General features: G+C 33.4%; 3 protein-coding genes across 3 annotated transcripts; 1 reads left to right on the top strand and 2 right to left on the bottom strand.

The window, feature by feature from the left end:
• The first annotated feature begins 20,957 nt into the window (after positions 1-20,957).
• Positions 20,958-41,408, top strand: LOC123668722 (protein cycle). The gene is made up of 11 exons (XM_045602418.1): positions 20,958-21,133; positions 25,398-25,502; positions 33,215-33,289; positions 35,099-35,435; positions 36,482-36,599; positions 37,491-37,748; positions 38,237-38,459; positions 39,114-39,317; positions 39,795-39,907; positions 40,246-40,400; positions 41,010-41,408. Exons 1-11 carry the CDS (start codon positions 21,066-21,068, stop codon positions 41,289-41,291), a joined length of 1,938 nt encoding a protein of 645 aa, XP_045458374.1. The 5' UTR covers positions 20,958-21,065; the 3' UTR covers positions 41,292-41,408.
• Positions 41,409-47,408: 6,000 nt separating this feature from the next.
• On the bottom strand, positions 47,409-51,675 carry LOC123669054 (OCIA domain-containing protein 1-like). The gene is made up of 6 exons (XM_045602717.1): positions 51,516-51,675; positions 51,324-51,450; positions 49,670-49,844; positions 48,724-48,872; positions 48,397-48,508; positions 47,409-48,199 (listed from the first exon to the last, which is right to left on the bottom strand). Exons 1-6 carry the CDS (start codon positions 51,582-51,584, stop codon positions 48,106-48,108), a joined length of 726 nt encoding a protein of 241 aa, XP_045458673.1. The 5' UTR covers positions 51,585-51,675; the 3' UTR covers positions 47,409-48,105.
• A 329-nt stretch (positions 51,676-52,004) lies between these two features.
• Positions 52,005-53,731, bottom strand: LOC123668475 (OCIA domain-containing protein 1-like). Its single transcript, XM_045602204.1, has 3 exons — positions 53,636-53,731; positions 52,357-52,483; positions 52,005-52,210 (listed from the first exon to the last, which is right to left on the bottom strand). Exons 1-3 carry the CDS (start codon positions 53,729-53,731, stop codon positions 52,005-52,007), a joined length of 429 nt encoding a protein of 142 aa, XP_045458160.1.
• Positions 53,732-69,592: the final 15,861 nt, after the last annotated feature.

The raw sequence follows: 69,592 nt of genomic DNA, 5'->3' as shown, positions 1-69,592 counted from the left end.
CGGTTATAATGTGACCTCTCGATAAATATTTATAATTAATGCAATTCAATTAGTCCTCATAACTGCTGTTTACAACAATAGTTGGAGCGAGCGAGTCATTGGCGAGACCAGAATGTTGCTATTCCATTGACAGTCACTATTAATAATAACTAATATTTTTTTTCTGTATTATTAGTATAGAACTATTTTATAATTGTACATTTGTTTACTTTTGGGCGAAGCGAAAAAGAGAGTATCAGCATAAGGAGATTAAACGGCGCAGAAGTGCCATTTCTTTAAACTTGGTTTATTAATATTATTTTACTGAATCTAAAGTAAATATTACGGAAATAAAATGTAGCAATTTATAATAAAAAATAATGTAACTTTCAACCGGTGAAAGACTTTTCAAATCATTTTGGGTGTTTCCAGAGATTACCGTTAAAAACATTTTACCAAACCTTACCAATTTATTATATTAATAATATCATTTTATTTTGGTTATCTGAAAGAAATAGATAAATATTGAATATATAGATAATTTGGCGCAACAGTCATAGCACTGATTTGTGGCTGTAGCGCTGGCGGTTGCGGGTTCGATCCCTGAACATGACTAACATTTGTATGGCCATAAAGATGGTTGCCGTGGACTGGGTGTTTGTGTAGTCCTTGTGGGTCTCCCCACCGTGCCTCGGGAGTACCTTACGCCGTCGGTTCCGGTTGTTATCATGTACACCTAATAGCGATCTTCACTCATATTCATAGTAGGAAATATATCCACCAACCCGCATTAGAGCAGCGTGGTGGATAAAGCTCTGATGCTTCTCTTACATAGGGAAAGAGGCCTTTGCCCAGCTGTGAGATATTACAGGCTGAAGTAAGCAAAGAAAAGAATTAAAGAAAATTATATTTGAACTAGTGTAATATACAGTACAGTCGAATACGAGTATGTATAGGTGTCTGGAATATATATTTATTTAAGTAATTATTAATTAAATAATACTATTACTTGATTAAAATAATCTTAACGTTTTCTTAAATATTTCAATTTTATGCGCCGTTTTCGAATTTTTTCATTTTGTTACCTACCTTCCAAAAAGTATCAGGTTACTTAAAAAAAAATACGGGAATTGGTCCAGTCATTGACAAAACTTGCGTTTTGCGGTAATCGCCACTTATAGCGGTTGATTTTTATTTATAGATACTATAGAACTTGGGGATGCCTATGTCCAGCAGTGGACTGCGATAGGCTGAAGTGATAAATAGTGTATTATGCCAAACATTTACAAAAATAAATAATAAAAAATACTCTCTGACTAGATAATAACTCTAATACCTGGTTGTATTGTTAGGAAAACGGTTCGTTTCACTTAAGTGGGCATAACGAACAGTTTGCTGAGTATAAAAAAACCGAGCTTCATCCGTCTACATTTCCTTACAATCCGTGTAATCATAATTACTCAAAGTGACATCACTTGTTGTCGTCGTAATTGTATAAGATTACATGTAATCAGGTGCACCCGGAGACCTTGAACGGAGATCGTACGTATAATTACTATTATTAAACAACGATGCATTTATATACATTTCTTTAATCGTTATGAACAGTGAATACTAACAAAATTGTGTAGAAACGGTTAATGTGCGTGGTGAGTGTGGTGGTGGATGTTATATAGCCTAAATTTTCCTCAATAAACTGGACTGGTAATTTATGACAGTATTACGCAATACAGCAAAATAGTTTTTTTTTTTTTTTTTTCTTTAAATATACTATTAACAAAGAGGATTTAGTTTTTTTTTTTTTATATCATTAAATATCTATAATTTTCTTCACCATCAGTCGTATATAGTATGAAAGGAAAGAGGATCTAATGATATTGTTTTTCCTCAACATAAGGACTTATCGACTATCAAAATCAAGATTTCGCTTGCTAATACTTATATAATAATATTATTATTCAGATTTTTTTTTCGTAATAGTAAGCTAAGCTTCTTTATATAACTAGGTCGATAAACAAACCTACGGCTCACCTGATGGTAAGCGATTATCGTAGCTTATTGACGTCTGCAATACCAGAGGCGTCGGAAGCGCGTTACCGACCCTATCCCTGATTCCTCCCAGGAGCTCTGGTCACCTTACTCACCAACAAGAACACAACACTGCTTGAAAGCAGTATTATTTAGCTGTGCTCTTCTGTAAGGTCGAGGTACTATCCCAGTCGGGCTGCTCTAGATTATGAGCAGGAAATTTCCTGCCGTGCCCATCCTCAGTTATTACATGTATATAGACTATAATTTGATCTTAGAAAATCGATAAATGTTCGTCCTATTCTGAATGGTAATGATAATTCTGAATGGTAATGATAATCTCGTAACGTTTTCTCTCCCCTCTCTTTCTGCTATCCTAGTACTTCAGTTTATCTTCAATAGTGTTTACCTTTCATCACTTATATTTGTCACTAGCTGTGCCCGCGACTTAATTTGCGTGGAATTAAAAAAAAATGGTTATGTTCGATGAGTTACAAAATAAATTTATTTCTTAAATAAAAGTAGCCTAAGCTGAAATCACGTCTAAATCGGTCCAGCCGTTTCAGAGATTAGTCGCAATAAACAGACAGAAAAAATTGTCAAAAATGTTATTTTGGTATATGTACCATGTATACATCTGCGTTTCGTAAGCATTTAGTAAAAAGTGGTTATTTTATTATTACAAACAGACACTGCAACTATGTTTATTTGTATAGATTATTCTTAAAGTATTAAAATAGCTTGAAATGCTGTTATTAAGGAGAGTATATAATTCAAGGTCATACGTATAATTTTCCATCGTTTACTTTTGATTGACTGACTGCATTGTATGTGTTTTCCCGAGCGATGTTCTCCACTTATATAGTAATCGCTTAATTCACAAAACTTACTCTACAAATTAATCATTTACTTCGCTACCCCAGTTTCGTATTGAGTCATTAGAATATACTAGTAGGTTACTAGCATATATAATATATATAGGTACTCGTACATATTCACCAAATTTTCATGGCTTCTTTTAAAAAGTACTATGCCGGATCTTTTTTTTTATACAATGATTGACGTTTGACCACTATTTCACCTGATGATAAGTGAAAATGCGGTCTAAGATGAGCACTTGAAGATCTTCTCACTAGAATTAACATTCCAAATCAAGTAGTGCGACTAACTTAACTATAACTGTATAATTAAGTAATTGATGAAAAAGTTTTGTATGTTGAGCCATTTACTATTTGAACAAAGAAAGTTTTGACTTGATTCGATTTATCGACGAGTCGAAATGATTGTTTAATTTTTTTTATATTTCCAAAATTTTGAATTATCTTAAAATGAATTTGTTGAATGATTTTCAATTACATTAATGGTAATCTGAGCTTTAAAAAATTTAAACTTTGATTACAAGATATATTTAGGTATAATTATTTCATATCACTTATTGGAGTCAAATTGTTATCAATTTGTAATCTAAACTAGAGGACAATATAATTGGAATCAGTCATTTACAACATTTTCTATTATAAAAGTTTTATTATTTTTGTTATTATAAAAATATTTTTTATTTATTTATGTATTTCTTACTTAAGTCACACTCGTTTGTACTCCACTAGTATCAATTTCTCTTTAGTTAAGTTAAGGTAATGATGTATGGCTTAAAATAGTTATAATTTATAATTAATTTTAAAAAAATGTGCTGATTGTTTTACACCAAATAATGCTACACTATACGATACTATGAAAGAAGCATAAAGTTGCAACTTTAGTGGTCATGTTTTGTGTTCTCATATGCATATGAGTTGTTTGCCGTCAAAATGTTATTATATTGTTAAGTATTTGACCGGCAGAAGTTGTTCTGACTTGCAAAATGTCAAACGCGGGAAGCTGATATAGTCAAATTATCCAATTTTCTGTGCAATTTGCCCGAGTTTCCATTCCTTATGAACGTACAAAAGTTATCTAGAACTCCAAAAAATATATTAGCCTTAGTCCAGACGTTCTCGAGTTTTCTGCTTAGCATCACATTTATGATTCAATTCTATTTACGCAATTAGAGTGCCTATAAAAGAGTTTTGACAGCTGCAACCTTAATTGATCATATCGGGGGACAAATTAATTATTTTCTTTCAATTTTTATTGGTCTATTATAATTATGTCTTCTTCTTTAAACGTTAACTATACTGGACTTCAAGGTCCGCGTCGTTTTAATTGATTTCCAATCATTACAGAAACATTTTTAAATCTCAAAGGCAATATTTAACAGGCTTGTTTGTTACTAGATGTTCAGTTCGAATTCACTCGCATTGAGCTTATATTGTTCGACATTGTTGATTCATGCTCTACTCATAATTTTGTAGTGTAACGTGATGTTATATTTTATTTTTCGGGTTTTTTAATTAGTTTTTTGGAAAGTTTTTATAATATGTATATACATACAAATAAGTTAATTTCTAAAAGTTCGATTTAATAGTTCTACACATTTCGAAATGACGAAGTAATTATTTACGACTTACGGCCAGAGTCAATACTCTATGTCTGAAATTACTTACTAGAGATTGAATTTTGACTTAAAAAAGTTAATACAAATTGTATAAAACCGCTAATAGGCAAAACCAGACGTAGATAGATCATTAAATTTTTTTTTTTACTAGCTGAGCTTCGTTCGTAAAAAGTTAATAGTAAAAAAATATATGTATTTTTTTTAATATTAAAATCTTTCGTGGGCCTTAAGGAACATACAAAAAATAAATTAGCCGAATCGATCGAGCCATTCTCGAGTTATGCGCTTAGCAACATTCATTTTTATTTATATAGATAGATTAGTTAAAAATTTGTTTACTTTGTTGTGTTATACAAAATTTAGTTGGAACGAATGGGCTGATTACGTTCAATAAGAAAAATATGGTGGATTTGGAAAATTATTTATTGAACGACGACTTAGACGAAACAACATATCAGTTTGTCCTAATTGTTACATGACATACGAAACATTCATAGCTACACAGAGGCTCATCTAACTAGTGTTGGATGTGGAGATTAGTGTATTTGCTTTGATATTAGAGATCGAATACATACGTAACGCGGGAAACAAGCGTTAATACTAAGTGCAAATGCTGTTACCATTATGTACATAGCACAGAATTACGACGTAGAGATTCAAGCTTCAGTGATAAGTATTATCGGCCAACCTGCATTGAAACAGCGTGGTGGATTAAGCCCTGATTCTTCTCCTACATGGGGAAAGAGGCCTATGCCCAGCAGTGGGATAGTACAGGCTGAAGCGCGAAAAGTATTAACAAAAATGAATAATATTCGAATCTTCTCAAATTCACGTTGGGTAGTGATATAACGTAATTGTGTTTGCTCGCAACAAAACCGATTTTAATTTACATCGACTATTACTATAGCGCGAAAATACCAATCAAATATAAATTATTAGGGCTAATTCAAAAAGTGCTCATTTTTTTTTTATATATCACTAGTTCGGTAAACAAGCGTACGGCTCACCTGATGGTAAGAGATTACCGTAGCTTATAGACGCCTGCAACACCAGAAGCATCACAATCGCGTTGCCGACCCAATCCCCAATCCCCCCCAGGAGCTCTGGTCACCTTACTCACCAACAGGAACACAATACTGCTTAAAAACAGTATTATTTAGCTGTGGTCTTCTGTAAGCTCGAGGTACTACCCCAGTCGGGCTGCTCCATATTTTGAGCAGGAAATTCCTGCTGTGCCCTACCTCAGTTAAGATCATTAGATCTCGATGAAATTTCAAAGGGACTACATTACAAGCACCAGTTTTTTTAATTAAAAAAAGAATTATCAAAATCGGCATCCGGTAAAAAGTTATGAGGTACGACACAAACAAAATACAATCAAATTGAGAACCTCCTCATTTTTTTGCAGTCGGCTAAAAATTTCGAACGATCCTTTTAAACTAACAAGCTTGTTGGTACAATTCATAGTTTTTAGTGTTAATTTATTATCGATGGAATCTAAGCAAGAAATTAATAACCACGCTACATATAAGTATAGGTAAGTATAGTCCAGCACCATATTATCCATCTCAGTTTTTACAAAATATAAGAGCCGACAGTAAATATTTTTAACATACACACACGGCTGTCTTTTTCTAATATCAGCAACTTAACGACATTAGCCTGTGTTGTTAAAACTAATGGGTCTACAAAATTTAATGCCACATTGTCTGTGATTGCTCTTCTCTGAATTTTTTTTGTATACTTGGTCGTCATAAGAATAGATACTAATGTATATTTCATTCTCCTGGGGGGATTGGGAATTGGGTCGGTAACGCGCTTGCGATGCTTCTGGTGTTGCAGGTGTCTATAAGCTGCGGTAATCGCTTACCATCAGGTGAGCCGTACGTTTGTTTGCCGACCAAGCGATATTTAAAAAAAAATCTTGTTAGTGTCCCTGTCCAAAAGAAACAATTTATATGGAAGAACGACGTTTGCCGAATCAGCTAGTATTAATATAAATACTCAGTCAAATATTGATTAAGATAAATAATTGTTTCTTCATCGTTAGTGATAACTTCGTATAAAAGTTTTGATTGGTCTCTTGTTGTTTTTCAGTTGTTATATTAATTAGCGTTGTTTTAAAGTTAAAATAATAAGTGAAGTTTTATTTTTAGAAGTTTAGCGATTTTGCATAATTTTTTTTATCAAGGGTTCAAAAAAGCTGTCAATACTATGACAGGACGGTATTTCGGAGAACACGTAAATCCGTCGGGGTCCATGTCATAGACATCTGACAGCAATCGTTGCTTATTATAGCAAAACCTGCAGCTGTACACGATTAATTTCAAAACCTAAAATATAAAAAAAAACCTTTTACCTAGTATTAAATTGATCTAATGTACTCTATGTGTTGAACTGGTTGAACTACAGTTTTAAACTAATACATAAATGAAAACAACAATTTAGTGTCCTTTTTTACTCGCTGCTCTAACAGAAGTTCCATACATCGTTCTAATTATATTTTTGAATTTTCTGTTTTTAAACATTTGTATTTTCAAAAAAAAAAAAATGACAGGCCACTAACCAGTTTCTAAAATAGTGACACCGTACATATAGATACTTTTTATAAAGTAGATAAAATATTCTTAAAACCCAGTGTTGGCGAGTTTACATGCTAATTCAGTCAATCAGTCGAAGTATTATAAAATGTAGTATTTTCGAATCGTATATAGTACCTACATTAATTTATACGCATACGCACGTGTATAGCATATATTCCGATCATAATTTGGATTAAAATTCAACTTGTACAATTGTTATAGCAATACGTACATGTATGAACATACATATTAATTATCATTGTTATTGTGTTTTGTGTAATTTAACATAGGTGAAATTTAAATTACATTACATTTTTAGCATAGATACATTTTATTAGTAGTTAACAGAAAGTTTCTTTACAAATTAATGTATTTTATTAAAATATTTTATTGAAATTGGAATGTAAGCATGATTCCACCCAACAAACACATACGTGTTTGAATTTGAAATATGAATTGTATTTTGAATTTGAAATTCAATTTTGATGTATATATCTTTAACCGATTAAGCTAAAAAAATTATACACGTTTAGTTTAAATGATAATGTATGTTTAGCTATTTGACGTCATTCTCAATCCAACATGGCGTTCACACCTAAGATGGCGAAGTAGTTATTTTTAAGACACTCCTACAATATTGATACAAAAAAAGAGCTTGCTGAGAGCAATTTGAAAAATAAAATGATGTAACTCTAAATAAAATATGACGGACTTGTAAAGATGGCGGACTAAGTTTTTATGTTCTCCTACATTATGGGTATGAAATGAAAGGATTTGATGATAATACCAGACTAAGAAGCCTGTCCAGCGATAGCTAAGATGTAAAAGATAAATTAAAGAATAAAAATAAATTAAAAAAGGTTGTTTATTAAAAAGTTTCGTTCAAAGAGATTTAAATGTAATGACAGAAATTCATTGTACAAATTGTTCATGTCCTCGGGGAACATGGATAATGTTATTGAATTGAATTGCAATATAATCTTTATATGAAATAGTTAATTTATTTTTTCAAATCAATTTTTATAGCATATGCAAGTTTTATTGTGGGTGACGTTGTTTTGATTGCTGTTAGATGAATATAAATGAAGGTGATTAAAACCTAGTGTTTGTTGGGTATATGTATGTTCTATAGTTTTTTTTTTTTTTTTAGTAATTAGAAACCATGCGCTAAAATATCCCATTCTGAATTTACTGATCAGAACGGTTAAAACCTCACAGTACATCCCTTAAAAGTAGTTAGTATGTCATATAATCATTTCAGTGTTATTTCTATCTTATCTCTCTCTTTATTTCTGAATCTTATCTCACTTTATTTGATATTAAGATATACATTTCTAATATTTAAAATTCTCGTGTACGAAACGGCTTGACCGATTCTCATGAAATTTTGTGTGCATATTGGGTAGGTCTAAGAATCGAACAACATCTATTTTTCATCCCCCTAAATGTTAAGGGTAGTCTACCTCTAATTTTTTTTAATTTTTAGATAAATTATTTATTTTTTATTTTATTATGATTTGGCGGTGAAAAATACATACAACCCTAAATTTACACCCTTCTACCACCAACCCAAGTATATATTATGTATATATACACGAATAAATATGTCAATCTTTACTTTTTAACTGTATTTTGATGTATCGATTTCTGAAATTTCGTATAAAATATTCGTCACGGACGTAACATTAATATTCACAGATGCATTAACGTCAGATAAATTCCTATATGAGTTAAACCTTAAAAGGTATCGATTGATAAATGCGACGGTTACGTTTAGTTAATCAATTTCCAGGATTGGAAGCGTAAAGCTATTAAACTTATTGTAACATGTCGTGCTATTGTCTAGCGCTGACTGTAACATATGTTTTTCGATTATATGTATATTTTCACTTCTATATTTAAATGCTAACTTTATTTTTTTCTTTTATTTGCACTATCAGTCAAGTTCCGATCAAATCACACCCCAGCAACGATCCCTCTATTGTTTCTTGTTTTAGCGGATCGAGATCGGACTGAGACCAGTGTGTGTATTTTTACATCTATACTAATATTATAAAGATGGTTATATGGTAATAATTATAAAGAGGTAAAGTTTCTAACTTTGTTTGTTTGTAGGGGGTAATCTTGGCAACTACTGATCCGATCACGAAAATTCTTTCACTAACAGAAAGCTACAATATTTTATTGTGATTGAACAAAAAATTCAGGGGATATTCTTATATATTAATATTCTCGTGTTGTGATACGATAAAATTCTCGTGTCACAATGTTAGTTACAATACTCCTCCGAAACGGCTGAACTGATTTTTACGAAATTTTGTGTGTATATCGAGTAGTTCTGAGAATCGGCCAGCAGCAATTTTTCATACAGATATTATAGGGGGAGGGGGGGATTAAGGGAGGTTAATAACATATGTGGCAAATATATGTTATTAACCGCCCCTTACCTTACATATATGTTTTTTTCTCTCTTTAATTTCGAACTATTCTTTAAATCCCCCGTTTTTTAGAAGCCTCGTTTTACAAATACTTTTTACACTCTTTGAATATATAAATAAGGTTGTATAAGGGAATAAGAGATGTCTATTCAGGCACGGTTAGGAGACCCACAAAGACTGCAGCTTACGCGATCAGCTAGTTGTAAATAATCTGATTAACTATTCTAAATTACAAATCCGTGTTTCGTTTCGACAGTAACCTTTGTTTTTTTTTTTCGTTAAATTTTATCGCTCGCACATACACGCTCCCGTTTTCGTGTGAAGAATGATATTTTTGCAATTCAATCGACCAATCTCATGCAAAACAGTCTGAGCATACCTGATCGTTTGTCCTTAGGAAATTTTTCGAATCTTTGTTTGTACAAGCGATGACGATAATTAGATATCTTAAGGCTATAATTTAAGTGTTCAGTATATAATATCCTCCTTCTTGTTGAAGTCGGTTAAAAATAAGAATAGTAAAAAATCGCGGACTTATGGCATGGAGCAATTTCTTTCAGACAACTTTGGATAATAGGATTGGCATAGGCTTTTTTTCCCATGTAGATGAAGAATCAGAGCTTAATCCACCACGCTACTCCAATGCGGGTCGGCGGATATATTCCCTACTAGGAGTAACGATCGCTATTAGGTGTACATGATAACAACCGGGACCGACGGCTTAACCTGCTCTCAATATTACAGGCTAAAGCGTTGAGAAATGTTGTGTGCTATGAATCATTCTGTCATAATTGATAGGATTATTGCTGTTCTAAACTTAGATGTGTCGGTTTAACCCTATGAAACTTACCAGTTTATAGGGTTATACCCTCAGCTACACGTAGGGAATATTTGAGAATATTTATGTATGAATATTTGAGAATGAAGGATCTTCAAGTCTAGTTGAAGCCACAAATATTATTTTTAGAATTTTTGTCTATCTGCCTTTCTGTTACTTAACTACTGATTGAAATTTAATCCGGTTTTCGCAGTTGTATTGCTAGAGGTCTTAATTAAATCTGTTACACGTTTCTTCGTAACAAGTTTTATGGAATTTTTCACAAAAAAAGAAACTTATTTCATACAATACAACGCAAGACAATAGTAGCGCTCTACAATAGCTTCAATTTTAATCAAAATGTCCGCTACACAGAGAATCTTTAATTTGTTTAAAGTTAGTTAAAGAGTGCTTGTAAGCGATAGCAAAGCAATCGAACAATTTGTCTCATTTATTATTTATTTATTCTTGCTCATTTCACGTCGACTGTTTGATAACGATGTTCATTTCTAAAGTTCATTAATCTATACGCGAGTATGAGCCAACTTGTAAACCTTTTCTTTATGTTCGACTAGGTTCGCAGCGCTTTTCAGCTGTTTCAGATGCTATGTTTTCATAGTGAGAAAATACAAATCGAGTACGAAGTGATACAAAAAATAACACGATGAATAACCCATATAAAAATTCTGGTGTAGTAGTAAGTGCACAAGTTATTTCCCTTTTTTTTAAGTCGATCACAGCGAATCATAAAAAAAATTTGGGAACATTCACTATGTAGATATACATATGTCAGTGGCATGATATTCCTTTGCAACTGACGTAGCTTTATTGAAACGTCCGAAAATTCGAATGATATTTATTTACATGGAAAAACAAACTGCATTTATATTTCGGGGAAAATGTAATTTTACAAAACAAGCGCTTTTGATTGATCGGAACGATCGCTACCGTGAAAATATGAATTGCTATCGCTACGTGTCAAATAAAATATTATTCATATGTGTTGCCTTTTATTCTCCGAAATTATTTTGACTTTTGTTATCGAATTAACTGTAAATGTCTGTAGTTACTAAAATTATAATTTTTTAACGTATCTACATTGTATTAAATTTATTTTAAAAGAAAATCATAGATTAAACATTTATAGATAAATGTAATATAAAGCGGATATTCGTGTAACTGTTGTTTGAACGATATTGATTTCATTACAATGTATGAAATTTATTTATTGTAAAAAAATATGTTAAAAAATATATAATAAAATACTTTTTTTTATACATTATTCTCGTCATGGCGAGATATGCTCTTATGTTATATCTAATTAAAGAAAAAATATATGTCTATAATGACTAAATCCGAGTACGACTGGACCAGTTCTAGCTGAATTTTTTTTAAAGCTTTCGAATATTTTGTAGTCGGTTTTTACCGACAACAGACACTTCAATTTTATTTATGTGGATAGAACTTTTATTTTTGTTCACGCTTTACAATTTATAACAATAGTTAAACCGTTTCACGGATCAGCTAGTGAATATCTTACAATAAATATTAAATATAAAAATAAAATTTAAAAATAATATTAATAAACGCTTCTCACTAAACGGCCCCCGCTGGGATAAACTCCTGTGTCGGGGGTCCGGAAATACACACAGTACACAATCGAAAACGCTCAGACCACTGCAAGTATCTGTATTGCCAATACAAATGTTTGACATGTGCGGAGATCGAACCTGTAACGCGTCGTCTGTGTGTGTAGTGCTGTGACCGTTGCGCCAAATCTTCGTCAATCGTCAAAAATATACAAAAAATATAACTAAAATCTTTTCATTTGTTTGTTTTGCTAAATGTATGGATGCTATAATGAAGTACAAGTTCAAGGGGTGAACCGAGGGGGTATGTTTACAGAGGTAGTAGTGGTTTTATTAAATTAATTAGTTTTATTGTATTAGCGGTGGCAAAGGTATCGATCGTCAACCGAAGCCCCACACTGGAGGCCATGGTCCTTCAAATTGAACATTTCGCTTGCTATGCTCAGATTCGTTAAATATATTTTTTTGGCTAAATATTAATTACTTGAATTTGATTGCGTTATCAACAACCGGTCAAGCAGGCTCTAAATAACCGTTGATCTATATTAGTGTTATAAAACTTAAAAGTTTATTGTTCGTTTGAATGTGCTATCTGAGACTACTGGTTCCAATTGAAAAATTGTTTTTGTGTTAGTTAGCCCATTTACCTAGGAAGGCTATAGGTTTTATAATTAGACCGCTTTTTTCCTCAAATCAACACAGATGAAACCGCGGGACACAGCTGGTGTATAATAAACGAGATGACCCTTTCAGCCTGTAATATGCCACAGTTGGGCATAGGCCTCTTCCTCATGTAGGAGAAGGATCAGAGTTTAATCCACCACGTTGCTCCGATGCGGGTTGGCGTATATATTCCCTACTATGAGTAACGATCGCTATCGGGTGTACATGATAACAACCGGAACCGACGGCTTAACTTGCTCTCCGAGGCACGATGGGGACCCACAAGGACTGCACAAAAACCCAGACCACGACAAACATCTGTATGACCAATACAAATGTTTGTCATGTGCAGGGATCGAACCCGCTCCGCCAGCGCAACAGCCACAAACCAGTGCTGTGACCGTTGCGCCAACGCGGCATCATGACCCCTATAGGTAATAAATTAAACGATTAGTATGAAAACCGTTTGACTTCTGTTTATTTGATTTTACTGTTCATAATAACATCATTAAAATAATTAGTTAATTTGTGTATATATTTTAATGCCTGAATATTAATAAAAGATATTAATATATATGTGTATGTATAAAATAATCGCATTTTACTAAATGCATATGGTTTTATACACGGTACATATACCAAAATAACATTTTTTACAATTTTTGTCTGTCTGTTTTTCGTTTTGTTCCGGCTAATCTCTGAAAAGACTGGACTGATTTTCACGGGACTTTCACTGACAGATAGCTAATAATAAGGAGTAACTTAGGCTACTTTAATTTTAGAAACTTATTTTATAACTCTGCGAACTGAACAATTACTTTTTTTTTTTTTTTCGGTTTAAGCGAACCGTGGCGCCGTCTATAGTGAGTTCTTTACAGAGACCCGTAACTATTCAAAGTTTCATATTACAATGAAAATCTTTGACAGGAGACGACACCGTGCTATTTTTAATATGTACGATTTTATTTCCCGACTGACCGTGTCGGAGACGCGGGTTCGAATCCCGCTGGAGCGGTCAATTTTTGATATGATATTCAAAAATGTTTAGAATTCCTAATGTGTGGGTACACAAAAATAAATCGTACATATTAAAAATAGCACGGTGTCGTCTCCTGTCAAAGATTTTCATTGTAATATGAAACTTTGAATAGTTACGGGTCTCTGTAAAGAACTCACTATAGACGGCGCCACGGTTCGCTTAAACCGAAAATTACTTTTTTTGTTCAATTCCACGCGGGTGAAGTCGCGGGCACAGTTAGTATATGTATATAGCTCAGCTTATAGAGCTCATATTCATTAAATAGCATATTTATCGTACAAAGTTGCAGAGGTACCAATTTTAGTACTGCAATATAACTAACTACTAATGTGAGACGATTGGGAAATCCGACTGGGTTCGTTCAGTGACCTCCGGAGTTTTAATGCGCTGTTGTTATTATTAATTGTTTCGTGTTTATGGAAGCGTTTATTAATTAAATATTAATAAATCATGATGCTTAGCGCGAACTTGGGGAGGCCTATATCCAGCAGCGGACTGCGATAGGCTGAAGTGAATGAATGATTGTAAAAGTGGCTGAAGGCTTCCACAGGGGCTTGGTCGGTATTGCACCCCTAAGTGCTGACGTCCACATACGATATCAAAAGAACAGAATGAATGAATGAATGTAAGAGTCAAGTACTGGAGACTAACTGGGACTTTATAGAATTGAAATATATTTTCTAGCAATATTGCCAAATTTTGCAAGATGCCAAAATTTATTAAAATCTCAAGAAACTTCATGACACGGAAAGTAATTAACTTAGAATGGATGTAGTTATTAACTAAATGCTTTTATATTGACTTGGTTTGTACACTGGTTTGAATATCGGTCACGAGAAATATTATATATATACCTATACATATAGGTCAGACAGATGACTGTCGGCATTTAGGTGCCTGTGGTCCTTGTTGGGCTTTAATTAATTTGTATGTTTATACTTGCACACTTAGAGCTTGTCTCACCGCTTGTGTATAACGCTATTTGACGGATATAGTATCATGAGTATCCAACAGATTAAAGGTTTTGATATATTATTGGGACCTTTCTATTCGCATATATGAATCTAAAAGTTGTAGTTTAAACAGATTCTTATGGCCCATTCTATCTCCTGCTGTTAAAAACTATTCGTAATTTATTTGCAGGATAAATTTTATCCAGAAACGGTTAAACCGGCCCTAATAAAAAGTAAAAAGAGTAAATAAAATTAAAAATAGTTACATTAAATGGAATGAGTGGTCTTCATTTGGACAGTACCTATTAAGATTCTTTTAAGTTACATATAATTTAATTGGAAATGGTCTGCTTGGATTACGCTACATGTGATAAGATCTAACTATACTTATTTCAACTGAGGTAGGGCACAGCAGGAATTTCCTGCTCAAAATATGGAGCAGCCCGACTGGGGTAGTACCTCGACCTTACAGAAGACCACAGCTAAATAATACTGTTTTCAAGCAGTATTGTGTTCCTGTTGGTGAGTAAGGTGACCAGAGCTCTTGGGGGGATTGGGGATCGGGTCGGCAACGCGCTTGCGATGCTTCTGCTGTTGCAGGCGTCTATAAGCTACGGTAATCTCTTACCATCAGGTGAGCCGTACGCTTGTTTGCCGACCTAGTGATATATATTAAAAAAAAAAAAACCTAGATATAAAAAAACGAGTGTGCTTTAGACCACACGACTGAAGTTAAACTTCTTTAGCAATAGGCACTGTGTCTAAGATATACGAAACGTAACTGGTAATGAGAAAAAGAATATGTGTGCTCTCACCTCTCTCTCTCTTGCTCAGTTCGCCTCGTCCGATCACACTTTTTGTAACGCTCTCGTTACTTATTCACCAGCTTATTCTCCTGATCAATAGACAAAGAAGTTTCTTAAAACTTCGAAAAAGATAGTCTTACTCTCCAATCATCAATCATCGAATAACTCATACAGTGAACCATTTATGTGTACGTGGGTCTGTCGATTCCGACGTCAGCTAGATACGAGTTTCATTATTACCGTACGAGTTTTTATTACGATGTTTTTAAAAGAAATTTGAAACTATCGAGCAAATAAACAATAAACGATGATTCGTAAAAAAAAAAAAAAAACGTGGAAACCTTGACGTTTTTTAATAACATTTGATGAAATTAGGTATAAAAATCGTCTCTCGTAAGCCGTCCGTTGAATTGCGTCCGCGTGAGTTAACGTGTCTTATTTAAGAATATTCTTTTTATTTTTGATGTAATGAGATATAACATCGGATATCCGAAATGTATCAATCCTAATTTAATTTACTCTTCATCGAACGTATCTTACACCACATACGTAACTTTAGCCATAACGATGTCCAGGAGTTACGAATAGATATTTTTGTGGTAAACTACTTTTTTTGTTATCAAGTTTTTTTTTATTAACTTAGTGTATATATGACTAGACTAGCATACGCGGTATGTCGGTCAGTTTGCAAGCAGCCTTATCGTCGCGTTGTCACATGCACGACCACGCTAAGCGCCATCGATTCATAATACCCTGGATAATGGCTCTGTATAGCGACCATCGACGAAACGGTGACATAGATATTTCCTTTTTACTATTCGCGCGATAAACTCGTGGTTTTCGATTCGCATTCACTCGTCTGAGTTAGTTTCTCGAGAATCTTGAGAACGCTGAAGAGATCACGGTAAGTTTTTTTAATTGCTTGATAAGATGTTAATTATTAATAACTAATAATACTTAAAATACTAGGGGTGGTCTGTAATAGATCGCTATTACTGATAAGACCGTCTTTTCTTTTTTGTTAATTCGAATATTGTTATTTTTTTTTTAATATAATTTTAAACGTCCAATAAAGTATTATATAAATGAATATGATGGTAGACTCTTTAAATTATTGACACGTAAGACGGAATAATTGCTACTATAGTCCTCATTCATTGTATTCCCGATGTTTGGTCACGTTTCAAGCGACGTGGTGGGTGCATTTAATGGTGTAACCTTAAGATTTTAGACTTAATAATCGCTTAGTTTTCGTAATGAATTTATTTCGGAGTTTACGATAATTTTAATATTAAACTAAATTGACAAGTGAAATCTATTCTTAAAATCAATTTTTTCGTGGATTTATTATATTTTTTTTTTGCATATCTGTAAATCCTGTCCTGCCAGTAACGAACACAGAAAAAAAGGAATTTTTAGTTTTGTTAAGTCGTTTAAAGGTTATACGCATAAATACTTTTCTGTGTTAAATTTTTATTTATATAGATTATACTTAACACGAAATAGAGCTTACTTTTTGGTTACGTTGGTTACGTCACACGGTGTAACGTAACGTGAATAAGAAACGCCGAGTGATGATTGTGTAAGCGGTTTGTAATTTTAATTTTACTTTTAACTCGATGTGCTTAACGTTTTACTTGGTTTGACAGATTATTTAAACCGTAACTAACTTCTCATATAACTAAACTATGGTAGCGGGGTATATTAGGCGGGGTCTTTGGTCAAAATATATATCATCAAATACATGAACGATTACTCTCAAGTACTAATTGTGAGTGTAGATTTCTCCTGAAATATTATCTCCATGTTACCAATTTGTTAAAGTAAGGGAATGGTGTTGGCGATTTTTTTGAAGTATAGTTCTTAACAATAAGGTAACTCCTTATGAATCGATTTTCATATAAATAACTCGGTATAAAAAAAATGTGAGGAGTAAAATCTACTGAACGAATGACCTCCTTACGGTTCTCGTAACGCCATCTATCGGAACCAAATAGGGTTGAGTAGTCCACTACGTTATGTTTAGCTTACTTTATTTTTCCTTCAAGATATTAGGTAAACTATAATTCAATAAATTTTAAAATGGGAGGAAATGACTAAAAAGTTCATGAAAATCTGTCACTGGCTCCTGGACTATGAGGGGCGTTGAGTGTGAATGTGAATGATTTGTGAATTTTAATTATTATAAATCATGAAATTGGATTTATACAAAAAAAAAATTGTAGAAAAAAAACCAAATTTGCTTATTTGATTTTTGCTTTTACTAACATTTTTTTTACATTCATTTACTTATATGACGTCGTAATCTTCTTAATATATATATATATATATATATATATATATATATATATATATATATATATATATATATATATATATATATATACCTTAAACTATACTAGCTGTGCCCGCGAATTCGTCTGTGTTTAATAGTGACATTGGACAGCATTTTTGGGATATATCTTTTGGTTTATTTTGTATTATAAACACCGTCGTTTGTATATTTACATGTTCAGCGTGATTCTTTAAATTGGCATAACTTTTTTATTTATGAATCGATTGACACGATACAAACACTAAATGTTCAGTGAAGCTTACCGCAATAGTTCCATTGTTTATTGTTTTGTTTTAGCTGTATCTGTAGACACAAATAATTTCGCCAATGTCATATGGGATGAAGAAGAAACGGTAAAGACCGTTCTGTGAGGTCGAGAACCGCGTTGCTATTATTTTAACCGTACGTTTGACAGTTCGCAACACAGTATCGAAAATCGCGGGAGTGAAAACGCGATATGCATGTAGTTTATAATATTTTGTTATTATGTTATAATTATGCAGTTGTTTCGTTTCGTTTCGTCGAGCACGCTACGCTGTCAGTCAATGTCAAGGCTGCGCCGGCGTAGGTCTTACGTATCTCGATAATTCCGCAAGGGTGCTAAAGCCAAAGAAGAAGAAGAAGAACGTATCTCGTTCTCCGCTAAAATGATTTCCAGTGTAACTCGTAGTAATTTTGTTCGCTCGCATTACACCGAGAAGTAATGTAACATAGGCAGAGTCGAAAAAATAATCAATTAAATACGCGTTATTAGGGATAACCCAAAAAGTACTAGTTATATCTCGATCAAACTTAAATGAGACTACGTGACAAGCTTTCAATTAAAAAAAAAATGAATTATCAATATCGGTACACCAAGTAAAAAGTTAAGGTAACACACAAAAATACAGTCGAATTTAGAACCTCCTTATTTGGAAGCCGTTTAAAAATGATCTAAAATTGTGTTTTTTGTTTAAAATTTATAACTGTAATGTAATAAATAGTGTATTGAAATAAACGGATCGAGGTAAGAGAAAATGTTTTGTTCTTTAGCGATTCAAGCTATTGCCATTCTAATTATTTTTCACAATAGCTGTGCCCGCGACTTCGTCCGCGTGGAATTTGGCAAACAAGTTATTTTTCAGTTCGCAGAGTTGTAAAATAAATAAATTTCTAAAATAAAAGTAGCCTAAGTTACTCCTTATTACATCAGCTATCTGCAAGTGAAAGTCCCGTCAAAATCGGTTCAGCCGTTTCAGAGATTAGCCAGAACGAACAGACAGACAGACAAAGGTTGTAAAAAATGTTAGTTTGGTATATGTAACGTGTATAAATCCATATGCATTTAGTGAAAAGTGGTTTTTTTATTATTACAAACAGACACACCAATTTTATTTATTTGTATAGATATGTAAATAAGGATTGTAACGCGTACAAAGCTATTACTGTTTTAATGTAAATTATTATATACAATCAAAATATACGGCATAACTAACTTGCAAACAACGACGAAGAAGCGTTATTATCAATAACAGCATCGTTTATCGGTACAGAGGAATATTATAGGAAATAGAGACTGCTTTTTAACCGACTTCCAAAAAAGGAGGAGGTTCTCAATTCGACTGTATTTTTTTTTTTTTTTTTTTTTTTTTTTTTTTTTTTTTTTTTTTTTATGTATGTTACATCAGAACTTTTGACCGGGTAGACCGATTTCGACAAATTTTGTTTTAATCGAAAGGTGGTGTGTGCCAATTGGTCCCATTTAAATTTATTTGAGATATAACAATTACTTTTCGAGTTATATCTAATAATGCGTTTTTACTTGACGCTTTTTTCGTCGACCTACGTTGTATTATACCGCATAACTTTCTACTGGATGTACCGATTTTGATAATTCTTTTTTTGTTGAAAAGAAGATATCCCTAGTATAGTACTATGATAAGGAAACCAGGATCTGATGATGGGATCCCAGAGAAATCGAGGGAAACTCTTGAAAATCCGCAATAACTTTCTACTGGATGTACCGATTTTGATAAAAAAATTTTTCTGGAAAGGTGATATCTCTAGTTTGGTACCATAATAAGGAAACCAGGATCTGATGATGGGGTCCCAGAGAAATCGAGGGAAACTCTTGAAAATCCGCAATAACTTTTTACTGGGTGTACCGATTTTGATAATTTTTAATTTAATCGAAAGCTGATGTTTGTCATGTGGTCATATATAAATTTTATTGAGATCTGATAAGTACTTTTTGAGTAATCTTTGATAACGCGTAGTTACTTGACTATTTTTTCGTCGATATACGTTGTATTACTCGTCGATGTAATTGAAGTCGGTTTTTTTTTTCGTTTGCGAGCAAACACAATTATGCCTATTGAAGGCAAGTTACCTTAACCTTTAAGAAGATCGTAGCTAAATAATACTCCTACCGAGTAGTGTTGTGTTCTTGTTGTGAGTGAAGTAGCGCTATCTGATGTAGCAGGCGTCTATAGGCTAAGGCAGTGTTTCCCAAAGTGGGCGATAACGCCCCCTTGTGGGCGCTGCAGTACTAAAGGGTAAGAGAGCTAGAAAAAAAATGGTGGCGTTGTGCAGAGACTTGGGGGGCGATTTGTCATTTAATCTTTAAGGTCTCTCGACTACAACTTGTGAACATCAACTAATATTCATTAAAAGATTGCTTAAAGGGGGCACTATAAAATAATTCATTCTCTTAGTGGGGAGTAGACAAAATAAGTTTGGGAACCCCTGGGCTAAGGTATTTGCTTACTAGGCGGCGGTATCTAGATTTCGTAGGTTTAAAATTACGAGTACTTAAGCATAAATAAAGATTAAATATTTAAGTGAACGAACAATTGGTTTATGTACACGTGTTACGCATACTTTTATAATTTTTTTTTGTGAATTAATGATAAAATTAACCGTGCGAAATGGTTTTAGATCGTTAACCTCATAGTCAAACTTTTTTGTCTATTTTATATTGAGCAATGAAAAATGTGAATTATGTAAACTTTTATAATTTGAAGTGCTTGTTGTTTATATAGCTGATTTCATAAAATTGTTACCTACATCTATGAGGCAGCTACCTCATATATCAGATATTATTAGTATGAAAGGGATTTTTACAAAAACATTTAAGTTTTTTCTCGTATGTTCTTAACAATTCGATTCTATATTAAATATAAAGGTTTGTGCAAGTAAATTAATTGTAAATTCATGCTTTCTCTATATGTTATAAATATAAATATTTAACCTTTCTTATAATTTGTCTAACTCAGGTCGAGCGCGACCTCGACGCCGTCCTTCGAGCTGACGGCGGGCGCGGGCGACGCTGGTGCGCCGCCTTGCGCGGAGGCGGCCGGGGCGATGCTCACCGTGCCGTCCCAGGCGCACCACCAATCGCAGCACACCTCGCGCAAGAGGAAGAACCAGTAGTAAGTCGTACTCCTGATAATAGTAGTATATCCTGCTCGAAGTCTAGCGCAGTCGCCTGGAAAGGACCTCAACCTTACACAACATCACAGCTAAATAACCTTGCTATATACGAGGGTAAACACTTACTATCAGCTAAACCGTACATTTTTTGCCGTCACAGTGTGATAAAAAATCTCATATAAGACACATATGTTAATGATAAAGATGTGTGGGCTGAATGGCTGAGGGCCTGTTTCACCGGCTGTGGATAATAATATTCTAGAGATAAAAGTTTTTAAGAATTACACTGTTTTTATGAGATATTCCTAATCGCAAAAATGAATCTAAAAGCTGTAGTTTAGTAACTGAGATGAAACTGGTCATAATGGCTTGTTCTACATCCTGCTTTTAAAGTCTAATCGTAACTTATTTGCAGGATAAATTCTATCCACAACTAGTCAAAACATTAATCGATGTGTATAAAATTTAAGATTTTTAATTGAGAGTTGCTAGTCTTGTTACAAGTTTGCGGCAATTATTGTTTAATATTACCGGTCATATACATTATGTGGATATAAAAGGAATTAAAAGTGAGTCACCGAAATACATGAACCCACATTGCATCCGAACGATTGCATCAAATTGAATTATATTTTTATTTTGGTTATCATCTGGACAGGGTGTGCATTTAAAAAATTAGAATCTTAGTTTCGGTACGGTGTTTAAATGTCAAGGTTTTTTTAAAATCTAACTACGAAGTTTCTTGTCGATTTTCCTCAGCGGCACCTATTTTCCTCATCATTTCTAAACAGTGGTACCTTCACTATAACTAACTGATTTATTACAAACGAGTATAGATTTAATTTATAAAATAACTTTTCAAAAGTTATAATTTTTTGACTTGACTAAAACTTCTCTGACTTCACAATTGGCAGACAATAGACGCTTGGTTAACCGATGGCGATGAATTATCTTAAGTCATTGATTCTGTTCCGTGCTATGACCAATTTTGAAATGAAGTGCGCACAAGATTAGGACACATGTGACGTCGGATTTTTGGCAGGTTAATCAATCGTGAACGGTATATTTAGATGGGAAAATAACCCACACTTAGTCCATTCAGTATGCCAGTCCATCAGAATTGCTATATATTTTTTTTAACTAGCAGTTGTGCCCGCGACTATATTCGCGTGGTAAAAATAATTATTAAATAATATTATAATTATTTAAAAATAATTATTGTTCAGTTCGCAGAGTTACAAAATAAAAATAAAAAATCTAAAATAAAAGTAGCCTATGTTACGTATTATTACGTCAGCTATCTGCCAGTAAAAGTCCCGTCGAAATCGGTCCAGCCGTTTAGAGATAAGCCGGGACAAACAGACAGACAGACTGACAGATAGACAGACAAACAAAAATTGTAAAAAATGTTGTTTTGGTATGTATATATATATATATATATATATATTGTATATGACCGTGTATGCATAAATATGCATTTAGAAAAAAGCTGTTATTTTTTAATAATACAAACAGACACTCCAATTTTATTTATTTGTATAGGATGATTGATAACAATAATCAATTCTTTTGTCAATTTCTTAACCCGCCAAACTGCGTGACAGTTCATCGGCGGCAATATGCAACTTTACTGACTTACAATGATTTATAAGCTCTCATCGTCATCATGTTTCATATTTAATTATATATTATTTAGCTTGTATTTGGACGCAAGGTCATAGTTTATTAATAGCTTTTGATTAATAATATAAGAATAAAACGCGCGCTATTACAGTGGGTCGATCTAATACGATACGATGAAAATAAATCGGTGACTTCCCTAGTACAGTTCCTGCGGTAGGATTTCCATCAGAATTTGCATTGCAGCGCGATGTTTTCCTCTGAAGTAACATTGCTTTGAAAAAAAAATGTTCAAAGTATAGCCTGGACTCGCTGTTCTTATAAAACCTACTTAGATACTTATTTATCTATTTGATTGCTAAAATTATTTCTGTAGGTATGTTCTATCGTACAATAATACATAGTAATTGATGGTATAGTGATGTTCATAACACTATTAGTGTATTAGGGGCAACTTGTTTTATCCTGTCGCATTACAAATATTTGTAAAGGGCCATGCAAGTAGTAGCTTCCGAGTTCTAAAATTTCCCAGGGCCGTTGCATATTTACTTATGTATAAAAAAACTACAAAAAAAAAATAGTCTAGAAGCATCAAAAACGTATTTATTTATTTTTTATAATTAATTACTCAGTAATGGCCTCGTTAATTCAAGTTTTTCAAAAGTAACGGTCATCATCATGAGATCAGGAGTAATTTTTGTGTAAGAAAACATATTTATCAAAGAACTAGGGTACAATTACTGAGGGATTATTAGGAACGTAACTGTCGAACAGTTTCTTGCTAATTGAACGGCAAGACAGGAGAAACCGCAAGTAAACGTCAAATCAAATGTAACGCTTATTCCAATAAGTAGGTAAAAAAAAAACAATAATGATAAAATATGTATAATATTTTTCGATTTTACCGACACAATAATAAAAAATAACTGGCTATTTAAATAGAAAATAACGATTGTATTTAGATGAAAAAAGAAAAAATAATAATCGATCTGGAAACTTGAGGATTTGAACCGTGGTCTTCTCGGTCGATCCCGGCTGACCGATTGTCCACCTGAGCTATTACAACTTTATTAACATGTGCGAAATTTACCTTCGTATTCTAACGGGATTGTAGCCATTTTTACATTGTCTAAAAACTGGGATAAAACGAATCCTAGCTAGATTTATTTATCTCCCCCGAAATTCTATATTCAGATTATATATATATATATATATATATATATATATATATATATATATATATATATATATATAGTTACAAGAATTGCTCGTTTAATAGTATTAGATACACATTCAACGGCCTTGGTAGATTGAAAATTCTGTTTCAAGCGTCCAGAATTAACATATTATGCCCTGGACTACTTACTATAAACATATGTATGACTCAGACAAAATTTTGACTGGTTCAGGGATCGAAGCCGTCAAAGATACATAACTACATACTTTCAGCGAGGTTCTTTCTTACCATAAAGTTGTCCATGTCAGCATTATCTCAAACGACAGCAAATATCGTTTTTGCACATTATTGAATGGCAATTTCTTCGTAAGGGTGGAACGATACAGGTCAGGCCTAAATCACCTAAGTGTTGGCTATTATCTTGAAGTGTATGGTGAACGGAAGAGGGTCTTGCGTGGCTATTGTAGCCGTGCGCGTTTCCGTCGCACCATGTTGCTACTAGGCCGATTCGTGAAGAAAATTAAAAGACTTTTGTTTTTACTTCGAAAATTTCCTTGAGAAAAAATTGTTTTAAAAATTTCGTTAATTAGATGTTTGTAAATAAAGTCACAGTTTAAAATTTTTGTTAATTAGATATTTGTAAACAAAAACATTCTAAAAAGTATTTAAAAATGGAATGGGTAGTACCATAATGTTTTTCTAAACTTCTGTAAATATGTTTTAGTCGTATTCTGTTACAACGGTTATGCAAAGCGAACGCTTTTACATGTGTAAAATACTATTTTATATTTCGTATTAAAAACTATTGCCACTCGAAAATTTCTATCTTAGTTTTTGTTAGCATGATGAACAAAAATAATAAAATAACCTAAAAGTATGTGAAATATGTGTGTGTATAAAGCGGAGGCAAATATGCGGAATTACTCGTAATAAAGTTGAAATACCACATTTATTTGTATTGTATATCGTTGCGATTTAAATGCAGTTGCGAATTTATTGCTACGCAAAACGTGAATATCTACTAATTACTTCCAACATTTTTTAAAATAATTATGTATAAATAACAAGCTTGCTTCAATTTAATATTATTATTATAAAATTTATATAAACAAACAATGTTTCATAATATTGTACTTCCCTATTATTTAATGCATACCGTTGTTGAAGGTCTAACTATACTTTATATGGACATATTTACAATGATAATTTCTTAATATTTTTATTTTACAAATTTTTGATGGCTGATGTTTGTTTCTCATTTTAGCTCAACTGACGCGTTTTAAATTTTAATTTATAGCTAATTATATCGCAATGTCAAGCCAGAATGTTGCTTACATGGTATTAAAAACTAGGTGTTATTATGTTTAGTTTCTATTATTATTAACACTGATTCATTCCAATTGCCATATATGCTACAAGGCGGTGGGTGTCTCAAGATATTATACGTAATGTTTACCACGTTTTAGTTCGGAGGGCTACGAGATGCCCAGCTGTGACGTCCCCTTGTCCGCACCCCCTGGACACCTGCCACAACCGGATAGTGCTACTAGGAAGAGGAAGGTTTCGTCATAGTAAGTAAATAATTTATCCATATTTCTTTAATATAATATATGTAAATATGTATAAATAATAAGTGTATGTACGCGCATTATTTCCGAACTTCCGCCTCCAAATGGGACTATTCTTTTTTTTTGTCGTTCGTTGTTGTTTGAGAAAGGTTTCTATAAAATTACATTAAATTTATTTAAACAAAAAAAAAAAAAACTTACGTCAATTCATATCGAGAATTGTTTAATAAAATGAGAGTATGATCGACGCCCCCCTCTCTTTCCATGGATGTTGTAAGAGGCGATTAAGGGATAACACAGTTACACAACCATCTTGAAACTTAAAAAGCCGACCGATGGCGGGATAACCATCCAACTGCTTTGCTTTGAAATACACATGCCAAAGACGGGCAGCTGCGTCTTCGGTGCGACAAAGCCAGCTCTGCGGTCGCCAACCCGCCTGCCCAGCGTATTGACTATGGGCAACACACATGAGTTCACGCCATTTTAGGCGCGAACTTGTGTAGGGTTATGTCCAGCAGTGAACTGCGATAGGCTGAAGTGATGAGTGATTGAGGATCAACGTAGTCGAAGTCAATTAAATACGCATTATAGAACATACTCGATACTACTCATCAGACCTCGCTTAAATTTGAACTATTTGGCCTGATAACTACCAGCTAACCATAATAAACGGAATCATCATAATCGGTTCACCCAGTAAAAAAAATATCTACCATAAACTCAAAAAAATATATGAAAAAAGTACTGTCCAATTGAGAACCTCCTTTTTGAAGCTGCCCAGCAGCTATCAGATTAAGATCGGGACTAAATAACGGCCAGTCTTTGGTTTCTAACCGAGATTTGGTTGATCGAGCTTTATGACTCGACGCCGAGTCTTGCTGAAACGACTATTCTTGGTTATTGAACATCTTGTGACATGGGGGGGGGGGGGTAAAAAAAATAAACGAAAAAACTAAAGCTAACTAAATGGTAACTTTTTTATATTTGTACAGAAAATTAATTTCGTCCATGTACGTCACGCGTGAGCGGCGCTCCAAATTAGGCTAGTTTCTCATATGAAATCTTTTGTTTCACGCGACGGCCTGTGTCAATTTCCCTTTCGCGCTCATTGAATACAGTACTACGAATCGTACTCAACTCCGTTTCATAGGAGCGCAATCGCTATCGCTGCACTCGTTACAACTTGACCTCAAATGTACGCCTAGGTGTATTTAATATAATAGAGTATTGTATAGGCATAATAGAATAAAAATAATTGTGTTTGCTCGCAAACGAAAAAAAAACCGACTTCAATTACATCGACGAGTAATACAACGTAGTTCGACGAAAAAATAGTCAAGTAACTACGCGTTATCAAAGAATACTCAAAAAGTAGTTATCAGATCTCAATAAAATTTATATGTGACCACATGACAAACATCAGCTTTCGATTAAATTAAAAATTATTAAAATCGGTACACCCGGTAAAAAGTTACTGCGGATTTTCAAGAGTTTCTCTCGATTTCTCTGGGATCCCATCATCAGATCCTAGTTTCCTTATCATGGTACTAAACTAGGGATACCTGCTTTCCAACAAAAAAAGAATTATCAAAATCAGTACACCCAGTAAAAAGTTATTGCGGATTTTCAAGAGTTTCGCTCGATTTCTCTGCGATACCATCATCAGATCCCAGTTTCCTTATCATGGTACTAAACTAGGGATATCTACTTTCTAACAAAAAAAGAATTATCAAAATCGGTACATCCAGTAGAAAGTTATGCGGTATAATACAACGTAGGTCGACGAAAAAAGCGTCAAGTAAAAACGCATTATTAGATATAGCTCGAAAAGTAGTTGTTAGATCTCAAATAAATTTAAATGGAAATTTTATTTGGAAGTCGGTTAAGAAGTAATGTAAGGATAGTATGTATTATAAAGAAATATAGATTTAAGATTACCTATGTTATTTTTGCGGGAGTGCACTGCACCAGCGCTCTTTAAGATGAGCCGCCTCTGGTTAAGGGCCTTAACTCCCTTTTCAAGAATGGTATCTTGATACACTTGTGCCGGTGTTTTGATACCCTTTTCGCAAAAATATGGCTTAGTCACTCTTTAATAGCTAACACCGCACTAAACCATCAATTAAATTGAATAATGCCCACGTTGTACTCTGTTGACTGGTTGGAAAGCTTCTCAGAGTTTTGAGCATAAATACGGTCATTTTGTTTGTTAAAATATTACTTAATTGTAAAAAAAAATTGTCATCCGTAAACAATTTTTTTGTGACCTCCCTTTGTGTACCACTTAAGGTGTTGTTTTGATTTTACCACCCTATTCTTTTTTAAATTATCAGTTAACCTAAGTCATCTTCTAAAATATACGACATTGTTCTAGGTGCTATCTTCACCCCCTGAAATAAAATCTTATGCTTTCAGACAGGATTCGAAAATCGAATTCTTTCCCTTACTGCTTTGATCGCCTTTTTCGACGACGAACACGACGTGGACAGCCAGACCTTTTTCTATCACAAACCGAGGAGGTTTCATTGTACCTATCAATAGTCCGGTACATAAACATTTGACTAATACCAAGCGTATGGAGAGTTTTAAAAATGGTATTTGGCTCCATACCTTCTTTGTGTAATGCAATCACAGCAAATCGCTTCTATTTATAACAATACTCGATTTTACATTCTCACAAAATATTTTATATAAAAATATATAATACAGATTCCAAATTTAAATTTAATTTTTTTTTAAATTGTAACAGCATTTATATCCAGATTATGTTTAATATGCTACATACATGTAGAGTTCGCTTTTTGTAATTTAAATTCATGTGAAATTGCAGTAATTAAATTCCCACTCAAAGTTAATATTGCCAGTGTGTGTATTTTGGACGAAATTATTGGATGCGAGTTTCGGTCAACAGAATATATGCAGCCGACTTGTTTCAAAGGGTAGCTTATTAAATAAACTCGGAACGTTTACTGTACTTGTAGAAATTGTTTTCGAAATCGTGATTCATACTGAAATATTTGAATACGTTGTGTAATAATAATAACGTAAAATTTCTATGTGACAGCTCTGAGACGTGAATGAATTTTTCAACTTAAGAACGACTACGGCGATATGTTAAATTATAATATTCTATGAAATGAATTAGATTATGATTAATTAAAACATCCCTTCCCATTTTTAAACTTTCCATTCCCTGTGTGGCTACGGTAGTAAATAATATAGCCACCCCCTCTCTTCCCGTGGGTGTCGTAAGAGGCGACTATAACACAGTTCCACTGCCACCTTGGAGCTTGTAAAGCCGACCAATGGCGGGATAACCATCAACTGCTGGATTTAAAATACACAAGTCGAAGACGACCAGCAGCGTCTTCGGTGCGACAAAGCAAGCTCTGCGGTCACCAACCCGCCTGCCCAGCGCGGTGACTATAAGCAGAACACATGAGTTCGCGCTATTTTTGGCGTGAACTTGTAGAGGCCTGTGTCCAGCAGTGGACTGTGATAGGCTGAAATGATGATGATGACAATTAAAACAACAAAACTCTTGTAATCAAAATATATATTAACGCCTCCTATTCGTATCCGTACAGCAAATGCTTTTAAACTATTAAGCCTACATCTCTTGCTACAGCGCTACAGCTATCGTTGAGCGCTGTAAACTGTGTGTGTCACTTCCATTAGTCCTAACTTCTGTCTCTCTAACTCTTTCAGACCAACGTCAGATATTTTTATCAGTAACTCATGAAACACGCGGTTAATATCATATCATAGCATAGCACTAGTGTAATCGTATTAAAAAATATTGACTTATCAATTTCAATCAGTAAATCCTCGCAACTTTTTTTTATACAACTAGGCCGACAAACTAGCGCACGGTTCACTTATGGTAAGGGACTATCGTAGCCTTTAGACGCCTTCAATACCAAAAGTATCGCAAGCGCGTTGCAGACGATAGGAACACAACACTGCTTGAAAGCAGTATTACTTAGCTGTGATCTTCTGTAAAGTTGACTCAGTTAAAAGTGGCACTATAATCTCAACACGAATAGGTTTCAAACTTTTTTTCTATTTTTACTTATATTTTTTATATACACAATAATCCAGTTACTTTTTTTTCTATAATATATTTTATTAAATATTAAACAGTTAAGATCTTTCAGATCCATTCTGTCACAAAGCGGCCAATTTATCATCTAAGTTACTGACCTGTTGCTGACGAAGCACCTGGGACCGATATTGTGTGTTAAGTCTTTAAAAACTCACCGTCCACTGTATACTAGCTATATATAGCTATAGCATAGCTTTGATTTTCTAATTGCGGAATTAGAATCGGATGTTACGTTCATAATCACTAGCTGTGACCGCGACTTCGTCCGCGTGGAATTTAACAAAAAAATTATTGTTCAGTGCGCAGAGTTGTAATATAAATAATTTTTTAAAATAAATTAGCCCAAGTTACTCCTTATAACATTAGCTATCTGCCAGTAAAAATCCCGTCAAAATCGGTCCTCTTGTTACAGAAATTAGCCAGAACAAACAAACAGATAGACAGACAAACAGACAAAAGTTATAAAAAAGTGTTATTTTGATATATGTTCCGTGTATACATCCATATGTATTCAGTGAAACGGTTATTTTTCTAACGGCTATTTCTTGGTTAAAATTTTGCTTTTAATTCCTGTTAGGTATTGTTTTATCTCTTCGTATAAGTTCTATATCGACCTTAACATCCTCCAGTAGAACTTAGCTCCTATATGCTTCTAAATAAATGAGGTGTAGTTAAAATGTAACATGAAAATTAATAAAATATTCTGATCGCTACGTTTTGTTATAGTATCGCTCTGCAGTATAAAGTGGATGATGTTCTTTATTCATTCTCGTATTGCCTGGTAACCCCTTCTTATTAATTTCTACCCTTGTAGCTATGAGTATGGTTTCTCATTGCGGACGGACAAACAGTAATTTGGATTAATATAAAAATAAAAAAATAATAAAATAGTTTTTATTTTGCTCAAATTATGTAGTTTACATTATCAAGAAGCCCTGCGACCCGTGCTAGCTTAAAAAAAGCTGTGTTACAGGCCACAGATTATCCATAAAACTTGAAAACGGTAACAAAGTTTCAGACAAAAAAAAAATAATTATTATTATAAAATACGATGAGACCTACGTTACGCTTTATTTTTAAGTTATTTTTTTTTCCTTGGCCTTTATGATGGTTATAACTATTGTACCGCAGTATTTGTAGAAATTTTGTAATATTTATTACAATTTAGCACAAATTAACAAAATTATCAATCTTTTTTTTTAATTTTAATTTGAAAACAAACAATTTAGTAACACGTTTAATTATGAAATGATACAACAAATACATAAACCAATAAAGTTTCTAATAACGTTTTAAATTATATACTATAACTTTTGTATCTAATAACATTTACATTACATATCATACAATATTTCCAATAACATTTACAAGAATTCATTTACAACAGAAACTAAAATATGACACGGTATATAAAAATTAATAAATAATTAAATAAATTGGTGAGTTATTAATTATGCACATAAAAAATTCCATTCAATTATAAAGAATTAAAAACTGAATTAACGAGAAACAACATTAAATGTAATTTAAAACAATACAAATATAGTGATATATTAAAAGAAATCAATCTATAAAGAACAATTCTCGAATTATGTAAAAATAATATCGGTTTACCAAAATTTTGAGCATTTCATATTTCTTTTTTTACGTGGGGAAAATCTCATGAATACGTCTCCAGCGCGGAGGCACCGGCGAGGTTATGTCAGACTTTTACTGACCAAAATCTACCGCGTGTGAGCAGTCATCCGTCTGGGTGGGACGAGAAGGGGTCGCGCTAGCATTCGCCACCTCGCCATCGAGCATCGTACCCGCGACCGCTGTCGTATAGGTCAGGTGTCGGGATTGATGGTCATGGTTTCGTATCTGGATGTATCATTATTTGCCGACTGGACAATAACAAATAAAACGCGTCGTACTCAACGGCACCAACCCAACACACAAGCACAAACGCTCAGACCACGGCAAACGCCTATATGGCCGATATAAATATATAAATAACTGTAATCGATGTAAGAGTGGTCACTGGTCTATATAATTGGTCGCCTCTCTAACAGTGGCGTATCCGATTTAAGTTATAACAAATTTTCTATTTAGCTTTTACTCAGAATATCTCTCAATTAGTATTTTCCTCCTGTAGTGAGTGAGGTAGACAGAGTTCCGCAGGGTGGGACGTACGCTTTTTTGCCACCATAATAAAAAAAATAGTCTGTATCTTCTAATATATAAAATTCTAGTATCGCGGTGTTTGTAGTTAAACTCCTCCAAAACGGCTTGACCGATTCTCATGAAATTTTGTGTGCATATTGGGTAGGTCTGAGAATCAAACAACATCTATTTTTCACCCCCCTTAAGGGTAGTCCACTACTATATTTTTTTTTAATTTTTAGATAAATTATTTATTTATTATTTTATTATGATTTGGCGTTGAAAAATACATACAACCCTAAATTTTCACCATTCTACCACCAACCCCTATTTTAAAATAGCGTTTAGCGGCAAGACAACGTTTGCCGAGTCAGCTAGTATTTATATTGCCAACGACAGTGCCTATGATTCTACGTCAATTCGTCGTGAAAACATTGATCAAAAAGAAGAAAATAACAACAGTATACATACAATCCACATACGACAGGCTTGCCTGTTGTGGGGCTGCCGGATATTATAATAATTGTAAATGAAGACGTTTCCAATAAATATTTTTAATATTTTGAATATAATCCATACACAAGTTTGTCCAGTTATGTCTATGTCAACAAGTTCCAATACAATTCAAAAGTGTTAAATGGGTCAGAAAGCCTTACTGTACCGATAAATAATCGATATAATTACTTTCCCAACTCCTTCCCGTTCGCTCTCGTGGGGCATATAGCTTCAATCAAACTACAAACTGTCCTATATCTTCACTTTGCCACAATCGACCTGTTGTACAAGTATCAAGTGAAGTATAATAGTATCGACATTATTTAAGCCTTTAAAACCGATAACATAAAATTAAAAATTTGCAAGATTAAGATTATATGCAGTCGGAGGCATGAAATTGAAGGATAAGTCAAATCATTCTCTCTTTGTGCATGTCTCCGACTGCATGTTATGTACGACGTTGCATAGTTTCGAAGGACTACCGTATTAATATATTTTAAATGTACAGCACAAAATGTTTGATATTGTTTCTATTTATTTCGCTGACTTTGTGTGCATATTGAATTTTTATCTTGTTCCAGCTTTTTCAGTTGATTTTCTATTAGTTGTTCTTCACGCAGGCGGGTTTTTTTTTAATTATTATTTTAGTTACAATTTACTTATTATTTCTAAAGTCTGTGTGACATGTGTGTGAAGACCCGTGCGCACGTAGTATGAAAACTATTGATATGTTAATTGGTATATTATTGTAATTAAAAATAATTCCATGGAAGTTTATAATTATTTAATTATTACTACAATATAAAGAAGCTTAGAACATAATTGACAAAATTGGTTCACCAGAAATGGTATCTTTATATATGTTTTGTGTGACGTTACTTTTATTATAAATTTTCAATAGATTTACTTAAATTTGGTCAGCTGTGCAACTTTTACGTTCAAGTTATTGTATTAAAATTGTTTTCAGTGGAACTACAAGTAGTACATATGAAGATGACGGCAACGAAGACTCGCGCTCTAGCCGCTCGATGCCTGATAAAAAGTAAGTTATTTTTCTATAAAGCATTCTACTTTTTACGGATTTAAATAACTACTGTTTTATTGTAAAAATCTTTGTTGTGAAAGTCTCATATTTTGTGGTGAGCTAGTGAATAAAGCCCTAAAATAGGGCTAGCCCTTATATATCATTAAAAAAAAAAAAAACAAATCTTTTTCATGTTAGTTTTTTGTTACTAGTCTTCATATTACTCGTTTTTAAATTTCGAATATAAGTGTTTAAAACTTACGCATGAACGTGAAAACCATAAGATTCTTCGTCTGTAGATGACATACTTGTGTAAAAATGGTACATACTAATTGCCAACAGTGTGTGATCCCTACTAACCACGTAAGCGATAAACGCCGTAGACTCAAAAAAATCCCATAAAGAAAGAAGAAATCAAAGTTCTATGAATATTCAAATTCGTTGCCCCTTTTTTGTATTAAAAAAATAAATGGTAAATATGATTTGCTACTTCTATTACTAAAACTATTCAAAAACGCGATATTTACCATGTTTTTTATGTTCATTTTGCGGAACTCGATATTTCGACATTAACTGCGAATGTCTTGTTCACGAAACTGAGACATTCGCGGTTAAGTAAGTTTTAGTAGGTAAGGTAAAGCTTTAGATTAGGTAAAACCGAATTTCGGGACCGTGGGGGGATGGGGGGGGAGAGGGTGGGGAACGCTACCCCTGGTACCACTGTCACACCTCGGAACCCCATGGTTATGGAGATATCCATGGTTAAAGTTTTGAGGTTAGAAGAAGAATTTCGAAAGTTAGAGCCCGAAAGTTTGCCCCGTTCCGCAGCGGAGCCTCTCCTCTACGCATTCGTTCGCGCGCTTTCGCACGGCGTGCGAGGGCTGCCCTCCCTCCGCGCCTCCGCGGCACAAAAAAAACACTCTAGGGGTAGGACAGACTCAAAACTTTAACCATGTATATCTCCATAACCATGGGGTTTTGAGGTGTGACAGTGTTACCTTGTATAGATTCCCCTACACCCTCCACCCTCCACACCCAAAAACCCCATAATTCGGTTTTTCTAATTCGGTTTTACCTAATCTAGATCTTAGCCGTAGGTAGTAAATATGTTCCGAGTTCATCGATAGATGGCTATTTAATTTTCAAAATTAGATCGCCACGATGGATGCGACCTCGGAATTTATAATCACCTCGGACGGTAGGTTATATTAACAACATAATGAGACTGAAAATTACAGTAATCCATATCCATTACAAGCCTATAAGATTGTCTGCTTAGAATATTTTATGCTATGAATATGATTTACGTGAAAACCTATTTAACCCCGTCTATTCACTTGGCACTATTTAAGATACTTTGAAATGAATTGAAAAGATTTATTTTGCCATAAAGTAACTATACACATAAACTAACATAAAAAAAGTATACATTTTGCAAAAAAAAAAAAAACTAAAACAAAAAGTCAAGGTTGCAAAAAGGTTTTGCATGCGTTGTCTTCACAAATTGGTATTAGATTACGTTGTGACGTCACGTTTAGCTCATCTCTGTTATGTAAGATGAGATATCACATTAGCAAAATCATTAGTGGTTTTGACTCTTTTGAAGTTCTAATCTAATTCAGTAATAAGAATCTTTTTTAATATTGAAGACGTAAATGTAACAATAAAATGCTATATTATCAATAATAAGGTTAAGTGTAAACTTAAAATTTAGAACAACTTATATTTGAAGTATACAATTAATATTATTATGCTTTGAAATTTGCTACAAAAATAAAGTTACGCTTATTCGAGAAGCGTATCTAAGTAGACTATGCAATATTACAGACAGAACCACAGCGAAATCGAGAAAAGGCGACGGGATAAAATGAACACCTACATATCAGAGTTGAGCGCAATGGTACCGATGTGTGGGGCCATGGCCCGTAAATTGGACAAGCTGACGGTACTCCGAATGGCTGTTCAGCATTTGAGATCAGTCCGCGGGGCGCTTTCAGCTGGACCGCTGACTGTTAGACCTCGACCCGCTTTCTTATCCGAGCGAGAGTTGAATGCCTTAGTACTTCAAGCGGCTAAGGATTGCTTCCTGATGGTCGTTGGCTGTGATCGCGGGAGGCTCATGTACGTCAGTGCTTCGGTGACCAAACTGTTGCACTACGATCAAGTGAGTTTTAAGCGACCTATTGAAATGAGAAATTTTCCCAATAAAACGTACTTAAGCGAGGGTACTTTTAAAAGTACAAGTGTAAACACTATTCATACACACAATTTTGATTTGATAGAATTATAAATTTCTCTCTGAATATGATACTGTGATGTTTAATTGTAAAAGAATATAAAATTTAATGTATGTTGCTACTAAATAGTATAATGCTGCAAAGCGATTTATTCTATTTTTTAAGTGTATATATTTAATTGATTATCAGTTGCTATTATATCTAAGTTTAATAAAGATGAATGTGTGACTGTTTTTCCCGCTACGTATGATTAGTAGTCATACAAATGTATGCTTAATGTAATTATGTCCGTTGCATGGCGAATTTTATTTATCACCTGTTTTTCAGTAAATTTAATTATCAACGCGATGTGAATGCTTTGTTTTCAAAATTAGTTTGAAATCAGTACAAGAATGTATTATGATCGAATGAAATGCTTGTTTTTAAAATACGGTGGTTGGTCGCAAGGTGTATCGTTTTGACTCACTTTACCGTCCATCATCAATTTCTTTTGAGTTTTCTATATTTTTTTTATTTTCTACTATTTGTATTTCACTTCCATTCTTTACTTCAATGTCGATTATCAATTTTCTACCCTTTATCCATTTGGATGCTGAACTATTTCTTCTTCTTTTCTATTCTCTTCTATCAGTTGTCACCACATCTGTTTGATCTATCTTTCCGTATTTATCCAGATAAACAGCATTATTTTCATAAATTTTTCTCCTACCACGTTTACACCAGTATCACCTTTAATTAGTACTAACGAAAAAGTGTAGTAGCGAAAAAGTATATTGAAATTGACACCATCTCCGTTTTAACTGTAAATAATAAAAGATGGGTCTCCCAATCCTACAATCACAGCATACAATTAAACAAAGTGCTAAGGATTTTATCAAGACGTTCAATTTTATTATTATCTCAAATTTAGTGACGTATTTTTTTTTTAATTTATTCGCAAGTCTGTGTCAACACTATAATGTTTTTATTTCAGTCCGAGCTCCTGGGTCAGAGCCTCTTTGATATTCTTCACCCGAAAGACGTCGCTAAGGTGAAGGAACAACTATCTTCATCAGACCTCAGTCCTAGGGAAAGACTGATTGACGCCAAAAGTACGTACAACAAATACATAATTAAATGCTTTGTTAGTACCTAGGTAGTACCTCGACCTTACAGAAGATCACAGCTAAATAATACTGCTTTCAAGCAGTGTTGTGTTCCTGTGGTGAGTAAGATGACCGGAGCTCCTGGAGGCATTGGGGATAAGGTTGGCAACGTCCTTGCGATGCTACTGGTGTTGCAGGCGTCTATAGGCTACGATAATTGCTTACCATCAGGCGTGTCGTTATGTTTGTCGACCTAGTTGTATATAAAAAAGTATCTGAAAGTGTTGAATTTATTATAATTATTATTTCTTTTCGTTAACATCACTGTAAAATTTCAAGTTACCCATATTATATACTCATATTATATAGATATAGTAAAAGTAAATATGAACGCAGGAAAGAGATGTTTAGCTAAAAAATGTTTCATAAAAAATAAATAAAGATGAAACCTATGAAAGCTTTTCGAAAAAAAATAAACATGTATATGAATATTAATAATAATAACAACTTTAAAAAGTTGAAAAAAAAGAATATTTTTTTAATAATTTTGTAATTATTCCATATTTATATTGTTTGAAAACGATCACACGATGCAAATATTTTATTATGATAAATATGAGTGAAAAAAAAAGACGAGTGTGCCTTAGACAGACTGAAGTAAAACTTCTTTAGCGTAACTGACTATGAGAGAAAGAGAGAAAGAAAATGTGTGCTCGCACCTCTGTCTCGCTCCGTTCGCCTCGCCGTATCACACTTTCCATAAAGCTCTCGTCACGCGTTCGTCGCCTTACTCCCCAAGTCAAGCGTGCGTAAAGAGTTTTTATTTTAAAAAAATAAACTATTTTTTTTCTGAATTTCCGTCAACATTTAGTTTCTCTGACTCTATTATTCCCACAGCCATGTTACCTGTAAAAGCCGACGTGGTCGCCGGTGCCTCGAAATTATGCCCTGGTGCGCGTCGGTCCTTCTTCTGTCGTATAAAATGTCGTATGAACAACGATATAAACAATCAACCAACAAATACAACGACGTCGCCTTCTTCAACCCACCAACAACCGGGGCAACCGAACCAGGTTAAGGAAGAAAGTGACGCAAACGCAAAACTGAGGAAGAAACAGGCACATGAGAAAAAATATTGCGTTGTACAGTGCACAGGTAATTTTCAAGCTCATTTTTTTTACCATGGACAGTATTAACTAAGCCACAGCAGGAAATATCCTGCTCAAGTTATACAGTAGCCTGACTGGAATAGTACCTCGACCTTACAGAAGATCACAGCTAAATAATACTGCTTTCAAGCAGTATTGTGTTCCTGTGGTCAGTAAGGTGACCAGAGCTCCTGGGGAGAATTGGGGTTTAGGGTCGACAACGTGCTTGCGATGCTTCTGGCGTTGCAAGTGTATAAGCTAAGGTAGTCGCTTACCATCGGGTGAGCCGTACGCCTTAACAAGCGAAATAAATAAAAAAAAATTCTGAAACTAAATCTCACTAATTTTTCATCAAAATAAGTTATCTCAAATCCTGGGCACTGGCAGAAATATCCGAAGCCGGTAATACTCGGTCTATAGTTGGGCTTGTAACTTGTCTTGGTTAAATATGCTGCTTTTCTACATTGACAAAATTTCCCAATTTCTACTAAACAGGTTATCTCAAATCCTGGGCACCGGCAGAAATCTCTGAGGCAGGTAATAATGGATCAGATTGTAGTCCAGACGATGGGGAGGCTTGTAACCTGTCCTGCCTCGTTGCGGTCGGAAGAGCCTTGACCGACTTGACACCGCAAACTCCACCAGCTCCGTACACGAGATACTTACAGTACATATCAAGACACGCGACCGATGGGAAGTTTCTGTTCGTTGATCAGAGGTGAGAAAATTGTTTTTTCTTAAGATCTTAATGAAATTAGTAACGCTTCAGCCTGTAATATCCCACTGCCGGGCATAGGCTTCTTTCCCTATATAGGAGATGGATCAGAGCCTAATCCACCACGCTGCATCACTGCGGGTTAGTGGATATATTCCCTACCATGAGTAACGATCGCTATCAGGTGTAAATGATAACAACCGGGACGAACGGCTTAACGTGCTCTCCGAGACACGTTAGTTCATAAAAGTGACATCATCTACTTTTAAAATCATTAAAAAAAGCGATTTACTATATTGAAGGAAGTAAGGGGAACTTAGAATTAAAAGGGGCGATGGTTTCTTTCTCTAGTGCAGATATATTCATTTCTGCGATAAATCTGAAGCCTTAGCTAGAAAGTATACAACATATTTTAAGGATATGGAAATTGCTTCATAAGCTTACAATTCGGAAATAGTTGCCTTTATTCCAATTTAAAGTTCAAGTAAATGGTTTATCTAAAACTAGGTATAAATTAATCAACAATTCAATCATAAACGAACAAAAGTCTACGAAATAGAATCCTAATCGATATATTATAAAATACTTTAGAATCTGAAAAATATTTTGGTTCTAAGGTATACCGACTATATTAACGGCATATTTCTAATATTTCAGGGTAACCTTAGCTCTGGGCTTCTTACCCCAAGAGTTATTAGGCACAAGTCTTTACGAGTACATAAGTCCAGCGGAACTGGGCGTAGTAGCTCGGACACACAAAGCCGCTCTGTTGAAACGCGACGCACTTCGAACTCCGCCATATTGTTTCCGCCGGAAGGACGGCACTTACGCCCGTATCCAAACTCATTTTAAGCCCTTCCGGTATGTATAATATGTCTACTACGGTTACTACCTACGTTTTCCGAGTCAGCTAGTGCTCTATAAGAGTTTATTGCACCGCGCTGCTCTAATGCGGGTTGGCGGATATATTCCCTACTATGAGATAGATTGCTATCTCATAGTAGGGATTGAACCCGCAACAGCCCCAAACTAGTACTGTATATTTATGGAAAAATAAAAAAAGAGGTTGGCTAAGTGAATTGCATGCTACCTTAGTAACAGAGGACCTTGCGTATGTCTTAAATATATTTATTTATTACTAGCTGACCCTGCAAACATTGTTTTGCCATATATCTTATTAACCCCCCCCCCCCAATCCACCTTTTAACTTAGGGTTATATTAGGGTTAGGGCCGATCTTCACATAAAATTTCATAAAAATCGGTCGAGCCGTTTCGGAAGAGCATTGTAACTAACATTGTGACATGAGAATTTTAAATATAAGATTTATTATATCTAGGAACCCTTGGACAAAGGACGTGGAGTGCCTGGTAGCTAACAATACCGTAGTGATAGACGAACAAGCGCAACCACCGCTTGAGGATTGTAGTGAATTCGACATATACAAACAAAGTAAGTATGTTATCAGCATAATCTAATTATCTTGTCTTGGTTTTTACAACTCAATTCCAAATTGACGATGGAATGTTTTTAATGTTTTAAAAATGGTAATTTAACGAATAAAGACGAATCTCGTTCATTATATTTGCGTGTAAAAGATATTGATCCATAGTTACAAAAATGATCTGTTACTAAGCTATGCTAGATATTTAACACATATTATGACTACTAATGACTCTTAAACATAATAATGTAAGTCCACTGCACATAACGACGTATGTAAGTCCGCCATACGTTCGTTTTGTTTGCAGGCGAACAGTGTAGAGACCAACTTGATAGTGCGCTTTCAGAGGCCGATGTTGAAATGCAGAGGTTGATCGATTCTCAAATCGAATCCCATAAAATCGGATCGACTATAGCGGAGGAGGCATTGAGGAGGTCATCTACGGAGTTTTCTCCAGATCTTCCAACTGATCTTTTGCAGGATGCTGTTTTCAATCAACAGGTACGAGTATGAGATAGGGCGTAGTCGAAGAACTGGTCATTTTTTTGGGTACTTACCAGGACGTCAGAGTAAGTAGACGAAATGACCAAATACTTAATGGTGGATATTAGATATATTAACAGGTAAGGTAAGGACGATGTCGTCTAGTTTAACCGGGTCCGCAAATATGAAAAGATCGATTCTCGATTTTTTCATATCATCGGATTATTTTTAAGGTAAAGTATGTAAAAAACGGATAAATATAATAAAGTCTTCCAGATGGGAACGTTTGACGTTAACAACACTTCATTCGCTGACGACGACTTTCATCTGATGTTCTCCTAATTCCGTTTCATCAGCCGCTTGACTATCAGGTAATACCAACAACCGTCCCAAATGTTGTGACTATATCAAAACCTATTTTTAAAGATTTTCAATCTATTTTCATCATCAAAATAATTAAATGTACTGCAATTTTTTTTAAACTATCGCCTAGACAAACAAAAAATTAAAAAAAAAAAAATTAAGAAAAGCTAGGAATGAACATAATTATGTCTGATATATAAAACCAGTTCTACACTTTTTCTGATTATTAATACACTAGTAAAATTTATCCGTAAATCTTTCTAGGCGTCACTAGTCGATAATTTCCTGAGCGGGGACATTTCTAACTACAACAATGAAGTCCGGAATAACGTACCGCTTAGTTCGGCGGGTGGCGAAGGTTCTCCGATACCAGAAGTTAACGGCTTAAACTCTAACACTCCACCGTCTACCTCCCCCCCACTTCCACCTCTTGGACTTGATGGTAATGGAGAGGCGGCCATGGCCGTAATAATGAGTCTTCTAGAGGCCGATGCCGGTCTAGGCGGTCCAGTAAATTTTTCTGGCCTACCCTGGCCTTTACCTTGAACGATCCGCCCTACTGATATCAATTCTCACCATTGACAATGATAAAAAAGTTTTGTAACCAAATATTTTAAAGGAGGTCTTAACATATAAAAGAAGCTTTCTTTTTCTTTTGAAGGTTATTTAAATTTGACAAGTGTTATAGATCAGACATTTAGTAAGGGAGTCGTGACTGTCAAAGAGTAAAAATCTTAGACACGACACACCAATTACGCGGGTACATCTTATTGTTATACTTAGTGAAAAATATACTTTATGTATTTAAAAATTATAACGTTACTCTATATTTCCTCAAAGTTACTCTATATTTTCTGCCTTTTTTCTTCTTTATCTGAATTTTACTGGTAATCGATTTTGCACACCTACAAACGTCTGCTCTTGTACGTCCTAAGGTTGGCTGGTAGAGAATGCTTTTAGCATTAAGCCCGCCTTTTGTACAATTCTTTAATGTATTGTGCAATAAAGTATTAATAAATAAATAAATTAATTAATTAAATTAAGATGAAAGACACGGTCACAATTAAAATAATATGACGTACTGTGTCAACTGTCGCGGACAATATCCATCTACCCTCCGCCTACTTACTTTTGAACGTACTCTATAGGAGTCAATGGAATAGAAAATACATCTACATAAAGTATATCGACGTATGTACCTGTTATAGTTGTGTAATGAACCCATCCCACCCTTTTTACAGGACCAAATATTTGTTAAGACCTCTTCATACTTATAACGTACATCGCACAGTCGGTGGCATGCCTATTATATTCTGAAAACGATTAATATAAGCGATTTACGCCGAGTTGCACGAAACAAAATTAAAATTTAAGTTGAGATTAAACTAATTTAATCACAAGAATTTCATACAATTCTTGCGATTAAATTAGTTTAATCACTACTTAAATTTTAATTTCTTTTCGTGCAACTCGGCGTTAGAATCGATAACTTGGAAGCAAATGAAAGAAATTCATAACTAAACATTAAAAATTATTTTATTTTACCGTCTCTGTGCGATGTAGCTTATTTTAATGTATTCTAATCTCTAAGATTAGGTATATATCGAAATGAATGACTGTGAAAATGATAATAGTTTAATATAATTGTACACATATATTTGTATATCTATACACGTTGTCCCTACCCTAAGACTTATCGAGCTTTATGAAATGTCTAAATTTAAAATTGAAAAAATTTATAATATGAAATATTACTTCGTCTTAACAATGTTGAATGGTACATCACTAGTTTTCTATTTCTCTATTGGCAACTAATAGTTAATATACATATTTGTATATGACAATGGCTATAAAACGTCATTTGCATTATGTTATTAACATCATCTTAACCTATGCCGTTAAAACCCAACCCCCCTTTTTTTAATGGGCCAATTTTAAAGTAACTTAGTAAAGATGTTGTTATTAGTTGGAATAAATGGGAAATTCCGAAAACATCTCTATTATTAAAGTTTATTTCACGGTGTACCTTTAATATTACTTAACACTGGGATAATGTACTCAAAAGTTTTCCGAACGCTAATTTAGGGTAGATACTACCTAACTAGGAAACAATGCAGATCTTTGAGAAGTAAATTTTTTTGAGTGCTTTAAAAATAATCCATTCAATGATAACGTCCAAATTTTCATATAAATGTTCTGATTCATTTTTAAATTTTACAATTCTGTGATCTTGGACCACGCAGATACATAATTCTATTATTTACACTAATATATACTTACACACGAATTTTTTAAATTAAAGTACACCAATATTTTAAAATTCGACCAATCTATCTTTAAAAAATTATACGTAATATGGAATATCAATGAAATCTTTCGAATCCGAATTTTAAAGTATATTTGAAAAGTTTTGAGTAATTTATCTTATCTATGTATGTATATTAGATGTAATCGACTATTAGCTTTCGTGATGATTATTAATTTATTATTTAATAAGTTTAAATATGTAATGATAAGAAAATTAGGGCCTATTGGGTTGCTGATTAAGTTTATCTCGTGCATACCTTACAGATAGGCTTTATCAGGAAGAAGTAAAACTAAACTACAACGTATGGATTTACTAACCTTATGATAGTAAATGTAGTATGTAGACTTATAAATTGCGCTTAGTACTGTTGTGATATTAAAAAACACTTTTCGACGGTACGGTGTAATAGGGTTGTAATGATAGTTATCGATAAAGTCTCAATTCGTTACCGATTTTTTTTTTGTTTCACTGTCAAATTCCACTTTAGCTTTTAGATATTTGTATTTGTAATCTGTAAAATCCAAAGTTGTAGTTTGTAAGTTTAGGCAAAATAGACTTAACTGTATTACAGACTGAAGCGCGAGACTTGACTGTATTATTTTCTGCTTGTAAAATCTCTGATAGTCTATCTGTAACGTAATGTACGAATAATGTTTATCAAACAATCGAAAGAAAAGGTCCTTAACGTCTATCTTTTATGTCTACGATAAATTAAACAATTAAGATAATATAATTAAAATAAACATGAAAATTGACAGCCTATAGAGATTTAAGAGTTTAAGAGTAGAAAAAAGTTCTAGAATAATATTATGTGAGGTTTTTTTTTTATTTTAATTATTTATTTCATAATACGTAGAACGTTATTAGAATAATTATGTTTTTTCGTAGAATATTAGTATATACGTGTATTTGTTTTATTTTCTTTTACTAACATGGTATATACGAGTTCAAAAGTTTAAATCTTTCGACAACACTCGGTGTTATTTTTATTATCTTGATTTTATGTAACTACGAAATCCGAAGTAGAAACAACATTCACTTATCTGTTTAACGAAAAACAATTATTTTACGTTTAATTTAGTTGAAAAATTAATCGTAACACTATATCGATAGCGAGGCTATCGATATAGTATCTATATCGATATTCGTCATTCAAACTACACTTTTCGCAGACCTTTTTTTTCCTCACTGGGAAATGTATTTACGCATTAGCCCCACCGCCCGGAGGCTTTCACAGACAACCTATATTATCGTTATTATTATTATATCTCAGAGGTTAATTTTGGCTTATATTATTGTATTCGGAGCGAACAGCGCTCAGTAGATATTAAATAAGTTTCATCCGTTAAGCAAATTTTTGAAGGTCGTGTCTATTTCGGATCTTAGACCATAAACATTTAATGTATGTAGTATCTTCAATATGGAATAGTTAAGTGTTAGGAGTAAGCGCATTAATAACATTCATTGGTACGAAGCAATGTTCTGTTAAAATAGACGGTTCTCTGTAATCCAGACTACGATTTTTTTTTTTTTTTTTTGGTAAATGGCTGTTTATTTTGATGCGTTGTGAACTTGCGTTATCAAAAAAAAAAATGTTACCATCAATATTTTTTTTTTTTTATTAATATCAATTCACATGTGAATTTTATTCAATTAATGGTTTAGTTTAATTTTATAGCTATTATCAAAAATGAATTTATAGATGACTGTAAATTATTTTATGACTTATATTTTACATAGTAATATTAGTTTTTTTTTTTGTTTTTGGTTCTATAAATTATATTAATTTTATAAATTACTCAATATGAGTAACTAGGTATATTAAGGTTTTATTAAATATTGTTTGCGACTGTGAACGATTAGGTAGATGTTATATAATGAGTTAATTTATTTAAACGTAGATGTAATAAAAATATATACATGTTTTGTCAGTGTGTAGATCTATCAAAAGAAATTTGTAGAAATAATAAAATTGCTCCGGATGCCATATCTGATGTAAATAAATATAATCTTGTATATAATAATTGTGGTACTAATAAAATAATTACCTATATACATAATGTTAGGTTTTTTTCTGTTGTATGTTTACTGTTTACTAAATGTTTATAGTAATTTGTATATTACGTTGTCGGTTAATTTTATTGTGCAATTATGGGTGGATATCAATATATATTTTATTCTTTGTAGTAAGTAATGCTGCGCGGATGTAGCTTTATGAAATATCTCGCACTTTGCTTTTTGTGTTAATAATGACATTTTAATTTCTAAATTAGTGCAAAATAGGTTCAATTAGAAATGTATATGAGTAAGGAGTTAGTAGATTAAGTTTAGAAAATGGTCAAGGGAATATTGTGTATAGAATTGATTTTCTTCGTATATTCTTATGATTATTAAATAATTATATGATTTTGTTATTTTTTTTTAAAGCATATCACAAGACGGAATGATTTTTATAATTTGTTTTATATTTATTCAATTATCGTGTTTGATATTAAAAAAGCAAAGTGCGAAATTATAACGCAGCTCTACGTAACGTTAAGGCTGTTTCTTGTTTTGTCGCCATAAGATACGGATGTTGAAATATAATTACAATATTCTCAGCATAAAAACTAACGGCTATCTCAATAGAATCGTCATATTGAGAACTATCTTTGTGGTTAGTCAATGAAATCCTTAAGTGTTACTGCTCGACTATTTGCGATGTCATTTTATATTTCGGTTCTACATTCCGATATTGCGCAGTTGTCGCATCGCTATCGCAGACAAATGAAGAAACAGCCTAAAACTCTCTCATTTTAACCATTGAAATTTTTGACCATCCCATCGTGTTTAGTTGAAGTTATAGATTTATTGTTAGTTATAGAATTTTGTAGTTAATTTTACAAATGGTGATATCGTTTTCATAATTATATTTATAATATTATATAAATTTTTGTTTTAATATTAAATACCTTTTGTGACTGATATAATATGAAATTATCATTTTATTTGAAGTTGTAAATCGATTGAATAATTTATTTTAATTTTTTTTTTTAGTCATAAACGAATTTAAATTTGTATGTTAATATACTAGTTACATGAGTTAATGTCAAACTAATATGATTATTAATTATAGACATCAAGTTTAAATGTAAGTCTATATTAAATATTTTGAGCATTGCTCATCAAACATCAAATCGTAGCGGGTGCGCAATCCCGCAAGTGACATTAGGGACAATATTGTATTGCCATTTAATTGTTATTAAATTTACTTCAACCATATTGTATAAAGTTATGTTGTTAAAATAAAATATACTCGAGTCAGTAGGTATACATTTATTTAAAAAATTTCAATCAAATTAACTTTTGTTTTAAATAATACCTACTAGTCAATTAAAATACGGGTTACTCTGACAAACTTTTGAAAGTTTTTTTTTTGCTAGTGAAATATTAATTGTTATTTTAACTTTCTTTTTTTTTTTGATTCTTAAAGCATCACATTTTTAGGAATCGTGTAATTTTTTTGCAATACATTATGTTCTAAGAATTGGGGATGGTCATAGTCATGTTATATAGTTATATTTGTTACATTCAATGTCATAGATTATGAACTTTCTATCGGCTTATTTACACTGACTTTGTACCTAACTGACGTCACATCGTTTTATACGCTTCACCTTTAATTTTTCCATTAAAATGGAGATGTATACAAGAAAAAGAGAGCGTGATAATTACACTAGTATCAAGACCGCAGTGTCTATACTGCCGAATAGTTGTGATAAAAAATTTAGCCGAAAGATTGTTTATAGTTAGCGGGAGACAAAATAGTTTATTTCATTATTATAATAAAGTGTTTCGAAATACGTGTTTCATTTGAGCTGTGCGTTTTATTCTTAAACCCTAGTATAAAATATAATTAAATTATGTAAGCAACGCGAATGTGCTTTTAAATTTATTTACTAATAGCGACATGCGAATGTTTTTCTATATTTCTTTTTAATTATAAGATATCTAGCGTTAATTTAATCTATGCAAGAATTTTAAAAACAATAAGTCAACAAGATAACTATTTTTTTTCTATAAAAACTACATGGTCGGCAATAACGTATGGCCCAACTGATGGTAAGCGGTTACCGTAGCATATAGACGCCTGCAACACCAGAAGCATCACAAGGTGTTGCCAACCCTACCCCCAATCCCCCCAGCTCTGTTCACCTTATTCACCACAGGATCTTCTGAAAGGTCGAGGTATTTACTTCCAGATTCGAACATGATGTATATCCTGCGGTACCCTACTTCAATGAAATATTATCTGTGATAGAAAATAATAACTTAGAAAAATAAGGATATATAGAAGAAAGAAAACTACAAAAAAATCAACCCTTATCTACTTTATTTTCATGATTCTAACCTAAAAAAAAAAAAAAAAAAAACTAGACCAAATTAACGTAACAAATCCGTGAGTACCAACAATATTGCTTGGGAATTTTTTTTAAAGAAATTGACAACATTCATAATAAATTGTTCTTACATCAGTCTATATTGCTTTATTTACATAAAATAAGTAAGTAGTTGATTTATGGAAGCATCAAAGGCACGTTTGGCTGTGACAGAAACATTTGCAAAATACTGGTTCAAAATATTATTTAAAAATTTCCATACATCAGGAGATCATTTTCAAAAATAGCACATATCTTCAAATTTATTTATCTTTTGGACAAAATTTTCAGACAGATCTATCGAGGATAGCAACTAATTTTGACCATACTTGAATTTTTCTTTCCATAAACAATTTCCCTTTCAAATGTTGTAAAGCGGGATTTAACTATTTTTTTGTAAACTACCTCCAGACATCTGCTAACCAATTATACATAAATACAATTATTGCTATTACATTGGCGGTCTAACTTTAAATACAATTATTGCTATTAATTACATTGGCGGTCTAACTTCATATAAATTTTGTGTTAAAAATTTAACAATTACATTTAAAATTTACGAGAAATACAATTGTTTGTGTATTTTAACCGATCCTAATCAACATTGAAGCATTTATTAATTTGATGAGTGTTGTTATTCCATGACGTCACCATATTTGTTCGTTGATGGTGATTGTGGGGGAGTCGGTCGGGCTCTGCTCACAGATGGCACTGAGTTTGGTTCAATTCTGTAATTACAAACGATTCTCAATTAGGCTAACTATAATTTACCGAGTAAAGCCTTACATTATGTCTCTCATAAATCTCATAAAACCTTTTAGCTTTCAAAAGTTTAACTCTAATACGTGATCTTATACACTTTGGGTGCCTCAAATCACCCTTATCAGTACATAAATATCAGTTTTCTTTTTTATAAAATGCTCACTTATAAGGATCTTGACGCGCATCCGAGTATTCTACGCGATTCCTGCGACGTAGTTCATCGTACGACAAAGTTGGTTTTGATGACGCGCTGTCTGGAGGTGGTATAATTGAAGCTGGAACGAGAAAAAAAATTATTACCCATATTATAAACGATTGCCTAGTTTATTTATGTATTAAGAACTTTAATATATTTAATATTGGACTAATCTCCGAAATTACTTCACCTACTAATTAAATTTTGTACACATATCTAACTCTGTCCAACTTAAAATATAGCTTACATTTTGTTTCGATATATATAATTATTAAATAAAAATATATATCCCACCTGGTCCAGAATCAGACCCTGGTCTAAAGCTGTCATCATTGAACAGTGGCCGATCCGTGTCCAAATCTAAGGAGCTTCCCATTCCAGCATCTGAGTAAACATCTTCAGAAGTCGCACCGAACATGGTCGGTGTTCGTTTTGGCCCAATCCTGATAAAGACAGAAATTGAATTAAATTTATCCAACCTATTATAGGTACTACGCACACTTTAATATTTTATTTCTCGCGATATTTAGAAAAAAATGCAACAGCTGTTAACTTTTATATAATAACTTTTTCTACTTATCAACCAACCATCTAATTTTCTAAAATTATGTTTTTTAATTTTTTCATAAAATTTATATAAGAACTCCTTGAGATGCTACATTACTCAATCGGAAAATAATAAAATAGTCGCAGAATTGACATAGATAATACAATGGATGGATATTTAAATTAAAATGCAAATATTTCGTACCTGTCTGAGTGTGAGGACAGACACCCTCCTTGTCGGTCTCCCCACTGTGCTTTGGAGAGCGCGTTAAGCTGCCGGTCGGGGTTGTTATCATAGACACGTGGTAACGATCGTTACTCATATTAGGTAATATATCCGCCAACCCCCAATGGAGGATCGTGGTGGATTCAGCTCTGATCCTTCTCCTAGGAGAAGGCAGAAAGAGGCCTAGGCCCAGTAGTGAGATGTTACAGGCTGAATTGTGAAGAAAGAAAGTAAATTTGAGGTAGAACAAGGCTAAATTATACAACTAAAGAAGACCCGGTAGAGGTCTTGTCTGGATAGTAGCCATGAAATTTGTTTGCGGACATACAGAAAGCAGCGCCACATACCCGAGTCCAATTGTGTTATCAAACCATCCATGAACCCATTGAAATGTACATAAAAAATTTCAACTAAATCAGTCCAGTGTGTATGAATTAAAAGAAATTAAAGCCTCCTAAAAACTCTTACCCAGACCGTCCTTCCTTTTTCTCCCTCAACAGTTGTCCTATATAACTGTTAGGTAACGCCATGAGCTTTTCTGCACACACCTGCTGGTAAGACAGTTTACCAAGGAAGTAGCCCACGATCACGGCCAACGTCACTTTTGGAATCGCACCAAAACGAGGATTTGCTTTGAAGGTACCTGTACATAAAAAGGTTTAAACGTAAAAAAATTGTGTAATCAACATCATTATAAGGACAGCTTTTTAGGGTTCCGTACCCATAGGGTAAAAATGGGACCCTATTACTAAGATTTAGTTGTCTGTCTGTCCGTCCGTCCATCTGTCACAAGGCTGTATCTCAAGAACCGCGATAGCTAGACAGTTGAAATTTACATGAATTATGTATTTCTGTTGCCACTATAACTACAAATACTAAAAAAACAAAATAAAATAAATATTTAAAGAACCCAAAAAAGGACAAGAAATGTGATTTTTTTTTGCTTTTTTTTTGGTTGGCACATGAAATACTCACAAAATACTCAGTTGTATTTTCCCCCTTATTAATAAATAATGAAATTAAAATAAAATAAGTATTTAAGAGGGGTTGCCATACAAAAAACTTTTTGCCTATTTTTGCTCAATATCAATAAATGGTAACTCGCACTTGAAATAATAAATTGTTTTAAAATTGTTTCATTATATTGTGTGAAATTTGCATAAACATTATAAAACAATATGTAAATCAACATCATAAAGTGAATCATTGATTGTAGAGTTTATAAGATGGGTTTACAATATATGTTTTATGTGGTATTGTTTTAGAATAAGTTTTGGATAATCTGTTTCAAGCCAATAGTGTTATTTTTAACTTCATTTTTAAAGTTTACGTTTGACAGGTTTTTTCAGGAAGGTTATAATGATGTAAAAGGAGAAATAGCAACGGATTTAACAGCATTAAAACAATAATAATTAAATATTTGTTAAAAATTTACATTCAACACAAGTAAAGTAAAGACTTGTTGAAATATTTTATAACTTAAAACATTAACAAGACAATAATAATTTAAAACACACGAAGCTTAGAATAAAGCAGTATTGTTCTAGTATATTTTGATTAAGTTAGCTTACAAACGATTAGTTGTTTTCTATTAGAATTGATATCAATTAGAATGGGTATAGATTAGCAAGTTAAGGTAAAATATAAATGGCAAATTGTTTAAAAAGTAAAAACTGCCATTATATCAGTAGTCGAGCTAGCATAATTCATCAATGTTTCATTTAAAAATAACAAACATATCTTATACCTTATTGAAATAAATAATTTGTATTATATATAGCAATGCATAAAAATATAATTTGCAAACTTGAACATAAATTGCATATAATATTATTGTGATGAAAAATTATTTAAAAAATTGCAACATTATTTTCATTACCTATGGGAATACAATAGAATATCATGGGATGTTTCGGACTAAGTTTTCAGAAAGCCTGTATATTCAGGAACATTATACTTATAAACACATCAGTTCAACATTTACAAATAGAGCACCAATATAAAGACGGTTAAAATCGCATGTTCCGTATAGTTATATACAAAAAAAAACTTCGTATATTTCAAAGCGCCAATATTAACTATTTTATTTAGCCAAATAAAGCTTAAATATGCATATCCTGACCTCTTTGAACGCCAAAATACGCTGTTAAACCAAACGTAGTGCCTAGAGGCAACGAGCGTTGCATGAAGCTCTCAGTGTTACACTCCTGTAGGACTCGGAGTTCTTCCGGTGAGAACTTGTACGGCGCCTGAACAACAACTCTATATAAATATCAATTCTTAATTTCACCGGCTCTCACGAACATAACCTTACCTGAGAACCGCGCTGAACTCCAGGAGTAGCAGCCCCATCCTCATAGCCGAATGCATTTGTGTCGCTCATATTCTTAACGGATTATACCGACCTTATTTCATGTGATTAACTCAAAAGTCAAAATGTGATTTCGGCAAACGAATGACAAAAGATAAATATTATATATGTATTAAATATAATCTGACGTTTGACAACGTTTTGATAAATTGAAATTGATACTTGATTGAAGTTGCCATTTTGAAATACGCAATTTAGGAGCGAGAATTTAAAACTATTCAAAGTAAGCCGTATTTAGCAGCTTTAAAATTATTATACTCAATGTTTTTACTATTCAAAAACGTAAGTTAGTATCCACATCCTCAATATATTCTATTAATCAATAAGAAACTATTTCTTTATTATTTCAGAACTAACAAAGAAAATTATAAGAATCGAAAATGTTGATAAAGAAAATTTTATTTAATTAGTCTTAAATCTTCAGAAACCAAATCATCTAGATTTTTTTGGATCTTTAGGCGGATTATTTTCTAAATAATACTGTCGCATAGTATTTCCAAGATGACTATTAAGCGGTAGTTGACGAAGTTTCAAATCACACTCTGGGAGATACGATAAACGTCCAAAGAAATAACCGACGAGGGCGGCTAATGTAACCTTGGGTATTGCACCGAAATGTGGACTTCTTCTTAGGCAACCTAGAAAAAATGTTCAGAGAAGTAAGAAAGTCAGAATGTGAATTAGAAAAATTAAAATAAAAAATCAAATAGATAAAATGTTATAATCTTAATTTCTTACTTCTATGAAGTTTATATCCTTTGACATTATTTTATGGGTCTCTTACCATTTTTTACGCCAGCGTAAGTGAGGGCAGCAAAAACTGTGCTAAAGGGCAAACAGCGCTGGTAGAAACTCTCTCTGTCGCATTCTTCAAGCGCTTTCATTTCCTCTGGCGTAAACTCATAGTAACGCTTAAAGAGAATTCAAAATATTTTTAAGTAATTGTGAATTACCGTAAACTTATTATATACTAGCGACCCGCCCAGCCAGTTTTGACTTTCCTACCATTTTATAATTTATTATATGTATAGATTGTGTTGCTCATCTCTGAAACGAATTAACAATACAATTTTAAGAAGAAAATGCACATCTTCATCTATGACTTTTAAAAACAACTATTAACCTCGCCTACGTGATCAAATTTAAATTATTTATATCCAAAAAGGGATTGATGATGATGTTTTTGTAATCTCATAGATGGCGCTGCTATAAAATTGTCTTGATACTACTTATATTCATTTAATTATGTTTATCGGCCTAAGTTACTTATATTGCGTGATATTTATAGTGTAAAGCTAGCTTATAGCATGGTTATGAACATAATAACAACAACATTTAATTAATATGCGTCGTTAGATTACACGTTGTTACAGAATGCGTTGAGGAAATAAAGGTTCACTGCTCGTTCCTGGTAGGTGATAGCATGATAATATGTAGCTTATATGTTGAACCGACTTCTTAATTATATTCGTGCCACATTTGAAGTAAACTCATTCGGTATTTTTTGAGTTTATCCCGGACATACGTACAGACAAACAGACAAACAGACAAAAATTCTAAAAACTATATTTTTGGCTTCGATATCGATTGTAGATCACACTCCAAGTATACTTTTAAAAAATATTCAATGTACAGTTTTGACTTTCCTACCATTTTATTATATGTAGATATCTTACTGATTCAAATATATATTTTGTCAATTTAAGAATTTATCTTGTTAATACTAATTACATAGGACTTAATTGTGTCGAAAGAACGTTTTCAATTCTATACAAATAAACAGTAGTTATTAAAACTTGTAAAAATTAAGACTACACTGGGCTGAAACTTCCTTCTTGTAGCTTATTTATTGGGACACACATTAAATGCAATTATGGGCATGTTTTGACAGATTTGTTATTGTTAAAAATAATTTGGGGCGGTTATAATTTAATATCATCCTTAAAATAATTCAAGCATCTTATTATATATAAATTTACTAAGAAAATAAATATTAACTCTGTAAAAGCAATAAGTATATATGTCTAACATATTATTGTAAAATAAAATTTAGTTTATCCAACCAGTGGGTGTGTCACATTCTTTGCTGGAGGACATTTCCATTTAGGTTCGACATCACACTCGTCCTCCTCATTTCCTTTTTTATTGGCTTCAACCATTCCTGTTTCATTCACTCCATGGTAGTAAGTAGAAAGGCCATAATTTTTTATTACAAATATGAATATAGAACACAATTAAAAATTTTCATTGTTTTAAACGTATTTGTAACAGATTTGAAATAACGCGAAACATATTTTTAACTACGTTTTCGTCTAATTCTTATCTAGCCAGTAATAAAATGAAAATCCGAAGCCGTCGTTGACACTTTATTTCCAAAGACTAAATAAAAAATGACATTGGATTTAAGTTGAAAGAATTAATGTCAAATTCCTAGTCACAAAATAAGAATTATGTTGCTGATTTCGTGTATTTTACAAAACCGTTTGATTTCAAAATAAATACGGTTATAATGAAGCGTTATCGTGTATCCCTATTGATAATTTTTGTCGCGGTAGAAGCAGCTCGGTATGATGATTATTCGGAAGCACCGATGCCCCAATACAGCATAGAATATGATGCCAAAGATCCAGCACCTTTAGCTGATGAATATTCAGACCGTTCTCCTGGTGCTGCGATTTCTTTAGACTATAAATTTGAAGAAGAACCAAAAGGTGACTTTTTAGTCTACCGTCTGTAGTGACTGAGCCCATTGGCGCACTTTGTAGTAGAGATACTTTCTGCTTCGTGGGTTGCGCGTTCGATTCCCACCTGAGTCTGGGTGTAATATTTATATCTATATATCTATATGTTATTATTTCTACGTATATTTATAAAAAAAGTTACCTGTAACAGTCAGCTGTTATCAACACACCACAAGTATTAACTACCTTAAATTAATTTTTGGAAATAATTTTAGTTTTTCCAACAATTTACAGATAAAATTGATACTCCAGAACAGGACGACCAGTGGTATAAGACAAATAAAGAAAGAAAAAGAAGGCTAAAAGCAAAAGAAAGTGATGAAAATGAACAAAAAGTAATTCCCAAATTTAAAGCAAACCATCGTATCTATAAACATCGTACACGAATAAAAGATTTACACAAAGAAAGTGATAGAAGACGTCATCACTATAACATAAATCGTAACGATGACGTTGACGAAATAGATGATAGAAATGAGTATAAAATAAATATGGATCGATCGAGAGGTAATAATAAAATAGAGTCACATAACTTTGATTTAAGAGATACAAGCAGAAGAAAAGCCAGACGAAAACCTCGAGATAGGACAATAAGAAAAGAAAATTTTGATGAAATGAGAGATGACCTACTTAATTTCAAAGAAAACGAAAGCGATGATGATACTACAGTTATTGTATATGAAAAAGAAAGGCGTATGCAAACAACAGAAAAAATACCTGGCTTTAAAATACGACAGGAAAACCATCAAGAATATGATGAATATTATGATATGAAAAGAGTCCATAATTTAAAAAATAAGCTACCACTTGTTTTTCGTCAAACTAAAGGTAATAAACGTTTATTTTAGTAACAATTCATAGATTAGAATTTTATAAAAAAACTTTTATATGAAACAAAATGTCGAGTTTCCGCCTTTGACATTTTTAAAAAAAGACGAATTTTATCCTTAAAAAAATACAATTTGTTCTGAATTTTTGTATAACTTCGTGTATTGGTGTTTTTAATCAAGACTATTGTACGTATACTTCAAGAATTTTCTAACAGTAGGTTTGTGTGCTCAGCATCAACATCCATGACGGAGTTGCCGGAAATGCGCCATTTTGATGATTTAATTCACCGACGCGCTAACATACCCAAAAAAGTTGTTCAGAATGACGTCGGATCTACCAAAAGCCTAACCCTGTCGAGCCCAAGTAAAACACGGTCGTCTTTAGCATTTATAGTAACACGAACTTCAACGACATCTACTCCGAAATCTTCTACTGAGTTATCCTTAGCAGAAAAGTCCCGGCAGTCAATCCTTAAAAAGGCTCAAAGAAAGGAGAGTTTGAAAAATGTAACTTGGACAACAAAACCGCCAGTTTTAATGCATGTGACGAAAAAAATGCACACTTTGGTAATGGTGGAACCACAGAAATTGGAGCCAGAATTTCGTGCTAGAGCTGTGTTTGACGATTCGCCTGAAAGGCTTGCTCGAGCAAAACGTCTGATGCGACGCAAGTTGGTATCAGGAGCACGGTCCATTCAAGAGCTTATCGATAACTGGGATGAGATGGTCTGCGATTATATCGACGTTTCTCTTCTAGAAAATGATGTGGGCCATCACTTGCCTTCTTATTATAAAATCATATTATTAAGTATAATACACTGTTTATTTATTAAATGTCTTGTTTAAATTAATGCCGTGGATATGTTATTACTTTTTTTGTTGTTATTATTTTTGTTACTTGTATTAAAATGATAATAAAATTATTATGTGTTGTAACCGTCTCTGTCTGATAAATGTCACGATTCACGATTTAGCCTGTAATATCCCATTTCTGGGATGTTGCCTCTTTCCATATCATGTATGAGAAGGATTTAAAATGTAAATAGAGTAATTTCAAGCCTCTATATAAGTATAGTTAAAAACAATGTGAAAAATGGACAAAGAAACAACATATAACGACGATATCCAATTCAATATGTAATATTATTCCCAAACGTTTTAGATGAATACCGTTTACGGTATAAATTGCTACAACTGTTTTAAAAACTATTTCTTTTTTTTTTTCAAAAATACATTATAATTCAATTAAATGTTTCCAACTTGTATCCCATTAGTTTTGTTAAAAGGAAATCTTAAATACTATTTAGATTACGAACTTTCGACAATTATCACGCAAGTATTATTTCGTCTTTAATTAAGCTATATCTGGCTCACAGTTAATGGGATAAATGAGGGTAGAATTAGCGTCAATAGCTTGTTCGGTTAATTTACGCTCTCAATTATCTAATTCAGTGATATCCGTAATAATATGCCATATAGAAATTTAGATAGTATAAGCTTTTTATCTCTTTAATTTATGTATTTAATATTTTTCAGCTACTCTTTATGTTGTTCTAAGGCAATTAGTAGCATCATTGGATGATTCAGTTATTCAAATCTTAAAAGAAATAAGTAAAAAAAACGAATGTGATTTAGACCACATGACTGATGTAAAACTTTTTTAGCTCCTACAGTAATAGACAAAATGTCACTCTCTCTCTCTTTCTATCTGCAGTAGCTTATATCTTGGTCTCAACTTCCGTTCACCTCGCCCGATCACACTTTTCGTAACGCTCTCGTCACGCAATTAATCAGCTTACTCCCCAAGTCAAGTGTGCGCAAATAAGTTTTACATTAAAATGTATAAAAATGACAATGTATTTACAACTTACAAACTACTTCGGGCTCTGGCCCTGTAATTGGACCGACATTGTGGCGTTAGAGTATAAGTACCTCAGCACCTCGACGTACCTCCAGTCCACTTGGCACCTCTGGAGAGCCTGCAGCACTGCCCATGTCTCGATCGAATCAAAGGCTTCTCATAGTCTACAAACGCTAAGCATAATGACAAATTATACTCCTCGGTCTTCTGTATAACCTGCCGCAGAGTATGTATGTGGTCTATAGTGCTAAAGCCTTTACGGAACCCGGCTTTTTCGGGAGGCTGGAAGTCGTCAAACCTGCGTGCGAGACGGTTCGTAAAGACCCTCGAAAACAATTTTTTGACATGCCTTAAAAGCGAGATGGGCCTATAGTTTTTTTATAGGGTTTTTGAAGAACAGCACCACCTCGCTTCTACTCCATGTCGTTGGCGTTTTGCCCTCGAAGATGACGGAATTGAAGAGTCTTTGGAGATCACTAATATTTAAATTAAGATCTACTAAACAATTTGAATTTGAATCATTCGGCTTAGTTTTAGATTTATTATGAATATGCAAATTATTTTTTAATTAATTGAAAACTCTATTTTAATCGATTGATTATTTTAAAACTATTAATCCGTTTTGTCGAATAGATTAATAGCGAAGGTATAAAAAAAATATATTTAAGCTTTATATATACAACATATACTAAGTAGTGTAAGTTTTAGTCCATAATTATGTATGTTTACAAAAATCTACACCGTATGGAAATTTGTTGACGCGTTGGCGCAGCGGTCACAGCACTGGCCGTTGCACTGGCGGTCTCGGGTTCGATCTCCACTCGTGATAGACAGTACTGGCCAAATAGATATCTGTCGTGGTCTGGGCGTTTGTGCTTGTGCATTGTATTTCCGGAACCCGACACAGGAAAAAATCTTACTGGCGGCCGTTGAGTGTGAAGCGTTTTTACTTTTATTTCGTTTTAACCGACTTCCAAAAAAGGAGGAGGTTCTCAATTCGACTGTATTTTTTAAATGTATGTTACATCAGAACTTTTGACCAGGTGGACCGATTTCGACAAATTTTTTTTTTAATCGAAAGGTGATGTGTGTCATTTGGTCCCATTTAAATTTATTTGAGATCTAACAATTACTTTTCAAGTTATATCTAATAATAAGTTCGAGTTATATCTATAATAATGCTTTTTTACTTGACGCTTTTTTCGTCGACCTACGTTGTATTATACCGCATAACTTTCTACTGGATGTACCGATTTTGATAATTCTTTTTTTGTTGGAAAAGAGATGTCCCTAGTTTAGTACTATGATAAGGAAACCAGGATCTGATGATAGGATCCCAGAGAAATCGAGGGAAACTCAAAAATCCGCATAACTTTTTACTGGGTGTACCGATTTTGATAATATTAATTTTATCGAAAGCTGATGTTTATCATGTGGTCACATTTAAATTTTATCGAGATCTGATTACTAATTTTTGAGTAATCTTTGATAACGCGTAGTTTCTTGACTATTTTTTCGTCGATCTACGTTGTTTTACTCGTTGATGTAATTGAAGTCGGTTTCTTTTTCGTTTGCGAGCAAACACAATTATGTTTTATTTGTTTAGATGTGCTATTTTCTTGATTATTCAATTTGTAATCGATTTTTTTTCGTTTCATTTCTGGGTTCCATTATATTATTCTAAGGAGAAAAGTATTAGTTGTTTTTAACCAACATCAAAAAAACTATATTTTTTATGTGTTATCTTAAAACTTCTTACAGGGTATACCGATTTCGACGATTCTTTTTTTAATCAAAAGATGGCGCTTGTAGTCTGGTCCCATTTAACTTTAATCGAGATCTGACGAGTTCTTTCTGAGTTATCTCTAATGTAATCTAATAATGCGTATTTTCTTTACTATTTTTTCGTCTATCTACGTTGTATTATTTGTCGACGTAATCTAAGTACCTAGTTTCTTTTTCGTTTGCGAGCAAACGCAATAATAAGTTACTATAAAAATAATAAGAGTTGTAAAATAGAATTACAAAAGGCACATCAGTGACGAAATTTGTAAAATGAAATAAAACTTTTTATCGGCGCCCGGTTTTACCGACGCAACCTCCTAAATGGATCTCAAGCGAATTACGTACAAGTTTCATTTCAATCAGTTTTGTACTTTTAAAAAAAAAGACTTACTCGTATAAATATCCATCGTCACAATCTTTCGCATTTATATCATTGAAAGATGTACAGTGACAAATATATTATTTTAGCAATTTTTCGATTTAATTCAATATTATTTACAGTTATTAAGTTATTATCAATCATTGACTAATAAAATGAACTTCCACAGAAGCGGTGACTGTAGCGAGCGTGGCCGAAAGAGAACTGAAGGCTGTTTTAGGGCACCGACAGAGGAAGGAGGTATCCTCCCCCGCAGACGCCCTTCCAACAACCTTTCCACCCAATGCGGTGGACCCCGCCTTCGAAGATGAATGGAGAAGCTTCATACAGAACAAATCCACGAGTCTCAAACAAACAGCGATCGTTGTAATCCTTATAATAAATTGTTTAATATATTATGGGCTATGGTTATTCTGAATTGAGTTTTAAAACTTTTTAAATTTTTTTTTGTGCTTATATGTTTTATTTATGTGGACACAAAATATTATAATTTTAGTTTATTTCTAGCGAACGAAACCACGGAGACAACTTGTTCATGCCAAAAATAAAGGTAAATGCAAGAAAATTAAAGCAGTTAATCAGTTAACTTAGTATAAAAAGCAGTAAGTATAAAAGCTTAAAGCAGTTAACTTAGTATCTTTCCACCGCGGCTTCGCCGGCGTTTCGTTATTCCCAGATAAAATATAGCTCAGTAACATCTCAGTGATTTTACCACGCTAAAGGTAAAATAATTTTAAATAAAATACTATATGCTGTGTGGCTATGGCATCAAAGAATATAGCCACCCCCTCTTTTCCCGTGGGTGTCGTAAGAGGCGACTAAGGCATAGCATAGTTTCACTACAACCTTGGAACTTATAAAGCCGACCGATGGCGGGATATCCATCTAACTGCTAGCTTTGAAATACACAGGCCGACAACAGGCAGCAGCGTCTTCGGTGAGACAAAGCCAGCCCTGCGGTCACCAACCCGCCTGCGCAGTGTGGTGACTATGGGCAAAACAAATGAGTTTGCGCCATATTTGGCGCGAACTTGTGGAGGCCTATGTCCAGTAGTGGACTGCAATAGGCTGGAATGATGGTGTATGATATCTTAATATGTATTAATTACCTACACGTCACGTTGTTTGTCAATGTTATATTAAGATAGTTTATCAAATACTTCTTTTTACAAACATATTGATGCTAATGACAAGTTAACCTGGTATCCAGTATGAATTCTAAGGAAGTCGTAAAAACGGTAATTTTTCGCTCAATGATTTTTTTCGCTAATTGTTACATGTGCGTATGCAATATACCGTTGTATATTGCATACCTATGTACATGTAACAATTAGCATGGCGGCAGCAGCAAAAAGATCGTATGTAGTGGAGGCGATCAGGACTATTTTTTTGACATTAAAAATGACATGAAGCCATGACAAGAATTTTTGCCTTGCTAATGAAATGGCTACCATGTGATGTGTATTTTCAATAATGATTTTTCCTATTTTCTCTCGGTCAGTGACCTTTCTGCGATTATTATTGATTACATTATAGCTTTAATTGTAGAAGTCAAGACAGACAAAATCGCGTTGGGCGACTCTATCAAGGGTGGCATATAGAAGGCAGTGTCATTTGAGTTGGCATCGTTTCAACCCGCCTGCCGGCGACTCGCATCCGCTTTCTATCTCTATCCCTAGTGGATATCTATAAATATTTAAATGATTTGAAAATAGAGGTATATTGTAATGAAACGACTTTTTCAGATTTTTCCGTGGTTTATTAAGTTTTTTAAACCCGACGTTTCGGATACCTTACAGCAACCATGGTCAAATCTGAAAAAGTGATTTCATTATACCTAATTAGTTGGTGAAATTCGCGTAAACATTAGAAAATAGAGGGCTATTTTTGTCCTTACGTATTTTTGTACGTTTCCTAATACGTCCGTTAATTGTGATCCAGGAATTATTGTCTTTTCGTTTTAAAGAGCAATCCGTTAAGGCTAATAGCTATCGCTAAAAAACGTATGTTGTATTTGTAAAACATAAATAATACTATAAATTACGTTGCGTTGAACGAATAAAGTATAAATAGTTCTAAAGGTTAGTCATGTTTAAATCTATATCTATACATATAATAAAATGGTAGGAAAGTCAAAACTGTACATTAAATATTTTTTTAAAAGAATACTTGGGGTGTGATCTACCATCGATACCGAAGCAAAAATATAGTTTTTAGAATTTTTGTCTGTTTGTCTGTATGTATGTCCGGGATAAACTCAAAAAGTACTGCATGGATTTGCTTCAAAGGCACGAATATTATTAAGAAGTCGGGTCAACATATAGGCTACACATTATCACGCTATCACCTACGGGAAACGAGCAGTGAACCTTTATTTCTTCAACGCATTCTGTAACAACGTGTAATCTAACGACGCATATTTGAATGTTGTTATTATGTTAATAACCATGCTATAAGCTAGCTTCATACTATAAATAAAGACATTCTCTAGTATATTTAGTATCAGCATTACACCCGTGCGAAGCCGCGGCGGGTCGCTAGTAGTAGATAAATTGAACAGAAAAATAATCTATTAATCGTTCCTACAATGGTATTCTTAATATTCCTGTCATCCGTTAAATAAAATGGAGAATTCTAAAATACATGTTTATGTTTTGTCCAGGTTTTAATAAAACTTATTTATATTTCTACGTTGTTTCTTCAAAAGAACTTTTAAATAGTTAATTATTCGCAAGGAAGCTCTCGCTTAAGTTAAAGCTAGCGTGCAAATACCCACTTAGACTGAGTGATCTATTTCTTCGTTTCAAACAGGAAAACTACATTGCTCTACTTTATATTTGAAGTTTAAAGCGGTTTTAACTTGTTCAAACTAGGTGGCGCTGACAGTCCTAAACGATGTTCTTAATAGCCGCAGCGATTTTCTCATTGTATTTTTAATATTTATAGAAATTAATGAATTATTTTAACGTTATTAAAAAATAATCTGTAAACATAAATAAAGCTATGAAAATTCTTTACTATTTTGTTTCTTGAAGTATATTATTAGACGAAATTTTAATAATGACACTCGCTCACACACTGCTTAAAATAGAAACTAGTTGAAAATAAGAAATTATCTTCCTGGTTATTTATGAATATTACATTTTTTAAGAATTTAATGCAAGTGACACTTATAGAAAAGTATTGTAAATGTTAATAAATGGCAAAAAATAAATATAAAAAAGTACAATAATCGTTCCAGGTCATCTAGTGGAGTGATATAGTTGTGCAAGGATAGTAAGAGATGTCGCGCGCGTCGGCGGCGCAGTGGCGACGGATTGATTGCGCGGCGGGAGCGGAGGCGCGGTGCGGCAAAGCGAGCCGAGTGCGGCGCTGAATTCAATTATTTATTCGCCGCGCGAGCCGCGGGCCGGAGGTCGCTCGTGGAGTGTGTGCGGGGCCGGCGTCACCCCGTCTCGGTGTTGTTATCGAACCTACGGTCGGTGTTATAAGTGACTATTATGAGCGACAGGGACAGGTCGTCGCCCTCCCTCACGGACACCCCGCTGAAGACGTACATCGGCCGCCACGACGACGACTACCCCCTCATAAACGGAAACGGTGAGTGGTCTCCGCGTGCACGGCGTGCTTTGGCGCTGGGCGCGCATCACGCGCTCGGCTCCGCAGCGGGGCACTGGGTCACTGCACCCGCTCCCGCTTTCCGCTTACAATTGAACCTCACTTTAATTTTGCAGAGACGTTTCATTTTGCCGCATTGTATACGTCGCGGGTTCGATCGACCCGCTGAGCTTGTACCCGAAGTTAAGGGGATTAGGTGTAATCGGTGTGTGGCAGAGATCCTCGTTCTAGTATATATTAATTCCAACCGAATTTCGATCGAAGGGCGAGCGAGAAGGGGCCGTGTTAACGGGCCGTTGATGGTCTTGATGATAAATGAGGCTGCGGAGACGAAGCGAGTCGGCGCCGTGGTGCGATCGGTGCGGTCTCCAGCTGCCGCGGATCGATACCCGGTGACCTTAGGTTTTCGGGTAGCATAGTTTTCACCGGTTCAAGCGTAGAACATCTTAGGAAAACATCGCGTTGTGAGAACGCTTGGGCGGCGGCAGTCGGAGCAGTTCTATTTCCACTTGATCTATTTATCGGCACTCAGCTGCGCTGACCGAGTCCTCCAGTGGCGTTGGCCGTGTTACAATAGACACCTTCGGCGCAGTCGGCCGCGGCCGCTGGACGAGCTCGTAAATAATCCTCGGAATAGTTTGAGTTTCGACTCGACAGCCATTGAGCTATATTTAGTTCGGCTTCCGCTACTCTTTGTATATTTCACTGCGGTTCCGACATTCCGTGTAAAACAACGTAAACATCGCGATAAGTCCTCAATACGACAGATACCATTTTCGATTATTTTTACAATCTTGAATCGTCTCCTACCGTACTGACACACTTGTACATAGGCAATCAAATAATCAGTTGGTTGGAAACATGTATTTTTTATCAAAAATATCTTCACTATCAGATAAGGATATCTTTGTGAGGATTTGGACTAGCTCATGTGAAGACATTACGAAAAAAAAACGAGTGTGATTTAGACCCGACATGACTAAAGTAAAACTTCGTTAGCTCCATCTAACTTATATCTCCTTCTCAAATTCCGTTCGTCTCGCCCGATCACACTTTTCGTAACGCTCTCGTCACGCATTCACCATCTTACTTCCCAAGTCAAGCGTGCACAAAGAAGTTTAACTACAATAATATCTTAAACGAGTTAAACAGATTATTTTTGGACTTTTTTTTAAAGTAACTCAATAGTATTAAATAAATGTAACTAAATAAGCGTTTTTTGTTACGATTTTGCGTATGTTATATAAAACAAAAAAAAAAAAAAAAAATGAAAAATTGACACTTTTTGTTCAGGAAACAGGCTTACTCAAGGGAAAATGGCTCGTATATCCATCTTCAGCCTCTGCGATAAAAGTCGGGGACACGGCTCGTTTTAAAAACATTACTTCATTGAGTGCGATAATGTAACACTATTTATCATAAGTACAATTTGTTGTGAACAGAATTAAATGATATTACTCAACAGTGTTAGATAAACTCAAGACTTTATCTTCTCTTCCACAAATTACAAATTATATTTATTACATTTGATTTATTTTATTCTTTTAAAATCATAATCGCAGACGATGTAGTTACTTTATTACTCAATTACTCAATTTTAACAATGGCTTAATGGTCTATAAATGTAGGAATTAAAATCAGAGTCAAAGTTTTTACATGCATAATGCAATATAAATATAACTAATATCCCTAAAAATAATATTTCCGTAATTTATTTATTTATTTATTTATTTATTTAACATTAACACCAACAAGACATACACTAACAAGAACAGAAAAAGAATAAATTTTTACAATATTAAGTGTGTGTTGCCTTAATTATAGGTGTTACACACAATTCGCAAAAAGAAAACAGCACGCACAATATACAAATAAAGTTATATATAACAAATTCATATTAAATTAAATCACAGAAAAAAAAATCGACTATAAAAATCATAAAAAATATAACACAATTAAATTTAACATTAAAATTTATCACAAAAATAATAAACTAAATACCATTTATTTATCATATTTCAAAACCGGACAAGAAAGCTAATAAATATGGTAATTAAATAAGGTAACATAACGTAATAAAACAATATTGAATTGTTGGCATAGACAAAGTTGACACACTAGAATCAAATAGTTGTTTTTTGACCGCACTGGGATTTCATGGATTTCAGTGACAATTTGTTTCAAATCACGTTTTCCTTAACGCTTGTTAACAAATAGTTAATGAATTTATTTGTATGTATTATCGATTACATTATCAGTCGCGCCCATGTGACAGTGACCAATGTGCAAATATTTTCTTTGATTTTTGCTTATTTGTTGGGAAATTATTAAAGACAGAGGTGTGATCAAAATTGCACGCTTACCAGAGTTAAAGACTGATGGTGATTTATTAAAAACATAATGTAGAATGGGCTATGCACTAATATATATAGTTAATCTATAATATAAAAATGAGTCGCTGAATGTGTTGCTAAGCGCAAAACTCGAGAACGGTTGGACCGATTTCGCAAATTCTTTTTTTAAAATATTCCTTGAAGTACGAGGATGGTTCTTATGGAGAGAAAAATTCTAAAAAAAAATAATAAAATTAAAAAATCGACTGTTAGGCGATACGAAGTTCGCCGGGTCAGCTAGTTACAAATAAAAGTACGATTTAGTAATAAAAATGTTAAAATCACTCCGAAGACACTTATCAGTTACCTTGCATAAGATTTGTTAACATTACAAAGCAGATTAAATGCCTATAACAATTTTGATGTTTGATACCTACACATATCCGTATCACCTAAATAATTTTTTAAACAAGAACAAACCATTAATTAGAATTGCAAGAAATGGAATCTTTATATGAAATGGTTACCAGCAAAGTAGGCCTAAGATTCAAAATGTCGAAATAGTAGTTTTGGGTAGTCTAAATAGTCGATTATGGCGTCACAATGGAGTCATAACAGATACGCCTCAGCCTGTAATATCCCACTACTGGGCATAGGCCTCTTTCCCCACGTAGGAGAAGGATCAGAGCTTAATCCACCACGCTGCTCCAATGCGGGTTGGCGGATATATTCCATAACAGATACATTTAATATCATTTTATCTTATATATAAAATTCTCGTTTCACAATGTCAGTTAAAATACTCCTCCGAAACGGCTGGAACGATTTTTATGAAATTCTGTGTGCATATAGGGTAGGTCTGAGAATCGACCAACATCTATTTTTCATACCCTTTGTTCATAAGTTGGGTCTAATAACATATATGGCATAACAACGTTGGCGGGCTCAGCTAGTAATCTTATAATTTACAAAGAATATCATAAAAAATGTAAAAATTATATGCAATTTTAACCAAATATCGACTAAATTGCAAAAGTAGACTTGGAGCTCTGTATACTGAATTATGGAACTCTGGAATAGACAATAGTTTTTAGTCTAGTTAAGCAGGAAGAACGTTACAACCATTTCATCTACCTTACAGTCAATTGTTATACCAGTTATAACGAGATTAATTTAGAAACGATTTAGAGGAATAAAATTTTTCGTCTGATTCCGACTGGAACTGATGCGCTGAACTTGATTTCTTACAAATAAAAGATAACTATATGTTTATTGTTATCGACAGTTTATCATCAATATATGTAGATAAAAATAATTCCGTGAAAAATAAAATACTCTAAATATTATATTTAGACATTTAGTACGTAGTTAGTTGTAAATGTCTCTACTACAATCGTATGACTAGTAGCATAATTTATTACAGCCTAAACAATTTTTGTATATAGGTTTTGGAATATATTTTTCAAAACTTTCGATAGTATATTAATCGAAATAAACGAATAGTTAATTTTTATTTAGTTATGGAACATAGTTTGAAGGACAAATTTTGTCCTCACTTAAGACCTTTATATTCTTTTTCACTAAATATATATATAAATAATGAAAACATTTTAAATTCATTGTTTTTTTTTTGTGGATAGCAGTTATTGCCCGTTCTTATAGTCCGTTCGTAAGGGTTAACAATAGAAAAGATCAAAAGTCGGAGATCCATGTTCGTACCAGCTCTACTTATTTATTCATATTGTTATTTTGTTAATGCGGTGCTCCAAGGTGACTTATTGACATCCAAATTTGTGTCAGATACGTAATGTTAATCTTCTTTTGTATTGGATAATTTGTTAACTTAAAATTTTCACTGCGTTTTGAAAATTTACATATTTTATATTATCGTATTATCGAAAATAAAAGAACGAAATTGAATTACATAATACATACATGTAATCACATAAATTACATATTTTTTTTTATTTATTAATTACATAATAAAATATGTTTTAATTTATTTAATTCAAGTTGTAGTTGTGTAAAAGATATCCTTATTAAATTTTTGCATTAATATTTTTGTAGTCAATCGTGAAATTGTTTATGGGTATTTATTATATATACGCATATACCTTGGCATACAATGAATATACGATATTATAATGTCACACAAGTTAGATATGTCTCTGATAAAACAAGACGTGAACAAATAGCACATTTCACGATGATTCGTAGAGTTAAATATACGTAAAAATTTGTGACTATTAAGTAGCTACGTCCAGGATTCTTTTCACACAGCATACTTTCCTGTATTATAATTAAGTTCTACAACAATTTTTATAATCATACAAAATCTATCAAAAACTTATCAGTGGACAACGGAAAGATCTTGGATAAATATAACGAGAGACATGTAATAAATAAATAAATTATGTCAAAGCTGCTCGAACGAAAATAAGCAGAAGGCGCAACGGTCACAGCACTGATTTGTGGCCGTTGCGCTGGCAGTTGCGGGTTCGATACCCGCACATGACAAACATTTGTATTGGCTATACAGATGTTTGAAGTGATCTGGGTGTTCGTGCAGTCATTGTGGGTCTCCCACCGTTCCTCGGAAAGCACGGTAAGCCGTCGGTCCTGGATATTATCATGTGCATCATGGGGAAAGAAAAAAAAAGGGCTTAAACCTAATAAGCTATGCTCCTCTACATTATAACATTATATAATAATTAATAATAATAAATACTCTTTATTGTACACCACAAAGAAACATTACAAAAAGTGATACATACAAAGAAAGATGTACAAAGGCGGTCATATCGCTAAGAGCGACTTCTTCCAGACAACCTTTGGGCATAGGACATAGCGTAGAAAAAGAGAAGCGGTAGGGAAGTGTACGGAAGGGTACACATACATATATACAAATAAATATATACATATATACTACATAAACAAAATGATGCATAATATATATTATATAATATATACATATATACTACATAAACAAATTATATGTATGTATATTATATAGATACATACTCTCTACATAGTCATGTGTAAGTAAACATAACCAGCTACATAGTTCTTCCCAAGCATGAAAATATGATTACGTTTTCCCTTACCCAAATCGAGTAATGTAAACAAATTAGACTCTTAAAGAACTGCCGTTGGTGGGTTCAGCGATAGGGGAGTAAGTACCGCAATTCGTATTTAATACATCTCCTCTATATTGTCGATGTTATTATTGTGAGGAAGTTTCGTATCTCATACATGTAATTATATTAAAACTATCCAGAATATTTTGTAACGGTCTGTTTATTTTTTTGCAAAAATTCAATTCATTTACTTTCCTTTATAGATAACTTGTTTTGATATTATTAAACACACACAAAAAAATATATATTCAATATATCAGTTGCAGACGTTTGGAAGTAATTATTCTTATATTTATACTAGCTGACCCGGCAATCGTTGTCTTGCCGCTAAACGCTATTAAAAATAGGGGTTGATGGTAGAGGGTTGAAAATTTAGGGTTGTATGTATTTTTTAATGTTGTATCATTAAAAAATAGAAATTAAAAATTTTGACTAAAAAATAAAAAAAAAATTTAGGGGTGGACTACTCCTAACATTTAGGGGGATGAAAAATAGATGTTGGCCGATTCTCATAGATACCGGATAAGCACAAAAAATTTCATCAAAATCGGTCAAGCCGTTTCGGAGGAGTATGGCAACGAAAACGATGACACGAGAATTTTATATATTAGATATATAAATATATAAATATTAATACGAAGTTCATCGGGTCATATAGTACATAGATATTTATAATTATAATCTAATATACATATCGACGATACAAAACTTGCTGAACTATCACCGGTTATTCCCAGCGGAATACATTCTGAATGGTAGCTTCAAATTACGCTTCAGCCTGTAATACCCCACTGCTGGGCATTGACCTCTTTCCCCGTGTAGAAGAAGGATCTTAATCCATCACGCTGCTCCAATGCGGATTGCTGAAGATAATATTGGTATAAAAGTTTGCAAGAGTATAAAAAAAAATTCGTTGAGTTATTTTTAACATGTCAAACAGATTGTCACTATTGAAGTCAGTCAATCAATAATTTTAAGCATAAATGAAAATAGTAGTACGAATAATAACTGTATTAATGGAAAACATACGCATGATATTTGATATTTTGAGTGACATTTGCTTTAAAAGGCTTTAAAAGTCTCGTATAATGATAGCAGGAAATTCATATTGTTTCATCTGCTGGGCTGTTTTAAAAACATCTTCTTGACTCCAACCACTGCTGGACATAAGGCCTCCCCAAGTTCGCGCCAAACATTGTTTTAATGTTAATAAATATCAATCAAATTCGTGTTTTAAAATTTTACGATTATCTTTATTATCTATAATTAGGTCGCCTATACGAACCCGCCTGGTTTCGTTCGGATTAAGAAATGAAAAGTGGTTGGTTATAAAACA

The sequence above is a fragment of the Melitaea cinxia genome, chromosome Z, assembly GCF_905220565.1.
Source record: "Melitaea cinxia chromosome Z, ilMelCinx1.1, whole genome shotgun sequence".
NCBI classification, from domain to species: Eukaryota; Metazoa; Arthropoda; class Insecta; order Lepidoptera; family Nymphalidae; genus Melitaea; species Melitaea cinxia.
Note: the sequence above shows the minus strand (reverse complement) of the source record. Positions and strands in the feature narration are given on the sequence as shown.

Bases quoted from the DNA above. Each gene is read 5' to 3' on its own strand.
- LOC123668722 (XM_045602418.1), top strand. From the start codon at position 21,066: ATGCTCACCGTGCCGTCCCAGGCGCACCACCAATCGCAGCACACCTCG. The intron at 38,460-39,113 runs GTGAGAAAATTG...CTAATATTTCAG, and splicing joins TTTCTGTTCGTTGATCAGAG to GGTAACCTTAGCTCTGGGCT. The intron at 39,318-39,794 runs GTATGTATAATA...TATTATATCTAG, and splicing joins ACTCATTTTAAGCCCTTCCG to GAACCCTTGGACAAAGGACG.
- LOC123669054 (XM_045602717.1), bottom strand. From the start codon at position 51,584: ATGAGCGACACAAATGCATTCGGCTATGAGGATGGGGCTGCTACTCCT. The intron at 48,873-49,669 runs GTAAGAGTTTTT...TGTCTTTATCAG, and splicing joins AAAAAGGAAGGACGGTCTGG to GATTGGGCCAAAACGAACAC. The intron at 48,200-48,396 runs GTGAGCATTTTA...TTGTAATTACAG, and splicing joins GCGCGTCAAGATCCTTATAA to AATTGAACCAAACTCAGTGC.
- LOC123668475 (XM_045602204.1), bottom strand. From the start codon at position 53,731: ATGGTTGAAGCCAATAAAAAAGGAAATGAGGAGGACGAGTGTGATGTC. The intron at 52,484-53,635 runs GTTGGATAAACT...ATTCTCTTTAAG, and splicing joins AGAATGTGACACACCCACTG to CGTTACTATGAGTTTACGCC. The intron at 52,211-52,356 runs GTAAGAGACCCA...CATTTTTTCTAG, and splicing joins TTACGCTGGCGTAAAAAATG to GTTGCCTAAGAAGAAGTCCA.